Genomic DNA, 71,918 nt, shown 5'->3' on the forward strand with positions numbered 1-71,918 from the left:
TTCCACCTCAGTAAGCACATTCTACCGATGTACAGTCTGCAACCAATCAGGCCTGAAACTGTTCATGATTCTATCTCTGTGAGGTAAGGTGCAGCCTAGTACATTCATAGTCTGATGACTAAAATGTGACCAGAAAGAGACCGATGCCATTTCTTGATGTGTAGTGAACAAAATTTCGGGAGATTCTCTCGTCTGTGTTTAAGTCTTCATTCTCGGGCCACACTTTACGATCCCTATGGTGTCGACTGCTCTGCAGAATTTTTCCATTTAACCCATGTGCTGTCTCAGTTGACCTTCCTTTTTATTCATAGGTGTTTTGCCAGTTTTTGGGGGCGTTTGACCTGGCGAGGCGGGCCTCGTCTGTTGGGGTAAGACGGCCGGCCTCTGGCCGGCCTCTGGCCGATGCGTTCAGCCCTGCGAGCGCAGCATTCTTTGCTAGTCTGTTCACATCTGGAGCGTCGATTCTTCTTTTTTTAATTAGCGTAATGTTGCTCATTTCAAGCTTCTTTTTGACCACATGTACTGTCTTAGCGTGTCTTGTTGTTCCACGATCCCAATAAAAACTGCCGCTTCTCTTTTCTTTCTCTCCCTGTTTTGGCTGGTTGCTTTTGAAACAGTTGCTTGGTTGGTGCATACCGTAAAATACCGAGCAAGCGCTCCTCCTCAATGTGGGGATAGTTTAGGGAATTTTGAGGAGGAGGCCGCAAGTTTACCGGATTGTGTGAGTGTACCGGAATCTTGGAAGAATGTGGACATCATCCTAATCCATAAGAAAGGTGACGTGAAGGACTTGAAAAATTAGAGGCCAATCAGCTTACTTAAGCACAGCTGTTGGGCAGGTTGGTGCATTGTGATTGAAAAATAGTGCGACTTGGACAGCGATACAAAGGAAGAACGACGCGACAAGCGATCACTTGCAACTAACATTTATTGAAACATCGTCCCGTATTTATACAGGTATGACTAGGAGCATGCGCAATGGAATACACTATATGGAAAGCACAAAACAGATGATGGACACAATCAAAGTGACGTTACTGAAAATTCAAACTCGGTGGCACGCAGAAGCACAGATGTATCGCTGATGCACTTGCCCCTTTTTTTCTTAATATAAAATGCTTCTAAGAGCTCCCACGCTACTGTACTATCACTCCTGCCGGGAATTCGAATCTGCTCAAAGAAAGGTCTGCATTTTGCCAAATAACTGGCAGGACTGTGATCTTTGCAATGCACGGGTAAATACATGCATGTATTATTGTGAAGTGAAGAACTGCAATCGCGTGTCCGGTCATTCACACATTTGCCCGTCTGGCCGATATAGCCCTCACCGCATGAAAGCGGTATCTCTTAGACTACCCCGATGTCACAGGGCACAAAGCGCTTCGCATGCTCCTTTACGCACTGTTTTTGTTTGGGCTTGATAGAAATTTGCACACAAATGCGGCCAAGTTTTTGTGGAGCAGAAAACACCAACAGCACTTTGTACCGTTCTGCCACCTTTTTCAGGTTGTGCGTAACCCTATGTAGAAAGGTTAGAATAGTAGGCGTCTTCGCGCCTACTTGGCCTTTGGCTTTCCGCAGCGAGACTTCGGAAACACCCACCAAGACGTAGCTTGGGTAACCGACCGACAGAAGTCTCTTCACTTGAGAGTCAAAGCTCTCATGAACAGCATGTACGCAGGACTTCTTCAGTGCGGACTCTGGAACCAGAGACGCTATGGCCCTTTTAACAGTCTTTGAATGGGATGATGAAAATGGCAGAAGCCGTTTACAGGCACGTGGGTGATAGATCCAACAAACATGGTCGGATGAAAAGTTACTATCTAAAAACTGCAGGGTGTCTTGGAACCTCACGTGTAAATGCGAGACCCTTCCCATGCCGGCTAAAACTCTAAAATTACTTCTGTGGTTTCAGAGTAGATAGAACATGTTTTCTTAAAACCACTAAAAAATCAAAATATCTAAAAACACGCAGAACTACTTCCTTCTCAAAGCTTAAAAGCAAGTCCCGGTCAGCAGTGGCGAGAAGAGTATTGCACAAGACCGGTGCAACACAGGGCCCGATACAAATTCCTTGGATTTGAACATACATGCGTCCTTCGAAAGAAACAAATGTTGCACCCAGATAAAACTCCAATAAACGCATAAAACAGTCCAGACATACCACACGAGTTCTGGAAATGACCACACCATTTACGTCAATGTATTGCCTAACAGAAGCAAACAGTTCCGAGTGCGGCACAGAATGAAACAAATCCTCAACATCAACTGAAAAGGCAAACCCCACCGAGGTGTTGCACATCGGCCAAACGGACAGATGTGTGAATGACCGGGCACACGAGCATAGTTCTTCACTTAACAATAATATGCGCACACATTTACCCGTGCATTACGAAGATTGCAGACCTGTCAGTTCTTCGGGAAAATGCAGACCTTTCTTTGAGCAGATTCGAATTTTCGGCAGGAGTGATAGTACAGTAGCGTGGGAGCTCTTGGAAGCATTTTATAAGAAAAAAGGGGGCAAGTGTGTCAGCGATACATCTGTGCTTTTGCGTGCCACCAAGTTTGAATTTTCGGAAACGTCACTTGTCTGTGTCCATCAACTGTTTGGCGCTTTTTGTATAGTGTATTCCACTGCAGCATGCTCCTATTCATACCTGTATAAATACAAGACGATGTTTCAATAATTAACATAGTTGCAAGTGATGGCTTGTCCCATTGTTCTTCCTTTGTGTTGTTGTCCAAGTTTCGCTCTATTTTTCAATCAATCATTTTCATTTTCATTTCATTTATTAATACTGTTAGCCCAGAAGTGGGCTGGTACAGGGTGGAAGTACAAAACAATTATTTGCGAAAAAAAGTACAGTGCAAGTCTTGAGGTAATTTCTCGGTATTATTGTGAGCAGCAGCTCGAAGTTATACAGAACAAGAAAATGGAACACACGTGCGATGCAATACATACGCACAGAACAGTACATGATGCATCTGAGGTGGCACTTTTGCACCGCGCTGAAGATTTGAACGTGAAAAACAAGTATTGCAGTGTCATGCGACCAGCAAAAAGCACGGGCACACACACAACGAAAGGCGTTTGTCACTGTTATTCAGAAAATAGCCGTTCTAGATTCTGTTCAAATGATGTAAGCGAGGAACAACCAATTATAGACTCCGGCAACATATTCCAATCTTCGATAGCAAGTGGGAAATAATTGATGCCAAAGCAGTCATTACGTGAGGCTAGGGGTGGTATGTACTATCGGCCGATAAAGTATACGGACCACGGCTTCGTGAAATTCGATTATTTTCTATTTTATGCCGCTGCCAGCATGAATAGAATATGTGCGGCCCCATTTTATTTTGGAATGACTTTCTTGAGAAGTCACTTAGAGGTTGCTGGCTAGGCACCTGGCGGAGAAATCCCATCAAAATCTCCAACCCGTGGTCCGTTTACTTTATCGGCCGATAGTACATACTATGGTGATGTCTGGAGTGTTCTTGTGTGTTGACCTGGAAGAAATCTGAATAGTTTAGTTTAAAATGATTATGTTAATTAACTGGAAAAGGAATTTCAGTCGCTCAATCCTCGACCTAATTTCAAGACTATCCAGGCCCGCTGTTCTACAAAGTTCAGTAGGTGAATTGATGTGGGCGATATTTATTAAAAATTAATCTCGCACCAAGTCACTGTATTTTTGCTATTTCATTGCAGTTTGACTGTGTGTAAGGGTCCCAGAAAATTTGAGACTATTCGATAATAGGCCTGACTAGGGTTTTGTACGTTAGGCACTTTATATCAGATGGGGCGCTGTTAAGGTTACGCCTAAGGCTATAGAATGCCTTGGTAGCCCTGAAGCACACATAATCAATCAATGTTCCACCGGAGGTCGGGCGTAAACCATAACCCAAGATATTTATAGTTTTGTACACGCTTAATGCTAGCATTGTCAATCTGGTAATTGTATTTTAGAGGTGCTTTCTTCCTGGTTATAGACATAAAGACTGTGTTTTCTGCGTTCAAAGTCATTTGCCATTCTTCGCACCAATAATTTATTTTTTGATGATTGTTGTTTGGGTTAACTTGGTCGTGTTGAGTCTCTATTCTGCTATAAACAACACAGTCGTCGGCAGACAACCTTATCGGGACCGTGACACGATTTGGTGGGCCATTTATATATAACAAAAATAAAAGAGGACCCAGTACACTCCCCTGAAGAACTCCGGAATTGACTGCAACTCATTTGGACTGTTTTTTTTTTATTTGAACGAACTGCTGACGAGATAGTAAGACTTGATTGCTGGCTAGTTGGTGAGATAGGACGAAAACCATTTTGTCAAGAGATTATTTTGGAATGTTTTGTCAGTTTTAAACAGTAGCTTCGAGTGCGACACTTCATCAAATGCTTTTGCGAAATCCAAATATACCACATCAGTTCGGCCACGTGAATTGATTGTTTTTGAAAGTTCGTGAACAAATTCAGTTAACTGTATTGTTGGAGATAAGCCTCGGCGTAATCCATGCTGCTTCGAAAGTAATAGATTGTACAAGTCAAGATAGGCCATCAGGTGTTTGTTAATAATGTGCTGGAGCATCTTTGAACATGCGCTGATAAGCGAAATAGGACGGTAGATGCGCTCGTCCAAAAGAGAGCCACTTTTGTGAACAGGGGTAATTTTAGCCCGCCTCCACGCTGATGGGAAAGAAGCACTGCGCAGGGATGACTGAAATATTTTTGTTAGGAAGCATAAGGATGTAAGGATGTAATTGTAAGGATGCCCATTCAGTGTATCTGCACAGAAATTCGTTTGGCATACCATCAGGGCCGGGGTGTTTTCTTGTATTAATAATAAGTAAAATATTTAGGACACCCTCTTCGCTAATTACTACACCATCAGTCGGCCGCTGCAATGAAGAACTTGAGGATAAATTGGAGATGAAGAACTTGAGGATAAATTGGTCGCAGTTAGCACAGAACTGGGATAATTGGAGATTTATGGGAGAGGATTTGCCTTGACATGATGTTAGAGAGGTAGGCCTTGGATTTCTAACGCCACTCGGCTTTCCAGGTTTAGGGATGAAGGTAAGTATAGCGTCCTTCCACTCCTGTGGCAATTTTCCACTTTCCCAAGCCTTATTCATTGCCTGCAAAAGATATTCATAATCTGATTCGTTGAAATTGCGAAGAATTCCGTTTTCAATTTGATCTGGTCATGGAGCTGAGTGCCTGTTAGCTGAACCAGCCATTTTGCTCGAGAGCGCAAAATGGCTGGGGTGTCAACCATGGGTTGAAGTTTGTACCATGTGCCAAAAATGTGGTGTTTGATTTGCCTTTGCCATGTGATAAGACGTACGTTGGTCAAACAGGGAGGTGTGTGAATGTTTCATTAAAAGAGCATGAACAGTCCATAGGAAACGACACCTCAGCGCACTTGGCCGCGCATACCCGCACGTGTCGTCGTGTCCCGTGTTTTGATGGCACAACAATTCTAGCCAAGCACCGAGATAGACTCACGCGAGAGATAACTGAGGCGCATGCAATGTCCAAGCAACGCGAAAAAAGAAAGGCCCATGCATCTCCCCGCGAGGGAGACTCGAGTAAATGCGCCGCATAGGGGGTGGATGTATTGCGTTAACGTTTAGTGTTTGGGGAGTTGGTGGTAGTGAATGTGTTGTATCAGCAGCTTCTTGACGTAGTTTGAATGAGTCAAGGATATAAGGCGCGCTCGTAGCCTTTGATTCTGTGTCGGTTTTGTGGCGCAGTGGGAAGAGCACCATGTACCTCGCGTTCCGCCCACAGGTAGTGAATGCGTTATATCAGCAGCTTCTTGACGTAGTTTGAATGAGTCAAGGATATAAGGCGGGTTCGTAGCCTTTCATTCTGTGTCGGCTTTGTGGCGCAGTGAGTAGGGCACCATTTACCTTGCGTTCCGCCCGCAGGGTCGTGGGATCGAAACCAGGCACCGGTAAGTATTATTTTTTATATAGTGTGGGGGGAGGGGTGTGGACCTGTTGTTGAGAGCGAGGAGGGTAGCGTGATGCGGGAGAGGAGGAGTGGGGGAGAGGGCGCACCTGCGCGCTGAGGTGTTGCGGACGGACGGCGGACCCTACATGTGAGTTAAAGAAATGCTCTGCATTTAAAAATGTACAAGTTGTCCATCTATCGCCTATCGCCCTTTCTAGAAGAGAACTTGTATATCTTGATCGTGCATGACCGCTGTGTCTATCGCTTAGCGACTAGTAGTCAGTTATAGCTGGTTTCATCTCTTTTAGATGCAGAGCATCTGATTCACTCGTCTTGTCCCTCCGGCGTCGTCGTCGTCGTCGGCGGCGTTGTCCACCCCTCCCCCATTCTCCTCGCCGCCAGCTGCGCTCTCCGCCGCTCACCCCCTCTCCTCTCCGATAGCGAACACACACTGGCGAGGGACATTGGATTGGATTGGCTTGGATTGGATTGGCTTGGATTTGGATTGGATTAAAGTGGATTGTGTTGCGTCATAGCCGCGGCAGACGCGCTGGGGCCGGCGCGTGTGCAGTACTCTCTCTTCCGCGGTTTCCTCTCCTTCGGGCGCGCTGCGCATATAACCGGTGTGCCGTTCTCCGGCGAAGCAACATCCACGCTTGGCTCAAACACCTAGAGTCCACGCCGCTTTACAAGTACGCCAACGTCGTCATCGACTGGGACCGGATTACGCAGTCCCCTCAACGTTATGCGCGCTATAAAACGCGGTCCCTTCGCCGCTCCGCCTATGCGTCGCATCTATACAGTGGTTCCCGCGAGGGGAGGTGGGAGTTTTTTCTTTCTTGTTTGTGCTTTCGGTGATGTTTTTGGCGCACCTATACGTATGGCTATTTTTCTTCGTTGAAATCTTCAATTGCAAGTCAGCGCAGTGTTTGTGTTTTCCCTACTCCTTCTTCGTCTTTTATGCGCTGTTTCCACCATGGGCAGCGGTTTTGTAACCTTCGTAGGCCCAGAGAGTAATGGCAGCGATGCGATGGTGTCCGGTGGGTAATGGGTTACTCTGTACTTGTCAGACTGCCGCTTTGCGAGTATGAGTCAAACTGGACAGGTTAGTGTATGTCCGCGATGACCACAGCGCAAGGTAAGACGACGACTGAGGAAAGTGCAAACACAGGCACGGCGCTGACTCGCAACTGAATTTTAATAAAGGGAAGCAGCCGTACTTATTTTAGTAGGATCACCACAAACATTAGCAAGCAAGAGAAGACACGCAAGGCAGTCATGCGCAATCCGGATACGCAAGTTCTCTTCTAGACATAGCAACAGAAGGACAGCTAATGCACGTGCCAAGCTGCTTGGGAATGTCGTGAGCCTCAATAATCTCGCGCGTAACTTTATCACAGTGCTTGGCTACAATTGTGGTGCTCTTGAAACTCTGAACGCAACCATGTGCGCATGCATATGCATGGCCAAGTGCGCCAAAAAAGGTGTTTTCGACAGACCGTTTATGATGCCTTAAACGAACATTTAACGCGCGCCTCCCGGTGTGGCCCACAGGCACTCTGTAACAAGGCAAAGGCAAATTGTAAGCCCCATTTTTTTTTTTTTTTCACAGGGCACCACTCGTGGTTGACGACACAGACCCCGTGCGGCGCCTTTTTCGATAGCTCAGTTGCCTTCTGAAGTGGCAGCTCCTGAGCTGTCTCAGAGCGCTGGAAATAACTGTGACACTGTACCGTTATGCCACTTTTCATAGCCCACGCGACCTTTTGTGAATATAAGGCACAGCCGGAGGCCTGTGCCGTTTTGATACTTCATGAATTGTTAGATTACCTCCTAATTCTTTTATACACTATAACTTTTTCACACCCTCGTGACACCACATGTTCCGGATACCTGCTATTAGCGCCTGCGTACCTGTTCCCAATGGCTCGACGACACAGCACGGTGGTGTGCATGGCACTGCAAACCATCCTTTATAGTAGTCTCAAACTGACCTGACTCGTGATTTAATAGGTTACGGAGTATTGAACGCAAAAATTTGGGCTAGTTGGTAATACTACTTCGCTCGTCCCGTGTCACTGTCCTTTCTTCTGTACCCGTCAAGTGCGCTTTTTACCACGTCGAGGTTCCAGAGTATCGGCACTCTCTTCTTCTATTGTTCCGTGCCGCCGCCATGATCATTAGCCAGTTCACATCACGTGGCATTTGTTCGCACTGCGGCGGCATGTGGGCGCCGCCATTTAGTGGTTCATGCATTTTCAGTTGGTCAACTCTGGTAGTCTAACCTTGTCCTCTCTGTACTGCGGCTGCGTGCGACTGACGTCGTTCCGAACGCGAATCAAAGATAATTCACGTGTAGCAGAATTTCAGCAGCAGAAATGTGTCCGAAGATGCCGTTTTGCTGCATCTTAGGCAGTGTTGCTAACAAGTGAACCGGTCGAAGTTAGCGGTGAGGCCGTAGGTTCGGCAATCTCATAACACTGCTAAACACCAAAATGGCCGCCATCGGTGACTTGCGTGCCTCAGTGGCGCTACTACTTCAACGTCCCCGGTTTGTACGCCCACCACACGTGATAACAGGAAAAGGTAAGTTCTAAGTCCAAGAAATGCAGCTTGCCGTTTTCCGGAAGGCGTCAGCTAGCACGGCTGTTTCCCTTTGTTAAAATTCAGTTGTGAGTCAGCGCCGGCTCCGTGATTGCTCTTTTCTTAGTCTTTCCTTGCGCTGTTGCAAAATTAGGACGTGAGTTTCGCCAGAGCATTGAAGGACTCTGGTACCACTAAAAGACTGGCGAGAAAATAATCACATAAGAAAAACATTGTAGATGACCATGTGAAGCGTCAGCCAAAGTAATCAATCATCAAACACGCTCTGTCGATCGCTACACATTATCAGGCAAACATCTTGTGTACCATTATCATTGGCTTTATTTAGTTTCAGGCCATAAAGTGGAATAAAAATAACAGGTAATGAAATACGTCATTGAATCCCAAGAGAAAATATTTGAACTGGTTTTAGCTGGTCTCTGCTGGTTTCTGCTGGTTTCTGCTGGTCCCAGCTGGGCCGTTGCTGGTTTCTGCTGGTCCCAGCTGGGCCGTTGCTGGTCCCAGATAGGGTGCTGCTGGTCCCAGCTAGGCCACTGTTGGTCCCAACAGGGCTTCAGTTGGGACCAGCAAGGCTCCAGTTGGTCCCAACTGGGCTGCTATTGGGACCAGCAAGGCTTCAGTTGGGACCAGCTGGGCTGCTGTTGGGACCAACAAGGCTGCAGTTGGGACCATATATTGGCTGCATTTGGGACCAACAGTTGCTCCCAGGACTTCTTGGTACCCAGATGGCCTCTGCTAAAGGACCTACTGGAATCAGCAAATCATTAGCCTAAGGTCGTCTAGGACGTCTACAGCTCAACTTTGTGCTCTTAAAACGAATAAATATAAGCCTGGTCCCGAAACAATTGGAGAGCTGCAGTGTATGTGCCCACTTCGGTCCTTGAGTCCTGGTTTTATAGCTATTTCGGCGAGTATATTATGCCTATAATATACTCGCCGAATATTCTATTTTCTAAACAAAGAGAAAGAGAAAGAAAAACGGACCCTCGCCCACCAACAATGCAAAAATCGGCCATGCCCTAACCCATGCAGGAAAGTCCATGCCCTAACCCACACTTAAGCCCTTCATAAAGCAGCCAAGTCGGAGCGGACCTAAAAGCTGACAATTGTACAAGGAACCTGAATTTGCAGCTTCAAGGTATAAATGTGTTTTTGTCTTTGAATGTCCGTTAACGTACCGGCAACGTTTTTTTAACAAGCCGGCCGTGAAGCCAAACTGTAGCCATGCCAAGCTAGTTGTTTCCTAGCCAACATGGCGACGATTACGAAGTGCGGTGTGCGGTGGTGTGATCGTGTGTTTGCGCGGGACGAATACGGCGCCAACTGAGCATCTTGTAGCGAAATTCGACATCAAAACAGTCGGCGTCATGTCATCGAGTGTTGCCGAAGACGTTTTTTTTTTTGCCCAACGAACTTTTGTGAGCGTGAACACGGCCGCATGTCGCGGCGTCATGGTGTGGTACGTAGGACTCGCCGCTTCGTGTGTCTTTGTTAGAGGTCGTGTGTCCTGTGTACTAAATTCCTGATGACGACGAAAAGACGCTACCTGCATCGCTTGCTGTGCAAAGGTGAATGCCGTTCTGATATAAATTCTTAATGGGAATGCTGTTCATTATCCATTGTATAAGTTGTCCAGAGGAGTTCAAGACGCCAGGAAATTAATTCGCTGTAAAAACGACAAGGGAAGTGTGCATGGCAGTTGCAACATTTGCTGGTAAATAAAATGCATCTGAATGCATCATTTGTAATGTGTACATCATGCTGTTCTAGCTGGAGGCACATGCCACTGGCGATATATATTTTGCCCACCAAGTGACTAATTCTAACTGGCAGCAGCAAGCCTGTGGGTCCCAACGGGGACCAACAGCCTGCTGGGACCAACAACTTGCTGGTCCCAGCGGGGACCAACAGCCTGCTGGGACCAACAGCTTGCTGGTCCCAATGGGGACCAACAGCCTGCTGGTCCCAGCTGCTTGCTGGTCCCAACTGGGACCAGCAGCTTCCCAGCTGGGACCAGCAGGCTGCTGGTCCCAGCTGGGAATTTGGCCATAAACCACCTCAACGGGGACCAGCAGAAACCAGCAGAATATTTTCTCTTGGGATGTAATGAAAAACACGTTTAACAATTCCATATAAATGAAGGACAATACCCCAGTGACAAAGTAGTCTTTGTCAAAATTTTATAGTCCTTCAGGACCACAAACAATAAGCTTAATCTTTAACGGCGACAAAATTGTTTTATGACAGTAAGAAAGAAAAGTGCTTCCTCCAGATTTCCACCATAAACCTCTTCAGCCTCGCTCGAGACGTAGGCTTAACATTGAATTTTTTGCGGGCTGTGCACTACCGTCTTGAATAAAATTTTGACAAAGACTGTATATTTTAAGAAAGCGGCAATTCGTAAGGAATTGAGGGCCCAAATGCTATGTAAGCTAACAATGAGGGCAGCTCGAATACGCTTCGGCATACTTAATGTAATGAACAACGCAGTTGAATCATATTCAGTTCTCTTTTCGCGGAACGATACGTATATGAAGAACATAAAACCAAATGTAATCGAATCGTGAGCATTATAGTTTAAAACGCAATACTGCCGAAACCTACAGAAACAGTCCACACGAGGACAACTTTTTCTGTGCTTCTAGTCACGGCAGACGCCGAAACATGGCCGATGCATGTATCGGCTGGAGGAGAGAGCACGCTCAGCGCTCGTACGGGGCCGTAGCGTAGGCTTCTATCTGAGGCGACACGTCACCTCCTGGGCACCTTCCCTCGAAGTCGTCCAGGTCTATGTCGTACACCACGACGGCAGTATCGCCAAAGGCGAAGTCGTAGGCGCGGTTGAGCCGCGTGCGGATCTCCTCGGGGCCCGCGAAGGCCGCCGCCTGCGTCGGGTTCATCGTTGCACATCAGCGCGAGCACCTCGGTGGCAGGAAATGAATGAGGGACTTCAATACAGAGAAAAGGCTAAAAATTATCCCAGCTTCACTGACTTAGCGTCGCCAGCGCTGATGTTAACGGTGAGACAGAGTAAACACTGAAGCTGCCTGGAGGAGCGCCCCAATCGCAAGGCTAAGCTTCATAGAACTTTTCAAAGCCAGCAGATCGAATCCAGTTCGCGCCAGTTCAGTTTTGCCGTGTTCCACTGCTCGCGCCTTCCACTGAAGCCTTTTGTTACTTCTGAACTTGGAACACTGCCACGGGGGACCCCGAGAGAGCTTTTTTTTTTTTTTTTTTTTTTCACGGCGTATTGCTTTATTTGCTACCGCAAATATCAAGCAGCCATGCATTTTAATAAAAAAAAACAATGCAAATACCACTTATGTATTGACGCCTTGCCTCAAATACAGTTAAACGTCAATGTAACGAAGTCGCTAAAATTCGTAATTTACTTCGGTGCATTGATATTTCGCTATATTGAAATTCGAAGTTATAATGAAGTGTTCATCCCGTGAAGCGTTTCCTGCAAAAGAAAACGTTACGCGCGTACACGGCTGGCGCACTGTTTCTGTTTCTATCTGGGCTTAATCGTCTACGCGGTCATCAGCGCGAACCGCATGGGGCGTTTTCTCCCCGCAAAAACGTGCCCTGCAAGCTGTTGTGGCCGTCTGCCAGCGCCCCCTACCCTGTGTTAAGTGGACGTTCAGGGACAGCCCTAGGGGGTTCGGTGCCCGCCCGCCATGGAGCCGGCTGTCACATGTATCCTGTACCCTACTCTCATGTCTTAATTATTAAAGGTTATCACCTACCAAAACGTGAACATGGTGTCAGAAGTTGAGGACTAGTACCCGCACGCAAACTTCGCCAGGCCAGCCGCTGGAAACCCGGACTCATCAGAAGTTCGGCGTCTTCGTCAAGCGTCGTCGCTAGGCCTACGCCGCCCGCGCATCGAAACAATGGACGGGGCTTCCCCAGCTACTCGCCCAGTGCCGCCAACGCCGTCGCCGTACCAGATTTCACCGCCGGAGCCTTTCACGTTCCTACCGGAGCATTGGACGACATGGAAGAGGCGTTGGGAACGGTTCCGCACCGCATCGGGACTGAACGGCAAGCCGGAAGATGCGCAAGTAAACTCTCTCGTCTACTTAATGGGTCCAAAGGCTGAGGAAATTTTCCCCACTCTCCCCATCCCGGCCGACAAGCAAGAGTCCTACGCCGACGTGTTGGCTGCGTTCGAGGCGTTTTTCATCGTAAAAAGAAACGTCGTTTACGAGCGCGCTGTATTCAACAGACGCTCACAGCGTGAGGGAGAATCGGCGGCGGAATTCATAACTGCGCTGTACGCGCTAGTTGAAACCTGTGACTATGGGAACCTCAAAGAAGAGCTGCTCAGGGATCGGATCGTAGTCGGGGTCCGGGACAAGAAGCTGTCTACGAAACTCCAGATGGAAGGTGATCTCACGCTCGAGAGGGCAGTATTGTTGACTAAGCAAACAGAAACCGTCAGTCGGCAGCAAGAGAACCTGAAGCAGCCGGTCGACCCTTCATCTGCCGAAGCGGCCTACGTGGATAGCCTGAAAGTGAAGTCACACAAGGGAAGAAAACCCAAGCAGGGAGGTCCGCCAAAACAGGGGACTGAGCCAGCGCTGAAACAACCCTGCTACTGGTGTGGCAACGCAGTACAGCATCCCAGGCAACAGTGCCCTGCTTCGAAAGCCCAGTGTCACAAGTGCGGCAAGCAGGGTCATTTTGCATCGGTCTGCAAAGCCAAGCGACTACGACAGATCATCCAGCAACGTGAGAGCACGCAAACAAATGATGAACAGTTCTTTGCCGGAACAGTCAACGCTACGATGAAAAAGAAACCGTGGAAAGTTTCAGTTGCCGTCAACGGTCACAGTGTTGACTTTCGTCTGGATACAGGGGCAGACGTCACGGTTGTGCCAACAGGTCTGCTATCAAGGCTGGAAAAGCAGATCACTCTTCTCAAACCCGACAAGCTCATTCTTGGACCAGCAAAGCAGCGTCTAGACATCGTTGGAGTCCTGAATGCGACAGTCTCATACAAGGGAACGAGTGTCACAGCAGACCTGCACGTCACAAGGGGCCTGGACGAACCACTCCTTGGGCTAGACCTGATAGAGAGCTTTGGCATCTTGCAACGAGTAAACGGAGCCTGTTCTACGCAGTGTCTAGACCCAGTCAGCGAGTACCCAGAACTATTTCAGGGCTTGGGGAAAGCGCCTTGCGCGTACAAAATCAAGCTGAAGCCAGACGCAGAGCCCGTGGCAGTGGCATCCCCAAGACGCGTACCAGTTACCCTGCTAAAGCCAGTTGAGTGCCAACTCCAGAAGATGGAAAAGGAAGGAGTCATCACCAGAGTGAGTGAGCCAACAGACTGGTGCTCGCCAATTGTGGTCGTGCCAAAGAAGAACGGTGAAGTGCGCATATGTGTAGACTACACAGCGCTGAACAAGAGCATACAACGAGAGTATCACCCAATCCCTAGCGTAGAGCCGATTTTGGCTACCTTGGGACAAGCCAAGTACTTCTCTCGTCTCGATGCATACTCGGGGTTCTACCAAGTGGAACTGCATCCCGAATCAACGCTGCTCACAACATTCATCACTCCATTTGGTCGGTTCAAGTTCAACCGCCTTCCCTTTGGCATTTCTTCGGCTCCTGAACATTTTCAGAGAATGGTTCATCAGCTTTTAGAAGGCCAGGAGGGAGTGGCGTGCCTCATCGACGACATTCTCGTGTGGGGCAGGACGAAAACCGAGCATGACAGTCGTCTCCTTGAAGTCCTGGACAGACTAAAACAGAAGGGACTTACACTGAACCGTGACAAGTGTGTGTTCGCTCAGGAAACCGTCCAGTTCTTGGGCCATGTGATCAACAAAGATGGCGTGACTCCAGACTCAGACAAGATTGCGACCATCGTTAACATGCCTCCTCCAACAGACGTGACCGAACTAAAGAGATTCTTGGGCATGGTGAACTTTGTCGCACGGTTCATACCAAATCTAGCTGTCAAGGCAGCTCCTCTGAGAGACCTACTGCACAAGGACGTCCCATTCAGCTGGGACAGCGCTCAGCAACGTGCATTCGAAGATCTTAAAGCTTCTCTCACATCGCAACCACTGCTTGCTCTCTACCACCCTACAAAGGAGACGGTCTTGTCTGCAGACGCGTCCAGCACGGGCTGGGTGCTGTTCTTCTGCAGCGTCAGGAAGACAAGAGCCTGCGAGCCGTTGCCTACGCTTCAAAATCGTTGACAGAGGCAGAGAAGGGCTACTCCCAGATCGAAAAGGAGGCCCTCGCCATCACATGGGCATCGGACAAGTTCAAGGACTATCTTCTTGGTTTGAAGTTTCATATTGAAACTGATCACAAGCCTCTCATCCCTCTGTTCACTCGGAAGCCAGTGGATGACCTCACACCAAGACTGCAACGCCTGCGTCTTAGGATGATGCGATACGACTATACGATGCAGCACGTACCAGGCAAGGACCTGGTTGTTGCTGATGCATTATCCCGGCAGCCACTTGCAGCACATGGAAGCACAGACCTTGCTGACGAGGTTAGAGAGTTCGAGCAAGCCCTCATCTGTCATGTGCACGTCCCCGACGTGAGCTTACAGACTCTTGCGAAGGCACAAGGTGGAGACCTCGTTTCCAAAGCCATCGTGGACTACCTTCAAACAGCCTGGCCGAAGGTGAAGTCCCAAGTGCGGCAGGAGTGTTTGCCATACTGGCAGTTCAAGGATGAACTCACACTACATGACGGAATCATCATGAGAGGCCAGCGCTACTTCATACCTGCAGCCCTAAGAGCTTCTGTGCACGGTTCTCTCCACGACGGGCATGAAGGCATCACGAAGTGCAAAAGGCGAGCCAAACTGTCCTGCTGGTGGCCAGGTATAGCGAGAGACATTGCTGACACCGTGGAGAAGTGTGTCAGCTGCATGGAGCAAAGACTAACTCCAGTCCAGCCGCTCATGACCACCCCCTTCCCAGACAGACCGTGGCAAAGGTTAGCCATGGACTTGTTCTATGCCAACGGGAAGTGGTACCTGTGTGTGACGGACTATTACTCGCGCTACATTGAGATAGCACTACTGGAAAACCAGAGACCCGAAACTGTCATCCAGAAGACAAAGTCTATCTTTGCAAGGCATGGCATTCCTGAGGAAGTGGTCACGGACAACGGGCCGCAGTTCCGTTCGGAGTTTCTGGCTTTTGCCAAAGACTGGGGCTTTCGACACATCACTTCAAGCCCTAAGTATGCACAAAGCAATGGCTGTGCTGAAGCTGCGGTCAAGATCGCCAAAAAGAAAATAACGAAGGCATCGGATCCGTACAGGGCTCTCTTGGCGTATCGAGCAACACCACTGGACAACGGGTACAGCCCGGCCGAGCTGTTGTTCAGCCGTCGGCTGCGAACGCACATCCCTTTGGCACCAGAACTGCTGAAGCCTTCAGTTGCAGACGCAGCAGCCCTCAAGGCTTCAGAGCACAAAGCCAGAAGTCGTCAAGAGATAAACTACAACAGAAGGCATGCTGCCAGAGAGCGACCGGAGTTTCAACCTGCCCAGAAGGTTTGGATCAAGGACCTGAAACGCACTGGAACAGTGCTTGCGAAGGCGGATGCGCCCCGCTCCTACATCATTGGCACGGACCAGGGCACCGTTCGCCGAAACGCTAAGTTCTTGGTTGTCGATCGTCGTGAGAGTGCCGAGGAAGATCAAGTCTCCGTTGACAGCTTGCCTCCCCCGCGTGACACACTCACCGACACACCCAGCAACGCGGCTCCCTTGGCACCACCATCTCCGCAAGCAGCTGGACCTGGGACAAGGTCGCGATCTGGGAGACTGATCCGTCCACCGCGCCGTTATGGCTATACTTAAAGGGGGAGATGTTGTGGCCGTCTGCCAGCGCCCCCTACCCTGTGTTAAGTGGACGTTCAGGGACAGCCCTAGGGGGTTCGGTGCCCGCCCGCCATGGAGCCGGCTGTCACATGTATCCTGTACCCTACTCTCATGTCTTAATTATTAAAGGTTATCACCTACCAAAACGTGAACACAAGCCACATGCGCGCTGACGCGGCCGCGGAGGCCACCCGCGCGATGCAGGTATACCTCCAGCGACCGCTTCTAACCGCTGGCTGAAACGCAACTCGAGGGGAAACGAGAGGGGCACGCGAAAAAAAGCAAAAAGCGGATAACGCGGGCGAAATTTTCATTGTTAAACGTCATACGCGCAGCTTATGAGAGCGCCCATCAAATATCCTTCGCGGCGGTAAGCCTAATCGTCCTTGGCGGGGCCAGCCGGCATCCCCGAGCGCTTCGAAGCTCCCGCCAAGGGTGCGCGCCTCCCCATTGGCGAAACTGGTCAGGGCGATGCGTTGCGCGCAGGTTCGCTCCTGCTGGCCGGCTGCGTGCGGCCGCTCGATCGCCGGCTGGGCCGGCTTAGCGTCACTACAGCCTGCCTGGCCGTAATGGCCGCGCTCTTGTCAATTCTCCGACTTTTGATGGTCGTTTGTGCCGCGGATACGCGTATATCAGCGTTCATATTTGGTATGTCGCAGTCTTTTTTTTTGGCAGACTATTCTGGAATAGCGTTAGGTTGAACTGTTGAGTGCAGCTGGCCTATACAGTCAAACCCGGCTATAACGAACCCGAATAGAGCGAATTATGCTGTATATCGAGCAAAAATAATTCAGTTACGGAAATACATGGGAAACATATTCCTTATAACGAAGTTTACATCCGATATATCGAACTCCGGGCGCCTAGAATGGCCGCCGAAATGCATGATCTCGGAGCGGCGATTCAGATGTGGATTGGCCGCGACCACGGAGCAAGAGCCGCGACTGAGGCATTGCGCCTCGCACGGAGCGACGTGACGCCCAATACTTTCCGGAACTGTTTCCGATGCGCGGGACTCGGGACGGAACTCGCCCAGTCAGTGAGTGCGGACCAAGACAGCAGCATCGGTGAACTGTGGGAAGAGTTCGCCAACGTTCCCGATGATGTCGCCAGTGAAATACGTCCGACGCTTATAATGAAGCGCTTTCGGCAGTCGATGTGCTCCGCCAATGCTTCTTAGATTTTTGAGGACACGGACTCGAACTGGTGCAAACAATGTTTCGTGTAGAAAATGCTATGCTAGTTGAAGCCGCCAAAACGAAAGTGAAAACAAAAATCACCGTTTTTTTTTTGCAACGTGGGCAGTTAAGACGGAAAATAGCTTTGATATTTGCAATAAATGGATTATTTTGGTCTGGTAATGGCTACTGTACTGTGTTCGTTTCTGCATACGCGGATGGCGGAGTTGTGGAGGGAGCGGGGGGCTCCCGCGGATTGCTAACTCGTAACAATAAGCTTGTTATAGGCGGGTTCGGCTATATCGAACTATTGGACATATCGAACTAATCGCGGTGCATATTGCAGTTCGCTATAAACGGGTTTGACTGTAAAGGGTGATCAGAAAATAGGCAATTGGGTGATCTATTGGGAATGATTCCGGAATGTTCATGCACACACGGAGACGAAATTATTATTATTATTATTATTATTATTATTATTATTATTATTATTATTATTATTATTATTATTAAATGTTGTGTGCTCCAAATTTTCTACTATTGTTATTACTGAAACTTGGCTTTGCGATGATATCTCATCTTCCGACTATTTTCCTCCGACCTATGAAATTTTTAGAAGTGACAGAAAGTTAACTGGTCCCAAGCAAAAGGGTGGCGGTGTTCTCATTGCCATCGATCGCTCAGTGCAATGCGTGCGGCGTGCAGACCTCGAGACTGACGAAATCAGTCTGGCTTGAGGTAGGCCTCAAGAGGGGCGAGAAGCTGCTCATCGGTGCATTCTATATAACCCCGGATATTTTACCTGCTGAATATAATCTAAAGCTCACATCTATTGAAAATGTTTCCAATTCACACCCCAACCATCAGCTAATTATACTTGGGGACTTCAACACCCCAGGTATTCACTGGAACAGTCTTTCATTTCAGCATAAAAACCATTATGCAGCGCAGAAATGCACCATGTTATTAGATTTTCAATCATTCACCTCCTTGCAGCAGTTCTGCCACATAGAAAACTTCTGTGGTAATGTCCTAGATGTGTGCTTCTCGAACTTGAAAAACGTAGAAGTGTGTGCCTCCGAAATATCTCTTGTACAACCCGACAAGTTTCACCCCCCTCTTATTGTCTCTGTCTCTGTCGCTGCCCAGCATTGCTATGGTGGTGTTGACGATTGTGCAGTCCCGCGATATGCTTTCAAGCGTGGAGATTATGTTGGGCTCTATCACTTTTATTCATCTGCTGAATGGTCTAGTGTTTTTGATGTCAATGATGTTGACGAACAGGTTCGACGTTTTACCGAAATTGTCAGGAGTGGCATGGAAAAGTACATCCCTTGTTATAAGCCTGTTCACTCCAAATTTCCCCATTGGTTCTCTAAAGAACTTCGAAGTTCGCTTAAACCTAAGGACAGCGCCCACAAAAAGGCCAAGCGTTCTGGGCTTGACAAGTGGAAAGCGGAGTTTAGTCGGTATCGCTCACTTTGTAAAAGCCTCTACCGGCGTGACCACCAGCTCCATATAGAGTCGTTAGAGGCTTCTGCGTCTCAGAAACCGGCTGACTTCTGGAGGTATGTACGCGGCCGTTCTAAGGAGTCTAAAGAACACATTAGCCTGCTTAATTCCGATGGGGAACAGGTTGAGGATGTCGCCACTAGCTTTGCTCAGTACTTTCATTCTGTCTTTCAACTGCCAGATGGTCACGACGAACGCCTATCGTTTAATAATATGTCTAATTTTAGTACACTTATGTTCGATGAAAAACTTGTCAATGATAGCCTTAAACGGATGAAACCGTCATTTTCCTGTGGTGCAGACGGAATTCCAGCAGTCTCATGAAGGCTTACGGCAACATTTTTGTGCCTGTCTTAACTTCCATTTATAATAACTGTTTACTTTTCGGCAAATTTCCTCGTGCATGGAAGATTGCTCGAATTTTTCCAATATTTAAGTCTGGTGATAAGTCAGCCGTTTCTAACTATCCCCCGATCTCACTCCTTTGTGTGGCCTCAAAACTCTTTGAGTCAGCTCTGCACAAAGTTCTTGCTGCCTGCGTCAAGAACGTTGTGATACCAAATCAGCACGGCTTTTTCTTGGGTCGATCGACGGTCACAAATCTTGCAAGCTTTATGACACAGGCTTCGGCTGCAGTTTGTGAAAACGGCCAGTTGGACGTTATTTATTTTGACCTCAGTAAGGCGTTTGATGTGGTGAACCATCAGTTATTAATTAACAAGCTTGCTAAGTCCGGTGTAGACGCAAGCCTTGTTGCCTTGTTGTCCAACTATCTCCTTGACCGGTCCTTTTACGTAGATGTTAACTACAAAAAGTCTAGTGTTTACCCTGCAACAAGTGGTGTACCCCAGGGTTCCGTGCTGGGTCCATTATTGTTTTCTGTCTTTATCAATGATGTTTCAAAAGTGTTAACAAACTCTTCTTTTCTTCTCTATGCTGATGATGTCAAACTATTTAGGCACATTAGCGGTGTTCAGGACTGCTGTGGCTTGCAGAGGGATGTGTCGGAATTATCGGTCTGGTGCAGCAAAAACTGTCTAATTTTAAATCCAGCTAAAACAAAGGTTGTCACGTACAGCCGGAAAACCCATCGTCTACTGTTTTCCTACAGTATAGAGGGAGCTCCTTTGCAAAGGGTTGAGGAGATTAGGGACCTCGGAGTTCTTTTCGACAGTACCCTCTCTTTTTCTTCTCATATTAGGCACATCACCCGGCGAGCGCTCCGAAGTCTTGGAAATGTGTGTCGGATTACAAAGGAATTCTCTTCTCCCCCAGTTCTCTATCCCCCTCTGGAATTCTCTATCCCCCAGTTAGAATATGCTTCTGTTGCCTGGAACGGCATCTCCAAATCTAGTAGTGAATTAATAGAACGTGTGCAGAATAAGTTTTTATCCATATTTAAGCACCGTCATCACAATCACAGTTTTCATCCTGATTCTGACTTACCCATAGTTACCTCCATCCCTTCGTTGACCTGCAGACGTATGCGTGCAGACCTTACATTTCTTCATAAAATTGTTCATGGTGACCTTTCTTGCGCGGACCTGCTTAACTGTTTAGAGTTTAGTGTTCCACAGAGGCCCACCAGGTCGCATCGCCCTTTCTTGACCGCTGCGCGCAACTCCAATCATTCTCCAGTGCGCAGAATACAGAATTGCTACAACCGCTTCTCTGAACGCCTTGACATCTTTCAAAGCTCCTTTACAATTTACCGTACTGCACTGTTGAACACAGTATGTTAAACATCTATGATATCTCTGTCGTTCACTTTCTTTTATCTTTTTTTTTTATTGCTGAAATTTGGTTTCTCTGTGGTTCTGTTTAACCAATATAGTTGCCTGTTTTTGAAACTGTTTACTTATCATGCTTGTCTTATCATTTGTCTCTATACTCTTGTCATTGTTTTTGTCGTCTTACTGTCAAACTTTGTTCTCTGCTTGTTGTGTATTCATTACAATAAGCTGAGCCACAAAGGCATCTTCTTTTTTCTTTTTTACCTGTACCCAGGCTCCGCCTGTGCTTTATTTTTGCAATTTTCGCTACTTCAATATGTGTGTGTCTTGTCGCTTGTTTGTTTCTTGCAATATGTTTCTTGTATTTTGTTTTCATGTAACTATCAGGGCGCCAGCACTCAGGCCTCTGGCTGTTCCTGGGCACGTAAATAAACATGATTGATTGATTGATTGATTATTATTATTATTATTGGTTTTCTTCTGAATTGCGGGATGCCCTGAAACTCAAAGAACGTGCGCACAGAAAGATGAAGCGCTCTGGTGCGAATCAGTTCGCTCAGGAGTTCCGGCGCCTACGTGCCCTATGCAAAATATTGCACTAGCGTGATCATGCTTTGTACCTGGCGTCAGTTGAAGCTAAAGCAACTCATCAGCCGGGTGCCTTCTGGAAATACATTCATTCTAGATCTAGTACAACGAAAGAATCTATTCGTCTTCTGGATTCCAACGGCGATGAGGTTGCAGATGCGGCCGACTGCTTTGCTCGTCAGTTTTCTTCTTTGTTTGGGCTTAGCGGTGGTAGTGATGACGGCAGCGTCTCTTGTCACCAGGACGGTAACTCCGCTTGTTTCCAATTGGATGAGAACATCGTTCGGACCAGCATCAAGCGGCTAAAGTCCTCGTTGTCTTCTGGGCCAGATGGTATTCCTGCTGCAATTCTAAAAACGTATGCAAATATATTCGTTCCTGTGTTCACCTCAATATTTAATAACTGTCTCCGGTCTGGCACGTACCCTCGCTCATGGAAAATTTCTCGTGTATTCCCTGTTTTCAAGTCAGGCCCAAAAACTGACCCCATGAACTATAGGCCAGTGTCGCTCCTTTGTTCTGCCTCTAAAATATTCGAGTTATCTCTTCATGCGGTCTTGTCTTTCTCACTTAAACACGTCCTCATTCCTAATCAACATGGCTTCATGCGTGGTCGCTCAACTTCCACAAACCTCGCATGCTTCATGGAGCAGGCTGTCCCAGCAGTCGTTGGTAGAAGCCAGCTTGATGCGGTCTACTGTGACATGAGCAAGGCCTTTGATGTAGTCAACCACTCGTTATTGCTTGCCAAGCTCATTCTGTTAGATGTTCACGCTTCTTTAGTGGGTCTTATACGTTGCTATCTCCAGGAGCGATATTGCTATGTAAGTGTTAACGGTCAAACATCATTTAGATACAAAGCAACAAGTGGTGTACCCCAGGGCTCCGTCCTGGGCCCCCTTCTTTTTTCCATTTTCATTAACGATGTTGCTTCTGCCATTCAAAATTCATCTTTTTTGTTGTATGCTGATGATATGAAAATCTTCAGAGAAGTGCGTAATGTTCAGGACTGTAATTCTCTTCAGGCTGATATCGTGTCATTCCATCGTTGGTGCACCAAAAATGACTTAATTTTGAACCCCTCAAAAACTAAAGTTGTTTCCTATAGTAGGAAAACTCAACAGCTGCAATACTCCTATAAAATAGCAAGCACTTCACTGCCGAGGGTGACCGAAATTCGGGACTTGGGAGTACTATTTGATTCTTCTCTGACTTTCTCTTCCCACGTTACACAAATTACCGGACGCTCTCTTCGATGTCTGGGTGCTGTTTGCAGGTATTCTAGAGAGTTTAAAAGTCCTCTTCCTTTCTTAAAGTTGTATTCAGCTCTCTGCTTACCTCTTCTCGAATACGGTTCTGTTGTTTGGAATGGAACTTGCAAGTCCAATAGTGACCGCATCGAAAGGGTTCAAAATAAGTTCCTTTCTATCTTTAGGCACCGTTTCCGTCACGGACAAGAAGACGCAAATGGCAGCATGTCTTGTCTCAAAAGTATCCCTTCCCTTTGGTGTCGACGAATGAGAGCTGACATTATCTTTCTTTATAAACTTCTTCATGGTGATATTTTGTGTGATGACTTGGTTGCACTTATCAATGTCAACTTGCCGAACAAACTTTTCCGAAGATTTCGAACGTTCAGAACAGATGCTTTAAGTAGACGACGCTCGTGCATCTGCAGAATACAATGTGCATATAATGAATATTCCGATCGTCTTGATATATTCCAGAGCTCTTTGTCTTTGTTCTCTAATGAATTGAAAACTGTTGTAGCTTAAGTGCCTTTATGTCATTTATGTGGCGTATTTCTGTTCCGTATTTATTCTATGCAAATCATAATCTTGCTTGTTTGTTTTTCACTTTTCCTGATTTTGTGTTGCTTGAATTTCTGTCGGTTTAAGTGTCAGTGCTTGTAACGCTGAACTTCGTTTTTCCATTTTGAAACTTCCTAAGATCTTGTTACAAAACCTTTGTTTTATGTGTATAATCTATCTCCGTCATGTTCATTGAGTATTTGCTTGTGTATTTTCAATTTTTCACGTGCCCTCAACGTTTTGCTGGCCGGGTGTCATGGCTTCTAACACTAGGCTTCCTTTTTTTTTGCTGTTTTGCTTTCTGGGATCTCTGTAACTATTTTTACTTTATTGTTTCTTTCATATATATGGTTTTATGTGTTGTGTTGTCTTGATTTTAGTTTGTTTTTATGAATGCTTGTATATGGTGTACCAGTACCAAAACCCTAGGGCTGTTCCTGGGCACCAAAAATAAAGGTTGATTGATTGATTATTATTATTATTATTATTATTATTATTATTATTGAAAATGATCAGTAAGTACGACAGTTTTGACATATACTATCAAAACACTAGAGGTCTACGAACTAAGTCCTCTGAATTTATTAGAAATATTGTATGCTCTAAATTTTCTGCTGTTGTCATTACTGAAACCTGGCTTTCCGATGATATCTCGTCTTCCGACTATTTCCCTTCTAACTATCAAATCTTTAGAAGCGACAGAAAATCAACTGGACCTAAACAAAAAGGTGGCGGGGTTCTCGTTGCCGTTGATCATTCAGTGCATTGCATGCGGCGTGCTGACCTCGAGACCCTAGACGAATCAGTCTGGCTTGAGGTAGGCCTCACGAAGGGCGAGAAGCTACTCATCGGTGCATTCTATATATCCCCGGATGTATTACCTTCTGTATTTAATCGAACACTCACATCCATAGAAAATGTCTCAAATGCACACTCCAACCATAAGCTCATTATACTTGGAGACTTCAACACCCCAGGTATTCGCTGGAACAGTCTTTCCTTTGAGCACAAAAACCATTGATGCAGCGCAGAAATGCAGCATGCTATTAGATTTTCAATCGTTCACCTCCATGCAGCAGTTTTGCCGCATAGAAAACTCTTGTGGTAATGTTCTAGATGTGTGCTTCCCAAACTTAAAAAACGTACAAGTGTGTGCCTCCGAAATATCCCTTGTGCACCCCGACAAGTTTCACCCCCCTCTTATTGTCTCTGTCTCGGTCACGACCCAGCATCGCTCTGGCGGTGTTGACAATTGTGCAGTCCCGCGATATGCTTTCAAGCGTGGAGATTATGCTGGGCTGTATCACTTTTATTCATCTGCTGAATGGTCTAGTGTTTTGGATGTCAATGATGTTGACGAACAGGTTCGACGTTTCACTGAAATCGTCAGAAGGGGCATGGAAAAGTATATCCCTTGTTATAAGCCTGTTCCTTCCAAATTTCCCCACTGGTTTTCTAAAGAACTTCAAAGTTCGCTTAAACTTAAGGATAGCGCCCACAAAAAGGCCAAGCGTTCTGGGCTTGACAAGTGGAAAGTGGAGTTTAGTCGGTATCGCTCACTTTGTAAAATCCTCTACCGGCGTGACCACCAGCTCTATATAGAATCGTTAGAGGCTGCTGCGTCTCAGAAACCGGCTGAATTCTGGAGGTATGTACGCGGCCGTTCTGAGGCGTCTAAAGAACACGTTAGCCTGCTTAATTCCGATGGTGAAGAGGTTGAGGATGTTGCCACCAGTTTTGCTCAGTACTTTCATTCTGTCTTTCAACTTTGTCGTTCGTCGTTGCCAAATGGCAACGACGAACGCCTATCGTTTAATAACTCTAATTTTAACACACTTAGGTTCGATGAAAAAATTGTCAATGATAGCCTTCAACGGATGAAACCATCATTTTCCTGTGGTGCAGATGGAATTCCAGCAGCCCTCATGAAGGCTTACGGCAACATTTTTGTGCCTGTCTTAACTTCCATTTATAATAACTGCTTACTTTTAGGTAAATTTCCTTGTGCATGGAAGATCGCTCGAATTTTGGTGGAAGATCGCTCGAAGTCTGGTGATAAGTCAGCCGTTTCTAACTATCCCCCGATCTCACTCCTTTGTGTGGCCTCAAAACTCTTTGAGTCAGCTCTGCACAAAGTTCTTGCTGCCTGCGTCAAGAACGTTGTGATACCAAATCAGCACGGCTTTTTCTCGGGTCGATCGACGGTCACAAATCTTGCAAGCTTTATGACACAGGCTTCGGCTGCAGTTTGTGAAAACGGCCAGTTGGACGTTATTTATTTTGACCTCAGTAAGGCGTTTGATGTGGTGAACCATCAGTTATTAATTAACAAGCTTGCTAAGTCCGGTGTAGACGCAAGCCTTGTTGCCTTGTTGTCCAAATATCTCCTTGACCGGTACTTTTATGTAGATGTTAACTACAAAAAGTCTAGTGTTTACCCTGCAACAAGTGGTGTACCCCAGGGTTCCGTGCTGGGTCCATTATTGTTTTCTGTCTTTATCAATGATGTTTCAACAGTGTTAACAAACTCTTCTTTTCTTCTCTATGCTGATGATGTCAAACTATTTAGGCACATTAGCGGTGTTCAGGACTGCTGTGCCTTGCAGAGGGATGTGTCGGAATTATCGGTCTGGTGCAGGAAAAACTGCCTAATTTTAAACCCCACTAAAACAAAGGTTGTCACCTACAGCCGGAAAACCCACCGTCTGCTGTTTTCCTACAGTATTGAGGGAGCTCCTCTGCAAAGGGTTGATGAGATTAGGGACCTAGGGGTGCTTTTCGACAGTACCCTCTCTTTTTCTCCTCATATTAGGCTCATCAACCGGCGAGCACTCCGAAGCCTTGGAAATGTGTGTCGTATTACAAAGGAATTCTCTTCTCCAGATCCATTTCTAATGCTATACAATGCAATATGTATACCACAGTTAGAATATGCTTCTGTTGCCTGGAACGGCATCTCCAAATCTAGTAGTGAATTAATAGAACGTGTGCAGAAGAAGTTTTTATCCATATTTAAGCACCGTCATCACAATCACAGTTTTCATCCTGATTCTGACTTACCCATAGTCCCTTCCATCCCTTCCTTGAACTGCAGACGTATGCGTGCAGACCTTACATTTCTTCACAAAATTGTTCATGGCGACCTTTCTTCCGCAGACCTGCTTAACTGTTTAGAGTTTAGTGTACCACAAAAGTCCACCAGGTCGCATCGCCCGTTCTTGACCGCTGCGCGCAACTCCAATCATTCTCCTGTGCGCAGAATACAGAATTGTTACAACCGCTTCTTTGAACGCCTTGACATCTTTCAGAAATCCTTTACAATTTACCGTACAGCGCTGTTGAATACAGTATGTTAAACACCTATGATATGTCTGTCGCTCTTTTTTTTCTGGAATTTGGTTTCTCTGCGGTTGTGTCTATCCAACTGATAGTTGCCTATTTTTGAAACTGTTTACTGTCATTTGTTCGTATTATCATTTGTCTCTACACTCCGTTGTTTTTGTTGTATAACTGTCAAACTTTGTTGCTCTGCCTGTCGTGTGGCCTTTCCGACAAGCAGAGCAACATAGGCATCTTCTTTTTTTATTTTTTACCTGTACCCAGGCTCCGCCTGTGCTGCATTTGTCATTTTCACTACTTCAATTTGTGTGTCTTGTCGCTTGTTTGTTTCTTGCTATATGTTTCTTGTATTTTGTTTTCATGTAACCCGTGCGCCAGCACTCAGGCCTCTGGCTGTTCCTGGGCACGTAAATAAACATGATTGATTGATTGATTGATTGATTGATTGATTGATTGATTGATTGATTGTTATTATTATTATTTGGAAGGGGTGCCTCAAGGTCTAGTCAGGGCTGGGGAAGGCGGCGAAGAAGATGAGGGTTTCTACATTTTCTTGTGTTATCCCGGCTGGACCCGCGAAAGTCCACAGAGACATGACTAAGGGTCATGGAATTGCTCCCGCTGCAGTGTCACACGACTATGCTCAGAGTCTTGGAGCAGGCATAGAAGCAGTTGTTGCAGGGACACTGGGTGGTTGCGGAGGGAGGGGTTATGAAATGTCGGCGTGTGCATTTCTTGCCTCTGCCGTACGCGCTCTCAACGGCCGAACAATATGTGTATCGGTAGTGACCTTCAGCATTGCGGTTGGTGGTCACTTGAGGCATGTGCCCGATTCATTTTCAAATTTCCCGCCCACCTTGAATTCGCGGCTCTGGGAGCCGTCCGGCTGCGGGGCGTAGGCGACCGCGCACTCGTCGTCGCGGCCCAGCCGGGTGCTGCGGGGAAGGGTGCAGACGACGTCGTAGCGGGTCGCGCCCTGCTGCCGCGTCCTGTACTCGAACACGGCGGAACCCTTGGTGGGCGCGCCCAGGTACGGGGCCACCTCCGTCGTGAACGTGTGCGCGCCCGCCTGCACTCGTATTGAATGGAGTACAGATGACCCATCGGTGCTCCGTACATTTTAAAGGGCTATAAAAATACTCCGCTCAATTAGAAAGGAGTACACTTTGGTAAGTCACTCAGCTCCATCCTACACTCGGTTACAACTCAAGAACGGCACCACCTGATGTAGTGTATCACTTCGCCAAAGCGCCGCATCCGTGACGTCAGTGCGCGCGCGTTTTGAAAGGGGTTTGCTATGAATGCGTGATATCGTCTGCTTTGTGTCACGCAGTTTGTTTGTCGTCACTGGAGTCGTTTATAAGCATATTAAGCCCCCCAAATTACGGGAACGCCTCACGCCATGTTCAAAATATTCCCAGTAACGCCCTACTTGCGCCGCGCGGAGAAACATCCGGCTACGGTGATAAGGCTCAGCGGCAACTTCCGGTGCCGTTCTTAAGTTGTCACCGAGTATATAGTCGCGAAAGCACTTTCTGTACAGAAAACGAAATGGAAGAAAGGTCAAATTTCGCGCCATAGTGACGTAATATGGACAGGAGGGACGTGTTATGGACAGGCACCAAAACGTTTTTATCGGGGTGTTAACTGCACGCTAGCATTCCAGCGGTTAGATCAAACGGAACTAGACGCCCCGCTGTAACCGCACAGTCATGTTTCTTGGCGCTGGTTTAGGTCGGCGACCACCAGACGTACAAAAGAAGATTCTGTGACGTCAGAGAGAAATCGCCAGAAAGTGGCTGCTATGGAGTCGCCACTGCTAAATATGTTTACATAAGTATCTCAATTATCTGTTCGATTTTAGATGCGACGGCATCTCATTCACTCGCCTTGTCCCTCCATACGGCGTTGTCGTTGTCCGTCCACACCCCTCCCCCATTCTCCTCGCCGCACGAGCTGCGCTCTCCGCCGCTCACCCCCTCTCCTCTCCGACAGCGAACACTCTCTCGCGAGGGGCATTGGATTGGATTCCATTGGATTGGCTTGGCTTGGCTTGGATTGGATTAAAGTGGACTGTGTTGGATTGTGTTGCGTCATAGCCGCGGCAGGGGGTTCACGGCACGTTTCACGCGATGGGAAAATCAACCTAACGGAAACAACAACGGAGCCCCCTATGCGTCGCATCTATACAGGGGTTCCCGCGAGGGGAGGTGGGAGTAATTTTTTTCTGGCGCCCTTTGCCCTCGTTGGCCTCGTGCCATTTAAAATCCAACCACCATCATCAGTATTTGTTCGAAGTTTTTTTTGATAAAACTGGTATCGTTGTTATTGAGACAGCATTCTTGGTAATGAACCAATGTTGCATTTCGTCTCCATGGCCCCTTTAGGTGCAAGCGGAATACAGTCCAACCGACTTATAACAATGCCGATTATGACAATATATTGGATATAACAATCAACATTCATGGCACCATCAACTTTGCTATATGTTATATGCTAAAATAAACCGCTTATAACAATGGTCATTCTCCTTATTATTGGTTATAACAATTGAGCCTGATGGTATGACCCTAGGTAAAGTATACTATCTAGAGATATATGTGGCAGATCATGGTTCCATTGTGTTCCTTCTTCCCAAGCATAACGTTTTAAGCATGAAATAAGTTGCGGCATCTTCTATCTTTGCAACACTGAGTAAAAGTTGGTTCCATTTATGTAGCCATTTATGAGGCCATTTATGTAGCCATTTATGTGCCTTTTTTATGTAGCCTGAAGGAAGAGACCTCCTTACTGTCCCTCTTATCTCCTGCTGTCAGCTGGCCCAGGTAGTAAGAGAAGCAGGTGACAGCTCTTCAACACTGTCCAGGTTAAAATAAAGCTACTGTGAAGCAAAGGCTACTGTTAGTTACGAATAAAAAAAAAAGGCAGAAAACAATGCCGCTTTAGTAACATGCAATCTGCCAATTGTTAAAGAAAGAAACAGTCAAGGATTTCATGCAGAGACTTCCTCGATCTATGTGGAAAATAATGGTCTTTCCTGAGGCCATGTGGAGTCAGTTGGCAAATGCATGGCTAAGTCTGGGTGGTCGGCCGTGCAGTTACATTTCCCTTATGTAAATACTGGGTGCAAACCCCTAAATGCTTACAAAAATAGTTTTTCTGTCCAACCCTGTTATAACAATTACTGGTTACAACAACGGCTTTCTTGTGGCACTTAAATATTGTTTTAAGTGGGTTAGACTGCAATGCCAACGACACTGCAGCACCCGATATTAAGGAAAGGTGTGAGAGCGTCTTTCAAGAACCAGGTTAGAGGAAAGTCCGCGAGCGCCGACTGCACCATTAGCAACTCGGGAATCACGAGGCAATATTGCCTTCCTCCCTCCTCTAGACCCACGGCGATTGAAATCATGCATCTTCACTTGCGGGTGCAGACGCTAGCCTCAGCCTAGCCCCGTCCCCCAGCTACCATGTTGTGCAGCCGCGATTACTCCGAAATCCCGAACGCTGCTGGCAGTCCCTACAGCCTGCTGGAGTTTCCGCGCGGCTCCAGTGGTTAGCGGCACGTCTTGGCACAAGGGAAAAGGGAAAGCGAAATTGAGAAATAAGCACAAGACTGCACGTAGTTGCTTTGAACGGCGCAAAGCAGCTGATAGCCGGGACTAGACGCAAGGGTCGAGGTTGGAAGGATACCTCACCGTCTGCTATGGCGTGGTCTGGCCACGCAATTTATAAAAAAATTGTTCCTTATTTAGGGAGGCTTGGCCCCCGTCAGGTGTTCCAACACCCTCTGTCTTCCTTTCCGCAGTTTCGCCTTTTCATGTAAAACTGGAATTGAAGCTGATTCTCTCGCTGAGAACCGGAAGACACAGAAGGAAGGAACGAAAACGTCGCCTCGGCCTCGCTTCTTCCCTCGATTGGTGCCGCGGCTGTTCCGACAAGGCCCAGGATCCCGCTCCGTGCTTTTACCTTGTGCATATTTCCCGGATAAGCAGACTGGCACTCGCATTTACAGGACACTCGGTATGCCATGCACACGGGCAAATGAAACCCCTGTTTCCGTGCTGCCCTTCCCGCGGCCGCACCAAACCTTCAAATTTCTCCTGGACTGTCCAGTCCACACAAGATTTGCCCAGCAGACTTTGCACTCGCGTGTAGGGTGCATCGCTGCAAATTGTTGTATGTATTTTCCCCCTTTCTTTCTTTTTTGTTTGTACCTTGTCGCCTTTTATTCCTGTCCTAGTACCTGGCTGAGATCCGTATTCTCTCCCTGGTAACGGAGATTCAAGTGAAATTCCCTCTGGTACATTACCTTGTGTTAAAAAGAAAAGACGCTTTTAAGGAGTGCTGGCAACTGCGAATTTATATTCACGGGTATCCCTCAGCACTGCGCGTCATCCAATAAACTACACTCCACCACATCCGCGAGGGGGACCACGCACAGAGGAAGCTCTGCATCTTCAGCAATCTCATAGCTCTCCCCGCAGCCACCAAAGCCGCACTCTTCATATAGCCGTCTTACTGTCATCGCAGATGTCGTCAAAAGTGACCAAAATGACCATCGGTCATACAAGGGCTCAATCAGAGCCACAACCCGCCTGGGTTTCTCAGTGGCTGTAGGCGTCGTGCTGATGGGCTCGAGAACACTGGTTCGATACCGGCCGCGGTGGCTGCTTTTCTGATATGCGAAAAGCGAAAAACTCCTTGTTTCAAGATTTCAGCGCACGTTAAAAAGCCACAGTTGGTCAAAACTAACCGGGAGGCGTATTCCCAAACCATATCCCGTAGGGGCCCAGGCCGACCACACCCCCCTTCAAACAGCGACGTCACAGCGTGACGTCACTTTCTCTTCGAGCGCGACTTCATGCAACCTGGAGCCCTCCACTACAGCGCGCCTCAAAGCCCGGGCGCAGCTTCGGCGCGTTCCCCAGTCAGAGCCACTCACCGATACGCTGTAGATGAAGCGGTCCCACCTGTCCGGGAACTCCCTGCGCATGGAGTCGACGACGGGGTACGTCCTCAGCGCGCGGCCCTCGCAGTCGAGCATGGCGGAGCGGGGCCTGCTCAGGTGCGTCTGCACGATGACGTAGTGGACGAGCGGGAAGATGTGCGGGAGGCCGTAGTGCTGCAGCTGGTCCAAGCGGGGTGGCACCGAGAGCAGCAGGCGGCGGCCAGGGGGCCCCAGCTGCCACAGGCTGTGCAGGTGCTTCACGAACGCCACCAGGTTGGCCGTGTCCGAAGGGTCGCCGCACAGGCCGCGCGGGTGCTTCCAGTCCACGTTCACGCCCTGCGTCGGGCGCTAGGAATGAACTCCGGTACGCTGGCAGCAAAGTCTTCAGATGAACATTCCTGATGCTTCTAAGGACGATGGTCTTTTTTTGTGTGTGAAGGTGCCGGATTGTTTAAGCCTTAATGCATCAGAATTGATGACGCTGAATTTAAATTTTTCTTCGAAGGAGGCACACTCCGCCACATTCTCGGGGTGTGCGACTTTGCCCCGACCACAATACTCTCTTCGCGTCAACTACCCAGGTAGAGCAATGGGGGATCTTTCTGTCCAGCCCCTTTCTGCCTACCCAGCTTTATCTGGGGGCCAGAGCACAGGCGCGCGCACTGCATATGGCCTCCAGTGAAGAAGGAGCCACTCGCCTGGGCCCCCTGGGCCGTCTAGAATTCTCAAAAAACGTATTCTCCATGCTATGTCTGTCTGTCTGTCTGTCTGTCGATTCAGCCTTCCCGCAGAAAGTTACCAGAACACCCGAACAGCAGGATTTCAAACCACTAAATCTGGGCACACACTTCATGCTTGTCAACATTGTTCAGGGAAAAAGAAAAAGTTAGGCATAGTTCAGACAAAACATCAATACATACGTGCTATTTGCAACGTTCTTTTAAATAAATATACACGACGGCTTGTTTTGGGGGATAGAAAAGTTTAAATACGCACGTTGAAAATAATGTTTTGACAAAAAAATACAAAAAGTGCTCGCGAGCCTCGTAACGGCGGGATTCCAAGGAGTTCCAGAGTATGGTCCCTAGAAATAAATGGCGCGCGAGCAGATGAACGCAAGCGAATTGAATTGGCTGGAGCAAATCATAGAGTTTCATACTAATATACACTAGAGGGAAATCTGGCGCCACTGTCTAGGGCAGCTGCGCTTCAGCGAGCGTGCCGTCATGTACCAGGCAGGCACGTTCCACTTGTCCTTGGCATATGGCTCCTGAACAGGCTGAAAAGTTGCCTCTGGCTGCAAAAAAGCGACAATATTACTCTGAAAGATTATTCAAATTTGTTTCGTTATTACAAAATTGAACTTCCAGAAAGATTCACCTGTCAGTAATTATTTAGAAGCCCTATGCACGACACAGAAGAAAAAAATGTTAGGGTAAGTCTCGTGCCCCGCGCGGGGTACGAGATCTAGCCCCCTCGCGGTGGCTCCTGCCCCGCAGAAGTGACGTCAAATTAAACTAGTCACGTGACTTCCTGTGACGTCACTATTATTTTTTTTTTTGCACAACCGAGAACGTTGTTTGACGGCGTGCATGCGCCATGTGAAATTCCGGCCGTGGCTCCAACCGCAAGCCTGTGCAACGTTATGTCCTTATCGCCTTGCACAGCGGCTGCCTCGCGGCGCTTTTTTCTTGTTGGAAGGGTTGTTTGTAATTATTTATTGAGTATTTTTCGTGAACTTGCTGCTGCTAGTCTTGGTAAGCCTAACGCATCCTATTTTGGCAAGCTGCTTCGCCCCGCTTTTTTCCGTGCTCCTTTGTTGCCGTTAAATATGTTGCTAACTTCATATTGTCTTGCAGTTCGCGTGCCATCGGCTTTATGCTCCTGCATTCGTTGTCTACTTGTTCCGATCGCTACTTGCATTCCAAGCCTTGTATTTTGATTCTGGCGTAAAACGTGCGGATCAGTTTTTCAGCGCTTTGCGCCGTGGCTGAGGTAGCTGACTTTGATGACGTGATAACGCGAGCGACGCAGTGTCAGCGGCATAAGTGTGTGCACGAATCAAGTATCGTCAGGTAGCGCAGGGCATCGTCGAACGCAATCCGTCCTCGCATGTACCCTGTTCTGCAATTTTTCTCGCGGGGCACTGCAAGAAACGTTACTACCCCGCGGAAACGATCCGTGCACGCTGCATGCAGGGAGCGCAGCTCCACTTTTGTGGGTGGCCTGGTGAATGGGAGAGCCCAGCAGCCGCCCGTCCATGGGCAGCATAGGTACTCAAGCTATCGCTGAAACCAGCCGCTCACTGGCTGGCTTTCTGTGTAAGGAGGCTCAAGCTCCAAATGTGCCAGTTCGGGAAAAGTCAAGCCGATAAGATCGCCGTTTGTGCCAAGCTTGACACTTGTGTTAAATAGTGCTTTCAAGTTCGGTGTGCTCAAGGTAAACATGTGACACTTGCTGTTCATCCACGTTTTTCAAATTTGTTACTTTGAATACTATTGTGCTTTCATGATATGCAAGACTTCAAATGAGCTGCGAATTCTAAGCAATCTATAGGCAGCCATTATTGAATGCACAGGAAACGTTTTGCCTACCTTGAAATTTTCTCCATAGGGTACGTGGAACTGCCAGCTAGCAAGTTTAATGAAAGGTTGTTATCTGCTCAATTATAGTAAAGAGGTAGCAACGGATAGGATAGCCCTCCCTTTTCACCAGCTGATGGTCTAGCAGCATCTCATAACTTCGTTCACAATTACCGCATGGATTTTATTTCCCTAACATTTGCCCCAGTGCCTTCTGCCTTCTTCAACCCGGTTAGTCAACTAAACTTCATCCTGCATCTGTTCTAATTATGTATTTTGGTACGCTAGTTTTTTGTTTACTCGTGTTTGGCTTGGAAGTCAACATAACCAACAACAATACTTTCATGCCCACTCAGTTGGATGGCCAGTAATAGTGAAAGCTTCTCTCGAAGGCTTACAGTGGATTCACAAATTCTGATTGACTGTGACATCAATGTACCCATCCGGAGCACCCTGTGGAATTCAACTTGACGTTAATACTTGTGTTCACAGCTGGTAATTGTCTGCTCTGTGTTTGGGGAGGGGGGTGAACAGTAAAAGTTTATAATTGCAAGGAGATATTTCCTGTTCTTTTGCTTTGTAACTCTGTGCTGTGTAAAACATGTTTCGGCTAATTGCTTAAGTGACTATGCTTAGTCGTAAGGGCCACAATACAGTGTCCCATATTTTGTTTGCAATGATGCATACCCAGCAGAGCCCAACTGCTAGAAAGCACATTCTTGGGTGGTGGTAATTAGCTTAAAAAAAAAGGCACTGAAACTATTTTTTAAGCTAACAAGCCTAAAAAACAGTTTATGGAGCACATCTACGACGGAATGGTTCTTGTACAGCTTGACATTACCCTCTCCCGAGAGTACTTAATACCTTGTGCAGGAACTGGAGCCAAGGACACCTATGTGGACATGAATGTCTTTATTGGTGTTTGTGAATATTGCAGTACAGCTGAAAGCTGTATGTATCCTGGAAGGCTTCAACAATAAAATGACTCCAATGAACGTACTACTGCTTTGGTGTCAATGGGCAGCATGTGAGCTTTGATTAGAGCTTCGCTGTTGACATTTATGTTACACAAAAACAGGCTTGATCAGGCACGTAGCAAGTCTTCATGAAAAAACACGGGAAAGAAATTGGACAAAAAAGCTGCGAACACATGGACACTATTCATCACAGCACCTTTCCTTGTACTTCAGTGCTGTTATTGTTGCTGTATTTTTCCCCAAAATATGAACCAACTCTCCCAGCTTCACACCTTCAGTCAGAAAGCAAACATGGTGTTTGTCAATGACAAGTGATTATACCAAACTTACTTGGCTGTGAAAAAAGTCAGTGAGTAGCTCTACTTTCTCTGCACAGTATGTGGTGTGAAGTTCTTTTTCCAAACAAAACACCAGGGTTTCTGGCACAATATACACAAAAAATGCCAAATAAGCAAGTGATGCCTTCTAGCACTACACAACAGTCCTGCAGGAAAGCCAAACCAAGCGATCTTTTTGCCTGAGTGCAAAGCTCTGCAGAGAAGCCAAGAAAGATTCCTTTTTTGTTGCCACCAAAACTCTGCTGGAAAGCCAAAACGTGTGGCTTCTGTCACTGCTGATTAGCTGTAAGACACGCATGTGAATGTATTTCAGTAGAGCATTTGTTGTGTAGATGTCCTTCATACCCAGATAAATATGAACCAGGCTGGCTGTGTAACAAAAACGTCAAGTGAGGTTACAACAAAATGTTTTATGTAAAATGTAAGAATACTGTTTGTTATAAGTAGCAATTAATGTTTTAATATGGTTTTGACGGTAGTTAAGTGGCCTGTTGGAAATCACTGGCTAAAACTAAACAAAAGCAATGTTTCATACAGCTGCAATAGTGTGAAATAGCAAAAGAATGGTTTGGGCCCTAAATTCAGCAGGCATGTTACAACTGGGAATGTGTTTGTAGAGCACAACAATAATAAAGGCATGGGAAAAAAGGGTGAGCCTAGTTGAGTTACCCCCAAAGTATTGGTAGACAGTTAGAATGCTTACAAAAATTTATATTCACTTACCCTGGTTTTAAGTTTATTATGTAATACTGAGCTTAATGTACTCCACCTAACACCATCGAAGAATGTTATACCCCTGCTACACTGGGGTCTAAATGTCATTTGAACCAAATGTCATTTGGCTCAAATGTCAAGTTGTGCTGCTACACTAGGTTTTTAAATGCCATTTGGCTCAAATGACATTTGAGCCAAATGAGCACCGAGAGAGACATTTAAGATTTAAAATGCCATTTCCAGCACTCTCGGACGCAGCGTCTTCGATCGGCAATAAAAAATATAATACTTCCGTACGTAAAACAAACAAAATATTGTTGTTTGTGAAACTTTGCTCACTGTTTATTTACTTAAAATACGAAATCAACATATTTAATTTTCATACTCTCAAAACCAGTGGGTCAGTTGCAAAAAACACAAACAAAAACAACGCACGGCAGCCATATTTAGAGTCAAAACTGGTGTCTTCTAATTTGATATCATTTTACTGCCTCGGACTGCTCCTAAGTTTGATTGTTGTATTAGTGTACGAAAACGGAACGGGGCAACAACAGCGCCACAACAGCACAGCGAACAGTTGTGAAAGCTTTCAAATGCCATCGAAATTGTAGTGTAGCACAACGGATTCTGAATGGCATTTGAAGCAACCCATTTGAGTCAAATGACATTTGGTTCAAATGACATTTGGACCCCAGTACGCCTGCATGGACACAGCAGCGTTTAAGGTATAACAGTTTTATTTGAACAGAGGTAAATAAGAGAATATTGCGTAATCAATCCAGTTATACGTAAATTAGAAAAAGCAGGGTTTTTAAAGTGAAGCTCGGAAGCATGCTAAATGAAAGGAATGAAAGGTGAGTTGATGTTGTTAGTAATCACAAATTTCAACTCAACCACCTTGCCGGAAACAAACCCCTTCCATGGAGCGAGTGTGTGTAATCGCAAGATTTTTTTAGAGAAAAGTTCGTGAATGCACTGTACACGTAGGCCAGAAGGTATTTTGACACCCCAGCCGAGGACTCTGAGCCGTCAGCTCTCTTTTCTGCTGTTTTGATGATCAAGGGCTGTTTGTTCAGGAACCACCCTCTCTTCTCCCTTTGGCCACCATCTTTCTCAGTCACTGCATTCATGTGCTTGCTGAGGGAGTTAGCAAACATGAGGACCACCTATAGGTAGGTTTACCTCAGGCTCGCACGATTGCTGAAGAAGCTAAACAATGTTTTCAAGATCCACAACTGTAAGCTTGCACTTCTTTTTTTTTGCGAAAAAAACGAACATCCAGATAGGGCTTTGAGAGCTGTTTGAAATCACAAAAGTGAGTATTTTGTGCCCAAACTGGCCAGCTAGACCTCACTAGTCAATCCACACGTTGAATGCCTCGCATAAAAATCAATGAAAACCTACGCTCTTACTACTACAGACTCACTGCATTGTTTTATTGCATGGCATTGTGTGGGTGGGCCTCTGGTTTCCACCTATGAAGCCTGTTAGTTGTGTTACAGTGTCCAGTCCTGCTGTCATACTTCTTTCGAGACTTGCACTGCCCTGGATTGTACCACCGTGGACTCCTTGGAATTTATGTTGGCCATGAGAAATCCTAGTAAATCACTGCAAGCCCCTGAAGCTGGCTGGCAAGTGGGGATTTGTTTAGCGACCACTGTTTAGGGGCACAGTAGATAGGCCGTTACAGAGGCTACGACGAAAAAATACAAGGTGTGTTCATTAAAGAGACTTCTTTGCCCGAAAAACAAATGACATCAATTTTATTGTAAACTTCAAACAAATAAGGTAGTACAGAAAATGTGTACAGCAGTGGAAGTTCCATACACACCTTCCAGATATCACAGGATCTTGTTTGTGCAATTGACAGCCACCGACCTAATCCACCGCAAAAAAAAGCATAACTGGGCAATTGCAGTGGGGCCTCCATTCCGTTTGATCGTATCACTTGAGTGCTAACGTACAGTTAACACACAGATAACTGCATTTACTGTACACGTCCATATGACGTCACTCGTGCCCATATTACATCAATGCAGTTTGAAATTGGAATGTTTTTCACCATTTCTTTTGGTTAAACTAGCACCATTACAGCCTTGACCTTTGCCTATCAATTACATTTGCAGTGTGCTCGTTGCTTATACCCATGAACACGAACAATCCGCTGAGGCTTCCACATTCCAGGCACATCTTAAGATTCTCTTTGACGTTGACTATTGAGCCTGCGTAGAACCTATGGGTTTTCATATGCCGGAGTGCATATGCATATGCCGGACACGATATGCCGGACACGGAGTGCATATGCCGGACACGATGGTCGGCCAAGTGTATACCCTTCCTGTTACCGTCTGTACAGCTTCTTCTCTAACCCTGTCGGCTGGGTGTCCTGAATTGAGTCCCTTTGCATGAGGGGACTCAGTAAAATCTGGCCAACATAGCATATACCGCCGGATATACAGAGAGACGTGAAGCTTATGCCAATGCAGCAGCTATGGCATGAAGCGCCTAGCCAGTGTACCTTTTGGAGGACCCAGGTCCTAATTTGTCGTAGCATCATGTGTGTGTGCCAATGTGAGGAGCTGAATGCATGACGGAAACTACCCAGCCACAATCTGGGCCACGGGATACGAGACTGCCAATGTTTTCACTCTTTCACATCCTTTGTATCCCAGATGTATTTGTGCCACATTTTACTGTAGTGAAATGCTCACCACTACAGCTGTAATAGTTTCTTCTGAAAAATCTTTTCAAGCGCTGAATACCATGCATTTATGATGCAAGAAGCGCATGCTCACCAGACTTTCCCGCGCACAAAACGTATTACGCGGGTAAACAATTCTAAGCCACAATTCAGTCCACTCGAAAATATATACAAAAAGCGCGACAAACTGCCGTTTTTCGGGTCTTCTTTGCTAATCTCCTTAAAGGGGAAACTACTGTGCTGGGTTCTACGCGGTACATGTGTGGGGACACCAATGATTACCTTTTCTAGCTATCCGTGGTTTACACTTGTAATGCGCACATGCGACCAGGCAAATATCAGTGGCCGCGTCTAGCCTACGTCCTGAGCACTGTAGTACGTTCCGCGCTGCTGTCATTTTGAAAACACACCGCCATTTCAGGCCACCCATTTAAGCATTCTGAACTTGCCGTGGTGCAAACTGTTGATAGCAGATGCCGCAGCAGGCTCACATAATCACGCTCGGGCGGTGTCTTTTCTTGCGATGTCGTCTAACGCAGGTACCATCGGCATACAGCAGGCGGTCACAGGTCAGCATTACTCGAGAGCGGATTTCGCTACCGTGTGGAAAGGCTGGCTTGGTACCCGCATACGGCAACGTTCTCGCACTTTCTGATAGTGCAGTGCAACTCAGTCAACTCTGCTTCATCTACGTTGTCGACCCAAGAAATTCAGGGCTTTTGGATACGCCATACTAGCGGCAGCACCGGCGGCTTGCGCAAGAACGAACAAAAAAAAATTTTATAAAACGTCTAGCAAATGAGTGGTTTTCTAATTTTTTATTGAAATGTAAAAAAATGGAAGTTTTGTATTCTACTACGCGATATAATTACAACTGCTGTTAATATGAGGTCACTATGACGTCTTAATGACGTCACGCGGGGCAGGAGCCGTTGCGAGGGGGCTCAATCTCGTGCCCCGCGCGGGGTTCCAGACGCTGCCAAAATGTTACCTTTCTGGCTTCGAGTCAAAAAAGAAGCCGTACGGCTAGCTAAGCCAAGTAGACGAGGAACGTCGCTAGCTGCAATGGCGCCACCCACGGCGGCTTGTGATTGCAGCGCCAGATTTCCCTATAGTAGATATTAGTATAAACTCTATGGAGCTAAGGGAACATCGTGAGAGGTGAGCTGGAAAATGAAGAGAAGCATTTACGTGGCAGCAGCAGCAGCAGCAGCAGCAGCAGCAGCAGCAGCAGCAGCAGCAGCAGCAGCAGCAGAAGACTATCTTCTATCGACGACATTTGCAGGGAAGTGAGCAGATACGCGGCCAGTTTTTTACCACTAGACGGGATGTGCGCCTGGACGCAAGTACAAACCCGGGGTCAGCCCTCACAGGCAGATTTCGCTCCTCACTTACCTTAAAGCGGCCATGAAGACAAAATACAAGTTTGTTTTATTCGAAAGATTTCGTGTTCTATAGTGCCCCGAGCGCTTGTCCGGATGCAAACGATGCTTTATTCACTGAGAAATTCTTCAATTTAAATTAAAATTTTGATTTTCCCACTAAATGGTGCGTTTTCATGGTCTGCAAAGGAACCGACCGTCCTGCAGCCGGTTGCGAAGCTTTGCTTACCGTTAGTGAACCTAGATGGCTCCACCATACTGCGGCAAGCCGTTTTCTGCCTTTAGTTTGTTTTTGACCGTATTTAAACCTGGCTTGTTTTTGTTCAGGGAGAAAATAATCATTTCGTGAAACGTAGTGCTCGTACGACAAATATGGTCACGTAAGACACCGTTGCTTGCGTCAATCGGCCAGTGTCGTCTGCGACAACCTCAAAGCCCCGCAGTCCTGTGCAGCTAAACCAAGTATAGTGCGCGCAGTACCAACGCATCGGTACTTCTATGTTTGCGTGTGCTTTCGTAACTCCCAGTCGAAAAAGACAACAAAAATTTCTGTAATTTGTCGTATTTTCGCGTGTCGTACTGTCGTCTTGTCGTAGTGCTGTCGTGTCATGATTCTGGTGTTCTGTCGTGTGTCGTATTCCGTCCCGAATTTGATGTTCAGTCGTGCCGAATTCTTGTCTTGTCGTGATACTGATGTTCCATCAGTTGTTGCACATGGTTTGAGTGTTATTGATTATTGTGAAGAGTAGCATAAATGGCAGTTCTGCTGTGACTACAGGAATGTTTGTGGTTGAAAAAACTGACTGTCGTTACGACAGAAATGTGTGTCGTAACAACAGATGGCTTTGTAGTAACAACAGGATTTCTGTTGTCACAACAAAGTACGCTAGGAATTCTTGATAGGTCTTTGCGCTATTCCTGTTGTCATTTTAGACTGGGCTTCCACTGTTTGTCCCACCCTTCTTACTGACATAAAAAGAATGTGCCCTAAATTTAAGCGCAAATAGCTCGTTCGGCAAGCTTATAAGCTCTGCCTAATTTGCGTTTGCTTTTTCCGTCCTCCGCCAATCGCAGAGCTGGCTGGTATGACATCATAGGTTCTGTTGCGGGAAACGAGCTAGTGGGTCGCATGGCAGTTCTCTTTTTCCCTAATTATAGAGCTTATTTGAGTGAAGTTTACGTTAAAAGTGGTGTCAGTATGATTTTAACGAGGCAATCTTTTAAATGAACCAAACTTGTGTTTTATCTTCATGGCCCCTTAAGCTGCGGATCAAGACTCGAGGAGGCGCAACAGGGCTTGCTCTGGCGGCGCGATAAAGTCATGGCTCCGGGCACGGCACCGACGCGCCCTCTGTCGCGAGGCGCCAAAAGGAAAACGCGCGCAACGGGATTTCCGAAAAGGCTCGCCGGTTCAAAGTCAGTCAGTGCATAGCCGGGGCTGCCGTAATAGGCCGACGAAGCCAGCGAATCCCTCACGCGACTGGAGTTTCATTGGAATCGGTTTGCGGCGGAAGAAATCTTCGCGTTTCAAACAACGTTGTCGTTAGACGAAGGAGCTTTGATTTATTTTCAGAACGCTAAACTTACAATTAAAAAAAGCATGTGGTTGAGAAGCTAGGTATGACGAGTTCCAGTGAATAACGGCTCTTCGAAGGAAAGTTTGACATCCACCTAGATGCAGCCAAATCGCTACAAAGGAAAGCTATACAGCTTCTCAGCAACTTCGCAGTTGGCGAAAAATTCGTCCTGGTCCAGGATTCGAACCCGGGACCACCGCTTAACCGGAGCAGGCGCTCTACCAACTGAGCTAACGAGGAGGCTAGTCGTTTGTAGCGCGAGAGTGAATCGATCAACAATTCATCACTAATTGATCAACGAAGCCATCACCTTTGCAGGATGCCTTCCTGGCCAAACGGAGAAACGACACCAGCGTAACCTTTTTGCGAAATAGTGTTGTAACAAAGTAACTTGTACTACAATTTAAATGTTTCGTGTAATTTACTAGCTCTGAAGATGCTTTTTTGTGGCATAAAAAGAACCAGCGAAGAAGGACGCAGGACACGAGATGAAGGAGCACCAACACGCCGCTGGACTAACCACTGCCATCGTGTCCTATGTCCTTTTTCGCTGGTTCTTTTTTATGCGCGGTATGAGCCAACCTGCCCAGAATTGTGCATTCTTGATGCTTTTGTTTATGTAGTCAGGAGTTCGACGAAAGTTTGTCTGGTCAGGTATCATGAGGACGAAGATGCGGTCACCGACCAAGTCAAGGTGAAAACAGAGAGACGTTTCGATGCCCGTACGAAACGTCTCTGTCTTTAACCTTGACTTGGTCGGTGGCCGCATCTTCGTCCTCATGATTTCGTTTACTTTGTAAATGGTGTAATGTTCTAAAATATTTGTTTTTTATTTCTTACGAAGCTACGGCTTGAGATTGCTAACATGCCTGCTACGGTGTTTTCTTGTGGTAGCCACTGCGCCGTCCCGATTATTGTGGCTTTAGACGTCTAATTAGACTGCCAAGTGAGCCGTCGACCATGCTGTGCGCGAATTGGAACGCAGCGCTTGACATCGCAAGCTGCTCAAGAGTGAGAGCTTCGGGACATCTGGGTGGAGTGTGGTGTACGGTCGTGGTCCCAGTTACCAGAAGAGATAAGGGCTCTACCGCTAGTGAGAGGATGTTTCCCACTTGTACAGTCGGTAAAACGCTTGTCTATAACAGCGATTTCAAATTCAACCAGCCATATCGGAAAACTGCCGAAACATACTCGTTCCAAACATGTCGGAGGCAAAAGCGAAGGGCTAGGACTTCAGAATTCCGCAGTAGTTTTATTCAAATCCCGCTCCGGCGGGGCAGGATAGGGCTGAGAGTACGAAAGCTGTGTTATAGACAAGCCTTTTACAGGCTGTACATATGGCTGACTACAGCAATGGCTGTTCGGAAAAATTCTTAAGCAATGCGTTCATATCAAAACGCATTACCCTGCCCATTACTCTAAACCTGAATTTTTGCAGCCTAGCTGCATTGCGACAGCTCCTAGCGGACTTTCTTTTGTCTTTGTAAAATAACGAGTCTGTGAATAAACAGATGTTAAGGCTGCTGTGGCCGCGAGGCGCATTTGTCGCACCGGCTGGCCGAACGGGCAAGCGCTCGTGATGTGCGGCCCTATAAGCGTGCCTTCATGCACCGAACCGCGTCTTGTGTCCGTGTACACAGTGCCCCGAGACACCTGTATACTTCCCCGCTGAGACAGGGCGAAGTGCAGCGTCTCTCCACAAGTAACGGCCCCTGGTATCCAGCACTGCTCGAAGGTTTGCCACCCTCTACGCGATAAATGGGGCTCCGGTTTCGCCTACTGCTTGCTTATAAAGGAGCAAAGCGTTTTTGCTGGCGCATTCGTTGTGGCGACGTAGCTGTCACATCAGCGCCACAATCTCGAGTTATCATTGTTGCACGAAATGCCTCACGTTGAATAACACTGCGCACTACCCTCGTGGCTGCGCGAAAAAATTCAGTCAAGCGGTACTAACGTTAAGCTAGGCTTTACGCTAAAGTGACCACCCGTCCCTCGACTCGCGGGACAGTCCTGCCTTGACCGCCGTCGTCCGGCGTCCCCCAAGGAACACAAAAATCCTCAAAAATGTTTCGCGTAGCACTGAGCTCGCACGTGGGGTATGCCGGTGGAATCCCATGTTTTGCGGGTGAGCCAGGGGGTGCCGACGTTACGTCTACAAGAGCGTGCATTACCGAAACTTGGGAGCAGCGCGTCCGATTGGTCGTGCTACGTAAAGACGCGCCCTCAAGACCAGGAGAAAGCTCATGTGGTTAAGTTATACCGGTAGACGCATGCTTGCTGCGATACTGGAAGTGTTGCGATTGATAACGAGCAGGCCCACCTTTGTCGTTGACTGCATCTGCTGCAGAACGAATTTTACTCGCGCGGAAGCATGTGGTGCCGCAGGCCGCCTTTTTCTTGGGGGTGGCACAAGCTCACATCTGCCTATAGGCACTGTGTCCGGCAGGCTGCGGCAGTTCATTGACTAAGAAAGCTGCCTGACCAGAGGTGGACTATGTATATATTTGCATGTGAATTTGTATCAGTTACTCTATACTACCCAAACCCATGGAATACCTTATGTTGCCTCAGCAAAAATTTCAACAGAAATTCTTCTAATCAATTTTTCGTCGTGCCGTGTCTATCCCCCTCCCCTTCCCTCCATTTACACCTGGCCAGTATTCCGCTAGAGGGGACGCCTGCTCGATTTACTGAAAGAACTACATTTTGTAGCATGGAAAGAAGTTTCTGCTGGACTAATAGCTATAATTTGCTTGTTCGTATCGATATCGTCAACGTCAGCCGTGACAATACGGGCAATAACGGCGTGTCATTGAAGGCGCGGACAGAAAATGAAGGGTTCGTGAATTCAAGCTAGAAAACATATTGCGCCATATGTTGGAAGGTTTTCTATGTAAAAAGGACTGCTGAGGCTCCCGTCAAGGCCCAGCTCATGGCGTAGAAATTTGATGTCATTAAAACACGCTCCTTTCCCTTTTGACTGCCCCACTTCGAAGGTAAGTCACGACGGATGGTATACTCGCTATAAATACCCCGTAATCGGCCACACTAAAGTCACTAGATAAGGTGTCAGAGTACCGCCACTCAGGCACGCAAGTCAGCAACGGCAGCCATTTTGGTGTTTATCAGTGTTGCGCGATAACCGCTTCTGCGGCCCTGTCGCTAACCGAAGATGCAGCAAAACGGAATCTTCGGATACACTTGTGCTGCTGAACAGTAGCTAGCTACACGCGTTATCTTTGTTGCACGTTCGGAACGATGTCAGTCGCGCGCAGCCGCAGAGCAGGAAGGACGAGCTAAGTCTGCCTGAGATGGCCGACTAAAACGCATAAACAACAAAATGGTGGCGCCCATGAACCGTCGCAGTGTAAACAAATGTCACGTGATGTGAACTTTCCAGTGGTCATGGCGGCGGGACGGAACAATAGGAGAAAAGAGCGCCGGTACTCTGCAACCTTATCTAGAGACGCTAGTCCACACCATTAAAAAATGCGGTTTATCCCTCTTTCATAGGAATAGGTACAACACGAAAGTGAAATTCGCCCTCACAGGAGCAGTTGAATGTTCATAGTGCCCCGATATGAACTTGTGCATCGCTATTTATATTTGATTGATTGTAGGGTTTAACGCGCCGACGCAACGCAGGCGATGAGGCGCGCCGTAGTGGAGGGCTCCGGATTAATTTTGACCACCTGGGGATCTTTAACGTGCGCCGAAATCTCGTACACACGGGCGTTTTTGCTTTTCGCCTCCATCAGAAAAGCGGCCGCCGCGGCCGGGAATCGAACTCGCGACCTCGTGGTCAGCACGCTATTTATATTTAGTCGGTATGGCAGCGTTAGACGCATTAATATTGCACACTGGGTAAAGCGGGGGGACACGCGTCCGGAGAGCAAGGAGTATCCGCACGCGTATTCGCGCTATGGAAACAGGTCCGGCGGCGGCCAGGAGCACTCATGAAGGCTACAGGACCGGTTTGGGACAGGGGAAAAATGAGCCGTGGCTTAGCTCGGCTATGCCAGGATATACGTAGCGTGAGCTAAGGTTCAGCTGGTTATTCTTAGGTTCCTGGTTCTCTAGGATTACCTGATTATCATGCTTACTGCTGCTAAAACGATTGCAATCCAATCCAGTCCGGTACAGTGCAGTGCAGTCCAGTCACTGCTCCTCGCGTATGCGCAGCACGGCTCTCCAGGAGCCACGCGAAACGGCTATCAAGGGGCTCCGGCGCAGCGTCAGACTTGGCTACTGCGGAACGGAGCCGCACAGCTGGGCACCCACCGGTGCCAGTGCGTCTGCCGCGGCTATGACGTCACTCCTCTGGTATGCGCAGACCGGCGAATGTGCAGACCCGATTCTCTACACACCCGTACTACAATTGGATTGGATTCCAATCCAATCCAACAGAATCTAATTTATTCCAATCGAATCCAATACAAATCCAAATATATTCCAGTCAAATCCAATCCAATGCTCCTCGCGCTTGCGCAGCACGACCCTTCAAGGTCCGCGCGAAACGGCTCAACCTCGGCCAGTGTAGCTTACGCTACAAAAATGCGCCCGGAAACGCGTCGCTCCCGGGACATGTGTTCGACCCTTTACACACGCCTAAGCATTGCGTAAATCAGATTTTAACTCCAGGCGCTCGCAAACCGTGCGAACGAAACCGAACGGGTTGTCAGAGAATCGTAGGAAGTTACGGTCCACTGCAGCAAGAGGAGCATGATTTGCGGGTCGGCAGCAGTCTCGTGGGTGTGCTTGGCGAGCCACGTCCTTCTGGCGGTCGCTTCGGCAAAGGTGGGACCATTTCGATCCTTCTCCGCGGCATTGCGACGAGCCCAGCTTGTGGAACGCGAGATGCAAAGTTCGCAGCTTGGACCGTGAACGCGTTCTGCTTCCCGCTGGCGTGTCTCTCGTCGCACCGAAGCAGTCAGGAGAGAGATATTCGTCAGTCGGCGTCGTTGCCTTTCTGCCTTAATGCAAGTGTTCTTACACCGGGCCACGGTCGAGCACGGGGCCATCACACCTGCAGCATAGGTGGCGGCTTACGCTGCTATACGATGCTTTGTCTATAGGCGCTAACTATCGGCGCTCATTAGTGTTATGACGCACTACTTCGCTGCACCTCCCTTAGACGGCAGCACCATCTGAATGGATAATGTTAAAGGGAACGATATAAGGCGCGTTCATACAGCTATACAGGCTTGAGTTCATACCCCAGTTGGCAGAGCGTTTCACCCCTCCCGTTGTGGCCAGAGTGATTGTGGATTCGAATGCTAGCGCCGCCGCATCGTCAATGGAACTTTTCCTGGCGATGTGATTTCCGGGACGGATGTGACGTCGGTGAGGTCTTGCTGTAACCCGGCATAAAACACTTTCGTGTTCAAAAGGGTGTTGACCAAGCATCTGAAGGCTGCCTCCGCAAGACCACCGTTTTCTACTTCTAGTCAACACGCTTTGTATGAAGCGTCACGTTTTTTTTTTTTTTTTCAATAAAGGAATAGTGTTGACAGAGGAATGACATAGCTTCAGGGCGGACGCGTGCATGTTATCGTAGCAGTTTTTCGCGGAGAGCACTGCTGAGGGTGTGGCTGTCGTGCACGTGGAAGATATCACCGATTGTTGATGCTGCGTGTGCAGCTGCTTATGTCGAAGAACGAAGAGGCCTGCGGATTCAGATGAGTGGCTGTTGCTGTTGCCTAATCGGCAATAGAACGCTATCTAACGCACATGAGCTTACAAAAAGGTGGTAACTGGTGCAAAAGAAAACCCGAGAGCATGAAGCAACTCTAGCGAAGGATCTTATTTCTGGACGTTCATCTGTTTGGCCTTGCCAAGCCAAGCGGTTGAATGACATTTCATTATTTAGTGACTGTTATGGTGAGTGTCGTGTACATGAAGAATACTTACTAACACGTCTAACCCACTTGGTAGGCAATACTCTGCTGCCGTGTGAACGCTAAAACGCAATGATAATCTGTAACGCATTCACTTCCGAATGGGGTAATAAACCTCCGCACCGACGCACCAAACAACCTTATCGTCATACCATTCCTTTTTCTAGGAGTATATATCTGCTTCTCTTCCTGTTCAAATCTACCTCCAGCGCATGACGCAAGCCTATAGGTGAAGTGAGATTAACTAGCCAGGGTTTCCACTGTGCTTGAGATTAATGCCTGAAACACATAACCAAAGATATTTTTCGGTTGTTAATTCTGTGGGTCTTCGTCCATCTCCCGCGAAGATTAAACTTCTCTGAGATCAGATTGGAGAGTAGGGCGGGCGTACCGAGAAGGCGTACTCCCGGAGGAACTCGACCAGGTTGTGTGTGAAGCGATACATGCGTTCCGGGATGCGGAAGACCTTGCTGAAGTTGGCGTTGTCCTCCGGGTCGCCGCCTAGCGTCACGTACACGTGAAGTAAGTGGCCCCGGTGGCTGAGACGGGGAAAACCGCCGCCGAGGCTGCCGCCGGGCGGCGGGTTGGTGAAATGCGCCACGAAGGCCTTGTCGATGTCCGGGCGCTTCCACTGAACTTGCTCGTAGAACACCGCCACCGACGAATAGATGAGGGACGAGCAGAAGTCGTACGGCACGTGGTCTGGGAAGTACGAGTCGTCCAAGCGGTAATTCCTGCACGGTACACGGCCTCAATGCTGTAGACTCACATCTGGCGTGCCCCAAGAAAGTGTTCTGGGCCCCCTACTATTCCTAGTCTATATTAATGGTCTACTCAAATTTGTAACATCCCAAGTCTGTCTCGTTGCCGACGAGTGTGCTCGTTACCGAATATCCTCGGTGTTCCTTTTCTATTACACCTATCACGACAGCGTCGTTTCAACCTAACTCTCACATCCCATAAAGGGTCTTTCGGGTTACTGAAACAAAATTTAAAACAGGCTCCGTCCCACTGAAAGATCGTTGCTCTTATCACTTGTATCCGCCGTTAAACAGAATACGCCCCGGCCATTTTGGATACCACAAATTTGCCCATATTACCAAGTACTTCTTCTATCATTGCAAAGCCCTGCTGTTCATTTCATTTACTTCCTGCCTATTGACTCGTCCTCCCTATTCAATAGTCTCTCCCGTTTAAAAAAAAATTGGTCGCTATCGGCTCACTTCGCTGCAAATGCCGTCGAAAGACGATAGTCCACTGCCGTTTCTGTCATGTAAATGCCTCTCCTATCTCTCACGCCCGCCTGCCATGCTCTTTCCGTGCCTTTCCATCCGCCTACGATAAACAGAGTGGTGGTTTGCTCAAGTCCATTCAATTTCCCCCCATTCCGCCGCTCGCGCCACCTACTGTCACATTTTGTTACTGTTGAACTTGTAACATTGCCACGAGGCCCAGGATGGTGCGAGCTTCTTTTGTATTTTTGGGCAAAAATATTGTTTTCGACGCGTATTTTTGATTTGCTATCGTCCACATCCTGCAATTTATTTTGATATAAAAGAACACTGCTAGTACCAATTGTGCACTGATGTTCTGCCTCAAAGATGTCTAATGCTTTCTTTTTGCTGAATAATGTTGACAAGTAGAAGTTTGTTTGCAGATTTAGTGGTTTGGAAAAGCTTTGCCTATATAAGCCTCTCGTTCCACTATTCTTTGAACTTTTGGCCGGAAGGCTGAAATGAAGGACAGACTGACAGACAGACACAGATAGTTGTGGGGTTAAGTAGCACAAGAAGGAATATGGCCTCTAAAATCGTACTGAACAAGCAGGGATGGACTTGAGGGGGAAGAATGTGGTGTAGGTGTCTCCCCCCCTTCCACCCTCTTTACGACTTAAAAGAGCCATGAAGAGAAAATACAACTTCGTTTAATTTGAAAGAACTAGGATTCAGTATCTCACTCAGCTTCATTACAGCCACAAAAGATGTTTTTTAAGGGGAACAAAAGCAAGAAGTATATAAAAACTTTCAAATTTTGCGCCACAGTGACGTGTATGAGCAAGAATGACGTCATACGGGCAAACAATAAAACATAATTTTCAGTGCGTTAACTACACGTTAGCATTCAAGTGATGCGGTCAAATGGAACTAGAGGCCCCATTACAGACGTCCAGTCATGTGTCGTCGCGACAGGCCAGTTAGGCGGCCGCCAATCGCACAAACAAGGTTCTGTGACGTCATATAAAAGTAGCGGGAAATTGGCCAGGGGGTCGCGGCTGCTTCACACGTTTTCTTTAGTATCTCCGTTATTTGTTCGAAGATTGAGGTGATATTGGTATCATTGTTATCGGGACTAAGCAGTCTTTCTAATAAACCCAACTTGTATTTTGCCTTCGTGGCTCCTATAATTAAGTAAGGCTTCGGTTAATGCCCATGTGTGCATCCGCATTCGCTCAATGAAGCGAGAAAGGCCCTTGCGCTTTCCGGATCAAAACGAAGTTTCCGGGAAACCGAATTATTCTGAAAGCGGTTCGTCTAACCTTTAGGAATGCACGGATGCACAGAAAAGTGGGAAAAACACCCCGTAATCAACTGGGCATTGGGGCACCCTACCGTGATTGCATGCGTACACTCTGCGCGCCTTCGCAGTAAAACGAGCGCATCGTGCCGAGAAGGTGGGCCTCGAGACCCGGGGCCTCCACGCTGGGTCAGGCGGGTGATCGCGACTTACAAGCCAGACCAAGTGAACGCGAAAGGCGCTGCGTTACCTAAGAGTTTAAGGGGTGGGCAATTCTTGTGCAGTCAGTATGCATCTTGAATGGCAGCGTAGTAGACTCAGACAGACACAAGGGAAAGATGACGACAGGACGACGCTGCCGCTCAGCATGCTTAACCAGTGCTAACTCGCCCAAATGCCGATCTTTTTGCAGCACCATATTATACCCCTGCTACACTGGGGTCTAAATGTCATTTGAACCAAATGTCATTTGGCTCAAATGCCAAGTTGTGCTGCTACACTAGGTCTTTAAATGCCATTTGGCTCAAATGACATTTGAGCCAAATGAGCACCGAGAGAGACATTTAAGATTCCAAATGCCATTTCCAGCACTCTCGGACGCGGCGTCTTCGATCGGCAATAAAAAATATAATACTTCCGTACGTAAAACTAACAAAATATTGTTGTTTGTGAAACTTTGTTCACTGTTTATTTACTTAAAATACGAAATCAACATATTTAATTTTCATACTCTCAAAACCAGTGGGTCAGTTGCAAAAAACACAAACAAAAACAACGCAAGACAGCCATATTTAGAGTCAAAACTGGTGTCTCTTCTAATTTGATATCATTTTACTGCCTCGGACTGCTCCTAAGTTTGATTGTTGTATTAGTGTACGAAAACGGAACGGGGCAACAACAGCGCCACTACAGCACAGCGAACAGTTGTGAAAGCTTTCAAATGCCATCGAAATTGTAGTGTAGCAGGGCAGATTCTGAATGGCATTTGAAGCAACCCATTTGAGTCAAATGACATTTGGTTCAAATGACATTTGGACCCCAGTGTAGCAGGGGTATATTAGTCTCTGATAAAATGTACCAGTCTATAGTGAAATAGTAACCAGTCTGTAGTAACTATAGTAACAATGGTGTTTTTGTGCTGTTTGTTTAACTGGGAGTTCTGTTAGTTCGAAGTGTTTTGCGGTCACTGTGGAACGAGAGTCGACTGTAATCTCTCGTTAATACGATGTCCGCGGTGACCGCAAAACACTTCGAATTGAATTAAACAAACAACACAAAAACACCCTTGTTACTTACTATAGTCCGCAACACGTCTCCCTCCTTGATTTCGTTCAGAATGTCCACTTCCGTCGCCAAGTGGAGCGAAAGTGCACGGGTTGATATGACAGCGGTGACTTATCGCTAAAATCAAAGCCTGAAGCTAAGATCGAAGTCTGAAACTGCTCACACGGAGTTTTATGGAACCACGAAGGCTGAGGACCTCGAAAGAGAGGGATTTCATCGCTGGCGCGAGTCTAAACCGGGCGGCCGCTTTATCAACTACATGTGCGCTGCCCCAGTGGCGATGGCGCCGACATCAGTGCAGTGTATGGCGCTGTTTTTGCGCCGGGAAATTTTGAATTTTATCGAGAAATAAAGGTCACCTCAATGACGCTTATTTGAGATGACTTTCATTTAACCGATGTATGGGTTTGAGCTTCCAATTATCCAGTAGTTTCGAGCAAAATGTATCGGGCAATATTTTTGGGCAATATTTGACACATTTTTTCTTCTGTAAGACTACCAGAAACAGCAAGCCATTGCCGGTATGAGTTCCGCATATACGGAGTGTGTGGGAGACACACGAGACCTGATTTCGCCGTTTATTGAGGTTAGAAAGAATTAACGGTGCTAAGCGTTTTTATTGTGAAAAATAATCGGATTCTCTTCTTTTTTTTTTTTTGGAACGAATATCTCCTTCACCAGCTCCTGGGCGCGCTAACCCCAAATGAACTCCGCATTCCCATAATTCCGTATTCATATACGGAACGTTTCAGTAGCGTTTGACCTCACAGCATCATAAGAAGCGAACAGATTTACTGTAAGGTAGTATCTATTACTGAAAACAATAGGATTGGCGATGTCTGCGTGTGAGCGAACGAATTTTAGTTGCTCTCAGCGCCGTGTCTCCCTAAAAAAACATGGATGTGATTGAAGGTTCGTGCAGCCAATCCCTTGTATATTTCAATGCAAGGATCTCGTCTTCCATCTTTAAAAAAATAGTGCGCAGGTGCACTGTATGCGACTCGATCCGCTTGTGGTGCTGGTGATAAGAGGCGGGTACTGGCTTGCCTGGACGTGTAGTACCCTACATTTCCTCTCACACAGAACGATATTTTTGTACTTACATTGCAGTCAAATACATCTGCGCTGCATTATTTCGCGCTAGTTAGACCAATGACTGGACTTACGACTCTGCCAAGTGTCTCTCTTCTAACCACCAATTCAGGTCAGGCGGTCAGAGGTAGCATACTGGCCCAAACCATGCCTCTTGTTTAGCCATGCCTTATGTTTAGTTTAATTATGTGTTTTGTTCCCTTCCCTTTCTTTTGTATGCCGCGCAGGCTCTCTGATTTGATATGGAGAGCGTTTCGGCCTATCGTCACTACACCAGAGCTTTCTTTGTAAATCTCAAGTGTTCTCAATCTAATTCGACGGTTATAGGAAGTATAACGCGTAAAGATCAATGCTGGCAGGGTATACACCTCGGAATTCGTGCACGCTCTGGTGTGGGTATCGCTTTGTTGCCCGACACTTTGCCGCTTGACAAGTGCGCTCAAAAAAAAAAAAAAAAAAACACTGTTAATCGGAACAAACGTGTATCGTTCTTGGCTACGTGGCAATATAAATATTTGTTCCATTTGACTGGCCAACTCTGAAGCTACAAGGGTTTTAGATGGGAGATTATTACTTGCGCATGTTACTGTTAAACTATGGGGCGTCCAAAGGCTGACGTATCTTCACATGTGTTTGGTTGGATGCTATCACAACTAGACAAAATGTGTCTAATCGTTTGTTTTTTTTCTGCAGACCAAATTTGCTCCGTTAAATTGAATATAGTCCACTAGACAGCTGCTTGCTCATAAATTACCTGCTCTATCCCTTTAGTTAAAACTTGTCGAAACTTTGGAGTTTGTTGAGAAAAAAAAAAATCGTTCCTTACATCGCACTTCTGTGCCCGGTACATTCCTAACGAGATTTTCGCCTTCATTTCCCCTCGGTTTTTATTCGTTGTTATCAGTTTCGCCGCTTTTGTACCGATGTTAGCAGCCTTCGCTTCCCAACTGTTCTTCATAAACTTTATAGCCAGCCTTATACTCTTTTCCGAGTACTGCGTGTCCACTCTCCCGCGTAGTAGAACTTAAGCTATCACTTATCCTTTGAGGTGTCATTTCGCCATCAGATGCCCTTCTCTAAGCCCCGACTCGAGAAAGAAGACGAAGCAGTCAACGATCCTTTAACCATTATTCCCTTGAGTTGTAAATAGATCAGTGTAAATAGGCTGTAATTAGGCCATTGTAAATAGGTTGTAAATAGGCCATTGCAAATAGGCTGTAAATAGGCCATTGTGAACATGTTGTAAATAGGCCATTTTATGCAGTACTTTTTATTGTGAACACGCTGTCCTCTAAGGGTCGTCAGGCACCCTCAAGCAGTACGCAACTGCTTTTCGCCTGATGTAACCGCAACCTTGTGTTGAAACAAATAAACCTTTGAAAAAAAAATTACGCCCACCTCCCCTCGCGGGAACCCTGGTGTGATGCGACGCTGAGGGGGGTTCAAGCGCACGCGGAGAGCAACCGTCGACCGAAAGGCCGCCGGAGAGCGGCACACCGGTTATATGCGTAGCGCGCCCGAAGGAGAGGAGACCGCGGAGAGAGAGAGTACTGCACATGCGCAGGCCCGCGCGCAGCGCCGCACACCGGCGGAGTGAGAGCGCGCTGGGCCGCACACCCGCGAATGTTGAGAGAGAGTGTTCGCTCTCACCTGGGCACGCGCCGGCGCCAGTGCGTCTGCCGCGGCTATGACGCAACACAATCCAACACAATCCACTTTAATGCAATCCAATCCAAACCCAAACTAACCCAATCCAAGCCAAGCCAATCCAATCGAATCCAATCCAATGCCCCTCGCGAGAGAGTGTTCGCTATCGGAGAGGAGAGGGGGTGAGCGGACGAGAGTGCGGACGCCGACGACGACGACGGACGCACGCAGGAAGGACAGGGCCGCCGACAAGAGATGCTCTCAGCGTCGCATCTAAAAAACCTCTCTTGTTCCTCGCAATCTATTCTATAAACTGGACGAATTGTATTTAGACCTTAGAGAAGTGTTTTTGTGTGCCTTTACTAAAGTGATCGTGCGTGTGGTTTGGCCGAGAGTCATTGGCAGTCTTCCGTCTCAAAGCCTAACTTCGACGAGTTCTGCCGCTCCGGCGGACTCGCTTGTCTGACGGGGATACAACTACGACCCCGGCGCGGTGGCCCCGTGGCTAAGGCGTCGGGCTGCCGATCCCACGGACGCGGCTTCGGTTCCCGGCCGCGGTAGCTGCTTTTCGGATGGAGGCGAAAAGCGAAAACGCCCATGTGTCGATATTTCGGCTCACATTAGAGATCCCGAGGTGGTCTAAATTAATCCAGAGGCCTACACTATGGATGCACCTCATAGCTCGTGTGTATAGCTTCGGCACGTTAAACTCCACAATCAATCAACTCAAACCGCGATGCTGCAACGGCGTGTATGCGTACGAGGAAGATTATTGTCTGGAGTTGGGCATGCGAAAAATTCTGTAGTAAATCTGGTCGTAAAATACGCCAAACTTAAAAAGAAAATCAAAGGCCCTTTCTTAAGCAAAAGATGGTTAAAACTCGAAGCTTTCTCCGATGCAAGATCAGTCAAAGTTGAGGTACAAAATTTAAACCTCTTCCACCATGTAGGAATGGCGCAATGGGATACTTATTCTAGTAATGTTGATGGGATAGACGTCGGCTTCGCAACGCGGGGGACCCGGGTTCGATTCCCACCACGGGAAGCGTTTTTTTTTTTTTGAGGCGCTTGATGTGCCTTTGTTGAAACCCATTCCGTAAGTTGGCTTTCCTGCAGTGCGTTTTGGGTGCGACGATTTCATTTTAGACTTCCACTTTAAACTTTGGAGGCATTGGCTTTCGACCGCAGAAAGCTTCGCGTTTCAACCCTTTCACATCACCCGTGATCATCATCATCATCGTCAGAGGAGGATGGTTTCTCTGCTTTGCGTTTTGGGGCAGTCTCTCGTTTTAAGAACTGCGACATTTTTTCGTTATGCACCGCAAGATCAGTGGCCATGGGTGTGCGCGCTCACTTGGTGTCGAAGACGCAGAACACCTCGCGGTACTGGTAGTTGGTTGTGTTTCCCACGAACGGCTTGTGCTGTGGCGCGACGGGCACTGAGCGGTTGTAAATGCGCAGGCTCTGGGAACAGTACTCCTGGTAGCTCAGCTGACTCTGCTTCACCGGGTCTGGTTCCACCAGGTCTGGTCCCACGGTCTGCGTTCCCCCAGTCAGATTAGGTACGCACGGTGGCCAACTCAACCTTGGATAATGAAAAAAAAAAAAAAAAATCCGCGAAAGTGACAGGAGCAAGGAAGGAAGAAAAAAACTAAACGAGAAACTGAACCCACATGAGAAAACTATTGAGAAAACACGAGAAAACTAAACCCAGCTCCACCCAGTGTGAAAGCTGCTGAAAAGAGCGGAACCGCGGTTCCCTTGTGTAAACTCGATTGTCAACGGGCGCTTGCCGGAGAACGGCGTTGCCGTCGCGCGCAAGTACCGCGATTCGCGTGAAGGAATCGATGGCTAAACAATTCTAGTACACTGTAGCTAAACGCCAGCTCCCCTCTCGCTCCTCTGGCGGGAGAAAAAAGAACCCGGCCCTGTTAGGGCCTACTGCGCCCTCTATCGATGGGTCTAGGAACCGGTTTCTGCCAGGCCACCGACGGGCCTGGGAGCCTGCTCCTACCTTTGCGTGACGCACAAACTACAGGAGACGGACGAAAAGGGTCAACCTACAACAGCTCCGCTGTTAAAAAAGTTCTGCGGTGGTCGTCCAATGTGTCGCCCTGCAGCTTGCGCTTCGGCATGGTGAAAGTCGCTAAAGAACGGCTAAAGAACACGCTAAAGAACGTGTCTAAGATCACTTAGACACGGCGACTAGGCCAAGCTTGTAAGTTGAATTTTCGCGCTGTTTCTCAACATCCCCTGGCATAAAAAAAAAAACAGAATGTTGGCCAGTTGGTACACGTTAGCGCTGAAAAAAAACACAGCAAATTGGCCGCGTACCTGCTAATTTCGCTGCAAATGTCGCCGAAAGACGACAGTACTCTGCCACCCCTGCCACGTATATGTCTGTCTTCCCTTGCCGCCCACCGCCAATGCTCTTCTCCTCCGCATCGCTCCTCCCACGGCGAACCTTTGCTCAAGTAAATTCAATTTTCCCGCCTTTCCACTGCTCGCGCGCCATCTACTCTACGTTACTGGTGCACTTGTTGGAATGATTGACGCCACGAGGTCTAGGCTCGCTCGCGAGTGTTTTTCGTAATTTTGGGTGAGAACATTTTTTCAACGCGTAAATCAAGCGGCCATATATTTTTAATAAATAGATCAGTGCAAGTACCAGTTCTGTATTGATGTTATCCCCCAAATATATAATGCTTTCTTTTTTCTGAACAATGTTGACAAGCCGGAATTGTGTTCCCATATTCAGTGGTTTGAAAGAGCTTTGCCTATGTAAAGTTCGCGTTCAAGAATTCTGTTAAGTGTTGGCCGGGTGGCTGAATCGAGGGACTTAAGTAGCCCAAGTAAGATTGTCGTCTTTAATAAAGGATAAGGACAAATAAACTAAGCGCGCTGCGCGCTGACACCATTACAATGAGACAATAACTTTTTAGATGCAGAGCATCTGATTCACTCGCCTTGTCCCTCCGGCGTCGTCGTCGTCGTTGTCGTCGGCGTTGTCCACCCCTCCCCCAGTGGAATGTGTTCACTGGTACGCATGAGTGCCTTCTCCATCATGATCATCGCCATCATTGCCATAATCGTCCTTTTCTGTTTGCGACATTTCCTTCCTATTTTACTAAGGCTGATAGGCAATCATCATCATACTCGTCTCCTCATTATCATCATCATTTTCTCTTTACGACGTGTTCTTCCTGTTAAGTTGCTATGACTGATAGGCAATCGTCATCATCGTCATGATCATCCTTTTCTCTTTGCGACGCGTTCTTCCTGTTTAGGTTAGCACGGCAAAGAGGCAATCATCATCGTAATCCTCATCATCATCACACTTTTCTTTGCGACATTGCCGTCCTCATAAGGTTACTATGACTGAGAGCCAGTCACCATCATCATCCTTTTATCTTTGCTACGTTTTCTCCCTAGGTTACAATGATTGAGAATAAATCATCATTATCGTCATCATCATAATCATAACGCACAATGACTGCGACACATGGATAGTGGCCCCTGTTAACCCTAAATACACGCTATTAACGAGATCGTGCTTTTCTACTACCCTGATTGCACTTGTGTAATTACCATGTTCACATTTCTCCTGCAGTACTACGTACATGTCTCTGACGCGTTCCTAAGTCGAAGGACACATCCGTTCTGCGGATCACAGGGCTGTGGTGGTCCAGGGGTTCAGTGCTCGTTTCGCATAACGGAGGACCCGGGTTCGAATTTACCCCAGCGCAAAATTTGCCCCATTCCTCAATTAGTTGCGTTGTTTGTGGTACCTTCTCTCACAATTGCAGCGTCATTACGAACATTCGATAACCCGTTCTTATCATTCGAACAGTGGGCCACTTTGTGTACCACCTGTCCTCTATTTTGTGTGTCATGGACGCTGAATTTTCACCAACTAACGCCTTTTGATTAAAATCCCCAGAGATATGTATATACCTTAGGATCAATCACAACAAGCAGGCCGAGCATCACTACACACCAACAGTCGGCTATGCCTTCTTAGTCTCATTCACTAAGCAAACTCGAAAAGTTTACCCAGCTAGATTAAGTTGCGGCCAAGTGATCTCGAGAATTGCGTGTGCAGGAAAACTTCTAACACGAGCCAGGCACAGATGCTATTCTGGGGCAAAAAAATTGTCCGCGTATCTATTCAATTCGCTGGAAATGTCGTCGAAAAACGACGTCTTGTGCCGTCCATGCCTTGTCACTGCCTCTCTTCTCCGCCACCTCTCACGATGTGCCCCTCCCGTCTCGGTCTACCCACGATAAACGTGGTGGTACAGTCGAGTCCACTTATTACGATACCGTTTATAACAATATATCGGATATAACGATGAACAGCTATGGCACCGTAAACTTTTGTATTCGTTGTATGGTAAAATAAACCGCTTATTACAATGCTCCAGTGCCACGATATAGGATATAATGATTGAATCCGGTTATATTGTGCACCAAAAGTGCAAGAGTGACGACTCTAATGACGCGGTTGCGCAGCCTATTCAGGTAGTGTCTTCGTAGGAGGTCCAATGCGTGACACAGTCCCTCGGGGACTTTCTTTCCGTCAAGGACATTTACCTCAGCTAGGTGAAGCACCTATAGATGCTCTTGGAAAAGATTTCCCTTAGCTTCACCCGCGGCAAACAAAGGTGGCCGACTATGGCTTCTTTTCCGCAAATTAGTAGTAGTACGACCTTGCTGGCATGCGAATAAAAGGTTTTGAGCTCTGTTCCGTCTTTTCATTTCGCAACCCGCTTATAATAATTATCGGTTGTAACGATGGGATTTCCATGGCACTTGGATATTGTTATAAGTGGACTAGACTGTAGTTGGCTCAAGTTAATCAAATGTTCCTTCGTTCACTGCTCGCGCGCCACCTATTGGAACATTTCGTTACTGTTGCACGTGGAATGCCGCTGGGAGGCCGCATAGCTAGGACGCGAGCTGCCTTTGTGCCTTGGGGTCAAAACATCGTTCTCAACACGTATTTTTTTCATTTGATACCGCAAATATCAAGCGAGCACCTGTATTCAAATAAAAGAATTCCGCCTAGTTCCAGTTGATGTTTTGCTTCAAATGTGACTAATGTTTTCTTTTAGCTCAACTGATACGTATGTTGAGACGAAAAGCTTTTGGTAGATGAACTTCTCGTTTCAGAATATTGTATTTTTTGGGCGGGTGGCCAAATCAAGGGGCGGATACACATACGGACAGACAAACATTTTCGCATTTAAGGCAAAAATCGTCTTTAAAGAGCAGTGCTTTCTAGACTTAACCAAGACGCCACCAGGTAAGGTACAGGCCGCTGAATGAAGTTGCGGCGTAGGAACTCCGTACCGCACGTCGTCGTCATCGTCATCATCATCATCATCATCATCATCATCCGTTCGAATCCATCCGCTCCTATCGTGAGCTTGCCGAGTCCACTAATGTCGACGAGAAAGCGTTGCTGCTCTTGTACCGGCGGTAACGAGCTTACAGGTTTCGGAAACGGGATATACCTCACGCCCAAAGCTACACATCACACTCTATGATAAAGAGCTCAGCAGCGTAATCGCTGAAGGTCACGATAAGGAGGGCAGGACGTACTTGCGGCGGGTGGCGGCCGGAGCCTTTCGCGTACGATATCAGGAACAGCGCCAGCGGTATCAGCACCAACCCGCACGTCACGTTGCTCAGGAGCCACACGGTGAAGAACTTCCGGTTCAGCGCCTCTCGACGTTCCTCCTGCACGGCGGCTTCGTTTCATCACGGTGCCCGAAAAAATGAGTCGAAATAGAGGGGGGGAAACGGGAAAGAAGAAACACGAAGAATTACGACGCACTCAGAATGCGCACATACTTTGATGAAACCCCGTGAATGTTACCGTAGAAGGGGAGTTTAAGCTAAGTGTACATGTCATCTGACAGCTCTTCCTTCTGTTTGACAGCAAACAATGTTTTACAGTAAAATTAGACGAGTTTTACTCACTCGATTCTAACAACGCTCCGGACACTGCGTTTTCGTACAACACAAGAAACTACGAGATGTATGTTGTCCGTTGGCCACCATGACAGCGGCTACAGCGGCTCTACATAGGAGAGAGAGAGAGAGAGAGAGAGAGAGAGAGAGAGAGAGAGAGAGAGAGAGAGAGAGAGAGAGACGTTTATTGAAACAACAGGGACGGGGTAAGGGAGAAAGAGAGTTAGGAGCTGTGGGCGGCCATCCTATTCCGGTAGGCCGCGTGCCGCGGCTGCAATCCTCGCCCGAGAGATCAGGGACTCCTTCGAGCTGGCAGCTCTGCAACGCGCACTCCCACTGCTCAAGGGTAGGGGATCTGGGTTGGTGGGGCACGTCCACACGAGATGAGCTGTGGTGTTAGGCTCATCGCATTGGGGGCAGTTAAGTGGGTACGCCCGCATTTGGCTCTACACAGGAGACAAAATTAAAAAAAGGCTCTTTTTGTCACGCTGTCGGGGTCGGGAAGCGCAGCGTTTAGTTGGCCGGCCCGAGCTAAAAAGTCTCTCTTCGGAATGCGGCTAGGTGTGAGTGGGCAGAGGGGATCGGCGGGTAGAGAACGTACGACTCATGTTTTAAACGGCACATGCGCGCTTGTGAAGAGGTTCGGTAGTGGGCACGCCGGGAAGATTCTGCGATAGTGTTGATGCGGGAGGTAATTTTTGAGATATTTTAACACGGGTTCTCGATCGTGCAGTTCATTTCACGTTCAATAGCTATTATACTGCTAAAATGTCTTTTTATTGAAAAAAAAGAACACACATTCCAACTTTCTAGCTTAAAACGGGGACAACAATTCCGAGAAAACCATTGAAGAATACGCATGTTCGAGAAGGAGTTGACATGAATTTCAACCCTGAAACGAAAATAGTTTTACGTAATTCGCTGTCAAAGATTATTGTCCTTACGTGTAAAGCTGATAGTTTCCACGTCTCTGAAACAAGGTGTAGCAAGGTGCTTAACTTGAACCTCCACAAAAAGCAAGATTTCACCTTAAACATTATCTGTGCGAAAACACTTTGCCTTGCAGCGAATAACTGCAAAGTAATCACTCCAGAAAGAACTCTGATGAGCCGGGAAGCTGCATTATAGAAACGAAAAAAAAAAAATCGAAGTAATTCTTTCGAGGAACACGGTCTAAGAAGTATTGATTGGATTAATCGCGTAAAGTTGCTCTCTTTGGGGGATCGTTTATTAAAGCGAAAGCTTCCTCAGTGGGACCCATGGCGCCCTGGGACAAAAACTAATGCATTTCCCCATATACATGCTGGTCGACCGGAAAGCTCTGATAAGATCTCTGGACACACGACGCGTGCGTGAAACTGGACTTATACTGTGTCAGAATGCTGACTTGAAAACCGCGAAAAAGGAACTCTTCTGCATTAGACAATTCACGCATCGACCATGAAGAGTAAGTACCATAGTACATCTCTATCCCTTAAAGGAGCCATGAAGAGAGAATACACCTTCGTTTAATTTCAAAGAACTAGGATTCAGTATCTCACTCAGCTCCATTACAGCCGTAAAAGGTTTTTTTTTAATGAAAAAGAAAGCAAGAAGTATTTAAAACCTTTCAAATTTTGCGCCACAGTGACGTGCTATGAGCAAGAATGACGTCATACGAGCCAACAATAAAACATAGGGCCTCCTCGATTATTAATCCCGGATCGTCCGCGGACTGCCCGAGACGCAATCCGGCGCTCGATTTTCCTGCGTATTCTTAGTTCCGGTCCGAACACAGTCCTCGGACTCCCGCGGACCGTCCAGGACTGGTAAATCGAGGATGCCCATAATTTTTAGTGCGTTAACTGCACGTTAGCATTCAAGTGATGCGGCCAAATGGAACTAGAGGCCCCATTACAGACGTCCAGTTATGAGTCGTCGCGACAGGTCAGTTAGGCGGCCGCCAATCGCATAAACAAGGTTCCGTGACGTCATAGAAAAGTTGCGGGAAATCGGCTAGGGGGTCATGACTGCTTCACACGTTTTCTTTAATATCTCCGTTATTTGTTCGAAGGTTGCGACGATATTGGTATCATTGTCATCGGGACTAAGCAGTCTTTCTAATAAACCCAACTTGAATTTTGTCTTCACGGCTCCTTTTAAACCACCTAACGTTATACATTTAGATTTTTCGTAGACGCGTTTACGTAGTCTGAAAGAAATCGTCTCATGGGTTCATTATTCGTTCGCGATTTGTGTCTTTGAAGGTACGACGATCGATTGGATGCATTTTCGGGGAGTTACCGTTAGACGCACTTTCTCGCTCTGGAACTTCACTATTTAAGAACGGATGGTAAATTATTTGTATTATTTCACATCAAGCGAGTCTCTAAGGGACGGTGAGTTTCACGAGAGAAGCCCTTGCAATTTTCTAAGGACTTGTTAAATGGCACGAGAGCGTAAGCTAAGGGGTTTCTTGGTATATTCGGGAACAAGTTAAGAGCGGCAAAAGCTCATGTAGGGAACCACTCCGCCGAAGCGACGGACCTGGATATTAACGGGAGCGCGCGCGCTTTTGAAAGGAGATTGCTATGAATGCCTGATATCGTCTACCTTTTCTCACGCAGTTTGTTTGTCGTCGCTGCAGTAGTTTATAATCATATTAAGTCCACAAAATCACGAATACGGCTCGTGTTATGTTCGAAATATTCCCAGTAACGCACTACTTACGCCGCGCGGAGTAACATCCGGCTGCGGTGATGAGGCACAGCGGCAACTTCCGTTGCCGTTCTTAAGTTGTACCCGAGTATAGCACAAGACACTCGCGTGCCGCTAGCGCTGCCATGCTATTTGCGGTCTGCCGAGCGTTGCTACTGCAGCGTCCCCCGAGGGTACTGATAACACCTGACCCTACAAGTTGAAGGCGGCACCCGACTTCCATTGCTCAGATGAAAAGCGCGGGGGTTGCGTAATGAAAGCCTTGGTTAGTCAAGGTTGCCCCTTCAATTCCTTGCCTGAAAACCGTAGTTTCCTTTTCGTTGCCAGGATGATTTTATTCGATTTCGCGGGTGCGCAAGAGAGTAGCAAACTTTCAGGTCCGCTGCAGGTATTGGTGAGATGATATTCGCTGGAACTAATGATCTTTGTGGTTGGAACGACCGTTGTACCAGCACCTGAAGAGCGATGAGCCTTAGTGACGTCCCGCAAGGCGACAACACAATGTCACCCAATTTCAAGCCCAATCTCGATCTAGCTCACCTAATTCCACTTTCTGGTTTACCATCTACGTGGTCCTCCCAGAATTTTTTAAATTCATTATCGGTTCTCAAACCTGAACTCCTCCTAACACGAACTATTTTTCCAGCTTTTGAAAGCTGGAGTCATTGAGCCTAGACGGCTGATTTGTCGTCCTTAACATGAAGACAAAATACAATGTTATTCTGGGTTCAATAAGATGACTGCATATTCCCGATAACAATCATACCAACTTAACCGGAAACTCCAAACAAATAATGCAGATATGAAGGAAGACGGATGAAGCAGTGCCGACTCGTCCCCAGCCGCTTTCCGTCGAGGTCTCTACGACTTCAAGGCCAACTGCGCTCAAAATTTTGACCTCTTGAAAACGCCATTTCCGTGCAATCTGCTGAAAAAGAAAGCGACATGCAAAATACAACAGCTGAAATATTGGAGTGGACGGCGCAAGAGGTCAGCAAAAATCAGTGATCTTGAAACCGAAATCGAGGAGAGCGCGGCCATTAAAACGACGCTGGAGCCGCCTAGTGAGCGGGCGCACGGTCAGCAGCTCGGGAGCAAGCCTGCGCGCAAGCTCTACACGCGCACGGGGCAGCAGAGTTCGACCGGTTTTCCAGCTGCGTGGCTGGCCAGAGGAAGAAGCCCCGGCCGGCCGGTGCGTCACATTCGCGTCATGGCTGTTTACGCAATCCACCGGCACGTGCAGCGGGGTCTGCGTCGAAGCTTTTTAAAACGTTTCTGACTGATTAACGAGGCGTTTCAAGGGGCTACCACTCGTGTCCCAGCTGATTCGGGGGTACTGACTACACATTAAAACTAAATTTGGTCGAGGTGACATTTGAGTGCAGTTGGCCTTTAACGGAATTTTGTACGACCGATTTGGAGCCCCCGACTTAAGTCAACAGCAAGAAACACGGCTGGGCAATTGTAGCGGGGCTTCTAATTTCGTTTCATCTTATCGCTTGAATACCAACGCGCGAACACACTGATAAACGTTTTCAGTTCTGTCCCATATTACGTCACCCCTGTACATATTACGTCACTGAAGCGCAAAATTTAAATATTTTGCAATATTTCTTTCTCTTTTCCGGTTACAAAAAGCTCTTCCGTTGCCTTACTCGAGCTAAGCGAGTTACCAAAGGCTCGTTCTCCTAAATTGATCTGGGTGGCATTTTGTCTTGAAAGCCCCCTTGCGAGCGGGAGCCCTTACCCCTTCTTGACTGTGGTCGCTCGAACGATCCGGAGCGCTGTTTTCGGACTTTCGATTCTGCGCTTAAGGCGAGGCGGCAGCATCGTCGCCCCGAGGACTCTTACTGCCGCCCCTGGGACGTCCTCCGGCGGCTTTCGGTGGCCGCTGTGAAGGCGAAGGCGCCTTCACGGCTCGATGTTCGGCCGGTCTTTTCGGCAGGTTCTGCGACACCGGATACACCCGTGGCAGTGGACAGCTTACTCTCGTGGCGCGGAGTACTCAAAATCGGTCGCTGCAATCGCGTGCCGTCGCGGGCGCTGCCATAATAGCTGGAAGGGCTTCTTTTCTAATTGACTTGGATGGCCTCATGGCTCCTTTCCGCTTCTGAATCCGAAATAAGCAAGAGAGCTTGAGATTTTTCTCTTGTTCGTCTTGCAAGAAGCTTTTATAAATATTCCTGGCAAATTTATCTTATGAGGCTGCACTTCTGTTATTGAAAGGATTTTAATTATTTTTTAGCAATATTCTCGCTTCCAGGAGCGGACAACTTTTGAGCTTGTTCGTGGACGAAGGGGAGTACGACGGAACGCACTCTCCGTGGCACATGGTGGCACGGTCGCTGAAGCGCAGCTGGCCTTATATATATATATATATATATATATATATATATATATATATATATATATATATATATATATATATATATATATATATATATATATATATATATATATATATATATATATATATATATAGTATGAAGCTTAATGTCTTCTTGAAGCCTCGTGAATGAGTCGATTAGATTAGATTGGTCCCTTTAATAGAGATGTAAAATTCCATGACAACTCAAGACAGCACAATAACCCGAGTGTACGGGCTTCTCAAGATTTGTGCTAGGGAAGAAAGGGGTAAAGGGTGTGCCTGCTTTACCGGCTGCCTGAAAAAAAACGCGTAGGGAATTAGCCACAAGTGCCGCGGCGGCCGCTTTTCGGATGGAGGGGGGGGGGGAACAACATCTTTATTTGCCGGCTAAAAGGTCACGGTGGCTCTCCCTCGCTAGGAGGGGGGTGCCGGCCGTGACTGCTGGCGTGTGATCACCGCCAGCGCAAACTGCGCGGCGGCTTTCTGTGCGGCCTTGTCTGTCTCGCGCACCGCACGCGCGAGATGGGGCGGTAGTATGTTTGTTTCCTCTTCCGCGTCGTTGCACTCCCACATCATGTGGGTCATGGTCGCCCTCGCGGCCCCGCACACCGCGCACTGGTCCGTCATGAATCGTTCGGGCGTGACATGCACGGCCCACACCGGGGTCCACGTCGCTCCCACTTGGAGTTGTCGGAGGAGCGCCGCCTCCTGCCGGGTGAGGTCCGGGTGCGGCGCAGGGTAGCGTTTACGTTGCTCCCTGTGCCATTCCAGGACCCCTCCATACGTTGTAATCGGTGCGGGCTCCTGTTCTTCCAACCCCGCGTCTTCTGCGTTGTCGTTGTCGTTGTCTCTGGCGGCGTTGTTTTCCTTGGCCGCACGAGGTGACGCGGCGCGCGGGCCGACGGGGCGTCCGGTTAGCGCCCTCGCCGCCCTGTCCGCGTCCTCGTTGCGGTTGCGAACGGGTCCCACGCTGCCCATGTGGGCCGGGAACCATCGTAAGGTTATCGGCGTCCGTGAGTCCAGGGCTCCGCACACCCTCACTGCGTTCGCACACACTTGGTTCCTTGCGAAATTGGCGATAGCCTCCCTCGAGTCACTTAGCACCGTCGTGCATCCTCTGGCGGTTGCCGCCAGCGCTATGGCCGTTTCCTCCGCCTCCGTGGCCGTCTCGACACGCACGCTGCACGCCGCGACGACTCTGCCGGTGGTTGCTTGCACGACCGCCGCCGTGTAGGCACGTCGGTGGTTGTCGGGGTATCGGGCCACGTCGACGTACAATGCGCCGGCGTCGTCGTCGTACGTCTCTGCCAGGGTGCGAGCCCTGGCCAGGCGACGCTCATGGTTCTCTGTTGGATCCATGTGCCGTGGGATCGGTGCGACGCGGATGCTGTCGCGGGCCTCGCGCGCCAGCGGCAGCCCTCTCTTGCTCTCCCGCAGCCTCGTTTCGTGTCCTACCGCGACAAGAATGGCCCTGCCCGTGCGCGTGGTTTCCAGTCTGGCTATCTGCGCCGTTGCTTGCGCCTCTATAATCTCGCTCAGCGTATTGTGCAAGCCTAAGTCAAGCATGTTCTGTGTGTTTGTGTGGGTGTATAAGCCCAGCGCAGCTTTGTATGCCCGGCGTATGAGAGCGTCGAGCTTATTGCGTTCGGCCGTGGTCCAGTTGTGAAAGGCAGCCACGTACGCCAAGTGGCTTATGACGAACGACTGGACCAGCCTGAGCGTGCTGCGTTCCTTCATGCCGGCGTGCCTGTTGGCAATCTTCTTGACGAGGCCGACTGCTCGGCTTGCTTTGATTTGCAGTTGCTTGACGGTGTGAGCGTTGCGTCGGTGTTCGTGGATGTGTAGTCCGAGGACTCTGATGGTCTCTACCTCGGGTATGGCCGATCCGTCGCCCGTGCGCACTTGGATGTTTCCCGCCTTCCCGTTCCTGGGGCTTCGCGGAGCCTTCAGGATTAGTAGCTCCGAATTGGCGGGGGAGCATTGCAGCCCCGTTCCCTCGAGCTGGTCTTCGACCGCTTTCACCGCGCATTGGAGCGAGTCTTCGATCTCTCCGTCGCTGCCGCCCGGCACCCAGATGGTGATGTCGTCGGCGTAGATTGTGTGGTGGACGTTGGGAGCGGTGCCGAGGCGTTCCGCAACCCCGATCATCACCAGGTTGAATAGCGTCGGAGAGATCACCGCTCCTTGCGGCGTGCCCACGCTGCCCAACGTTTTCGTTGGTAGTTCTAAGTCTCCGGCCACGATGGTCGTTGTGCGTGCCGTGAGGAAGTCTCTGATGTAGGCAAACGTCCTCCTTCCCATGTTGAGGCGGGACACCTGCCGTAGTATGGCGTCGTGGCGAACGTTGTCGAAGGCGCCTTTTAGGTCCAGGCCCAGGACGGCGGCGTTGTCTACGGATCTCTTATTATCAATAATATCGTGCTTCAGAAGCAGCATGGCGTCTTGCGTGCTGAGGCCCGCACGGAAGCCGAGCATCGTGTTGGGATAGTGCTCGCCGTCCTCGAGATACCTTTGCCATCGGTTAAGTAGTACATGCTCCAGCACCTTGCCCACGCACGACGTGAGCGAGATGGGACGCAGGTTCTCGATGTCTGGCGGCTTGCCCGGCTTGGGTATTAGCACCGTGCGAGCCTCCTTCCACTTGGGGGGTAGGGTGCCGCTCCGCCAGCACGCGTTGTAGAACGTCGTGAGCGCGGTGATGGCCTCGTCGCTCAGGTTTCGTAGTTCCTTGTTGGACACGCCGTCCGGGCCGGCCGCCGACTTGCCGTTGAGCTTTTGCAGGACCGCACGCACCTCCCACTCTTCGATGTCGGCGTCGAGCGCCTCGTTGGGCTCGCCCTCGTAGTCCGGTAGCGGAGTCGGCGGCGTGGCCGGCAGGTACTTAGCGTCCAGTCTGCGCCGCACCTCGTCGTCCCCTAGCTCCCTGCGAGCCTTGAGGAGGGTGCGCGCCAGGACGTGCTGCTGCTCCGCTTTGGTCTTACTCTCGTCGAGGAGGTGGCGCAGCAGCTTCCAAGTCCTACTCTTGTGTAACTGTCCGTCGGCCTCTTGGCATACGGCGTGCCAACGTTGGCGGTTGAGCGCTGCGCAGTGCTTTTCGATTTCCTTGTTAAGGAGCGCCACGCGCTTGCGAAGCGTTCGGTTGCGTTTCTGAGTTCGCCATCGGCGTTTCCTCCGCCTCCGTGGCCGTCTCGACACGCACGCTGCACGCCGCGACGACTCTGCCGGTGGTTGCTTGCACGACCGCCGCCGTGTAGGCACGTCGGTGGTTGTCGGGGTATCGGGCCACGTCGACGTACAATGCGCCGGCGTCGTCGTCGTACGTCTCTGCCAGGGTGCGAGCCCTGGCCAGGCGACGCTCATGGTTCTCTGTTGGATCCATGTGCCGTGGGATCGGTGCGACGCGGATGCTGTCGCGGGCCTCGCGCGCCAGCGGCAGCCCTCTCTTGCTCTCCCGCAGCCTCGTTGGCGACAAGCAAAAACGCCCGTCTGTTCGAGATTTCGGCGCACGTTAAGGATCCCCAGGTGGTCAAAATTAATACAGAGCCCTTCACGGTGCGTCTCATCACCTGTGTAGCTTCGGCGCGTTAAACCTAATAATCAACCAACCAATAAAATCAATCCTAAGTGATTGGGTAAGCGCGCCCCCTGTAGAGTGCTGGGTAAAAATACTGCGAAAACACGTCCTGTCAGCTGCGCCTGGTGAAAGAGTGGCAGTGTACGTGCTTAGAAACGGCAGGACTAATGTGGGAATCCTACATAGGGAGTTTTTCTCCTTTGGTTTCACAATTTGACATCATCTAATTTATCGGGCATTTGTGAGTGAATTTTTGCGCAGTCGGATAATTCCTACAATTGTTACAATATGAACGCATCAGAGTTTCATAGGGTTGGGTTGGGTGGGAAGGTTCGTATGGTGTAGTTGGGCTGGGTTAGCTTTGGTAACGTTGGGCTGAGTTAGTTTAGGCTCTGACACGTTAGGTTACGTCATTGTAGGTTACGTTACGCATGGTAAGTTTGGTTCGGTTATGTTACGGCTGTGTCTATAGCTCACGGCAACCGTTAGAATTACCCCCGGGAAATTCTCACGGCAGTTTCCATAAAAGCTGGCTGCCCTAAAATTTGCCGAATAGTATTACTCCCAACGTAACCTAACCTAACATAACGTAACCTCACCGCACCTAACGTAACCTAACCTAACCGAAGGCATCATAACCTACCAAAATTCAGCCCAACTGCAACAAACCTAATCTAACCCAGCCCAGCGACACATAGCACAACCTGTATTAAACGTAATCCAACACATTGTACAAGCTAGTCTCTTGACACAGTAAAAACCACAGTAAAAAGCATTAACAAAATTACCATGACCAAAAAACTTCGTCCCCCCCCCCCCCCCCCCCCCTAAAAAAGCCTCGCAATGCCGGACTCGAACCTGCGCCTTCTCGTTTAAAAAGACCAAGTAATATACCACAGCGCTGCAGGTGGAGCTGCAAACACGGCTTTTTAGGGAATATTAAAGACGATAGTCTTTCTTCGGCTACTTAAACCCAGAAATTTTTGTCTGTCTGTCTGTCTGTCTGTCTGTCTGTCTGTCTGTCTGTCTGTCTGTCTGTCTGTATGTGACTCGATTCAGCCACCCGGCCAAAGTAAAACGAAGTCTGGGCAATAGTCTTATATACTCACAGCCAAATCTAAATGTCTAAGCCCGGCTTATATGTTCATACTTGTCAACTTTTTTGAACGAGAACAAGAGATTACGCAAATATAAGACGGAAAATTAATACACAAGGGGTATTTACAGTGCTCGTTTATAAAAAAAATTATGGATGCTTGATTTTTGCAAAATGAAATGCTACATCCACTGCAGAAAAAAAAAATTCCACTGTCGCCTGTTGTCACCCGCGCCACTATAAATTCTGGCAGAATTTCAAGAAGTCAAGCGGGAACAGTAACGAAATATTTTACTAGATAGATTCTACGTTCCGCTTAGAACGCAAGTGGACTGCGCAATGAGGTTCTATAAGCGTTACAAAACGTATAAAAGTAGGGCGCCTCGATTCACGCGCGTCTCCGCCGTACGGCAGCGCTGGCATCGAGGCGCCCGGCCTGGAGCAGTGGAGCGCGGTAAATTTAAATCGACTTGAGCAAACCTTTGACGTGTTTACCTTGGGAGGAGCGCGACGCAAAAGGAACAACATTAGAGGTGAGCGGGAAAGCGAAGGGAGGAATTTACTTGGCAAATGTTGACAGACTGTCGTCTTTTGTCGACATTTGCAACGAAGGGAGCAGATACGCGGCCAATTTTTTATCCCATAGAATCTCCGGGTAGCCAGTGAGAGGCGCCTTCCGTGAGAAATTTCTGACGGTATTTCTCACGGTTGCCATGATATTAGTCTTATGTTAGGCTACGTTAGGCCACGTCAGATTACTTCTCGGTATAACGTTTGTCACTGATGAAATTCTCTATTACGATTGTGCTATCATGCTTAAATTAGGGAACAGACGTGTTGTTATGTACGCTTTAAATCGGGTGGCTGAGGCCTCTGTCAGGCCACGTTCTCCTTTAGTCTCAGCCTCCCCTTGGTTTTTGCCAAGAAATAAAAAATCAAATAAAAAAAAAATATGTGCCGCGACAAGAACAAAGCGCTTATTTCCCAGGCGAATTGTCACGTGGTTTTGTAAGGCAATACGAGGCGAGTGCTGGCAAATTTTTTATGAGGCAGTTGTCCAGCGGTTGCCGGCAGAATGGCACACTGCAGCCAGGGATAAATCATAAGCCCACATAGAATTTCAATCCGCGATGTAACAGCAGGGCGCGATAGTATAGTTTTCAAGTGCTAAACAATAGTTATCACGGATTGGGAATCGACTCTGATATAATATATAGGTAACCACTGTATAATAACCTCGACAAAAGACATGCCTGTCTCTTGATTCACGTGGCCTCTCGTTTACGCTGTATTCAGTATTGTGTGTTTGCTTTTTTCTCGGGACAAACTGGCATTGCACCGAATTGCGACGTATTACATTTTCTGGAACATTTACAGCTCATCGATACCAGGCACGGATAGGTGCACAACGAGACCTGCCCGCGCTCCTTCCTTCAAGAGTGAGCGAAGCTGACCGAATCGGCTTACGCAGGTCTCATGTTCCGCAATGGAAAGCTCGTGAAAGTTATTTTCCAAGGGAACTTTCTTTAAGCAAGGTGCTCGAGCTTCCGTAGAAGCCCACACAAAATCTGCACGGGAAGATTAAGGGCATTCTTACCGCCATGGCTAGTATTTGTCGCCAGAAGACCACTTAACTGAACAAAGCGCGCAGCTTCTTCTTCTTCTTCTTCCTCTTCTTCTCCTCCCAAGCAAAAACGCCCGTGTGTACGAGATTTCGGCGCACGATAAAGATCCCCAGGTGGTCAAAATTAATCCGGAGCCCTCCACTACGGCGCGCCTCATCGCCTGCGTTGCGTCGGCGCGTTAAACCCCACAATCAATCAATCATCTTCTCCTCCCCTTCCTCCTCCTTTATTTGTATTGGCACTGAGGGGGATTGGCCAAGGATTGAGGTTTGTCTAATAATTTAAATAGTGTTCTCTAGAATTGGAATATAATGATAAAAAACCACACTAC

The 71,918-nt window shown here is 47.8% G+C and overlaps 2 protein-coding genes across 2 annotated transcripts in view; one reads left to right on the forward strand and one right to left on the reverse strand.

Moving 5' to 3' along the window:
- Fim (plastin-2 fimbrin) overlaps positions 1-584 on the forward strand; it is a 65,531-nt gene extending 64,947 nt beyond the window's left edge. Inside the window, exon 5 of the mRNA XM_077693259.1 lies at positions 1-584. This exon is cut by the window's left edge and continues 3,456 nt beyond it. The gene's annotated coding sequence lies outside the window, so the exon portion shown is untranslated.
- A 10,486-nt stretch (positions 585-11,070) lies between these two features.
- Positions 11,071-56,386, reverse strand: LOC144161604 (chitinase-like protein 3). Its single transcript, XM_077692242.1, has 6 exons — positions 56,316-56,386; positions 55,606-55,902; positions 48,106-48,448; positions 31,541-31,882; positions 27,452-27,664; positions 11,071-11,449 (listed from the first exon to the last, which is right to left on the reverse strand). The coding sequence occupies exons 1-6, from the start codon at positions 56,384-56,386 to the stop codon at positions 11,267-11,269; spliced, it is 1,449 nt and encodes a 482-aa protein (XP_077548368.1). The 3' UTR covers positions 11,071-11,266.
- Between the last annotated feature and the right edge of the window lie 15,532 nt (positions 56,387-71,918).

The sequence above is a fragment of the Haemaphysalis longicornis genome, unplaced genomic scaffold (assembly GCF_048455015.1).
Source record: "Haemaphysalis longicornis isolate Haplotype H1 unplaced genomic scaffold, Haemaphysalis longicornis Haplotype H1 scaffold_12, whole genome shotgun sequence".
NCBI lineage: Eukaryota > Metazoa > Arthropoda > Arachnida > Ixodida > Ixodidae > Haemaphysalis > Haemaphysalis longicornis.

Bases quoted from the DNA above. Each gene is read 5' to 3' on its own strand.
- LOC144161604 (XM_077692242.1), bottom strand. From the start codon at position 56,386: ATGCCGAAGCGCAAGCTGCAGGGCGACACATTGGACGACCACCGCAGA. The intron at 55,903-56,315 runs GTAGGTTGACCC...TTTCTCGTTTAG, and splicing joins TTTTTAACAGCGGAGCTGTT to TTTTTTTCTTCCTTCCTTGC. The intron at 48,449-55,605 runs GTGAGCGCGCAC...TGTACCGTGCAG, and splicing joins TTCTGCGTCTTCGACACCAA to GAATTACCGCTTGGACGACT.